Consider the following 72089-nt stretch of genomic DNA (forward strand, 5'->3'; position numbering starts at 1 on the left):
TAGATTAAATGCAGTGTTGGGGCTGTCATTCTCAGCATCTACATGGATGTTAAAATCACCCACTATAATTATTTTATCTGAACTGAGCACTAAATCAGATAAAAAGTCTGAGAAATCAGACAGAAACTCTGAGTAAGGACCAGGTGGACGATAGATAATAATAAATAAAACAGGTTTTTGATTTTCCCAATTAGGATGGACAAGACTAAGAGTCAGGCTTTCAAAAGAATGAAAACTTTGTCTGGGTCTTTGATTAATTAATAAGCTGGAATTGAAGATTGCAGCTACTCCTCCTCCTCGACCTGTGCTTCGGGGGTGTGACTCGGGGGTGTTGATTCATTTAAACTAACATATTCATCCTGCTGTAACCAGGTTTCTGTAAGGCAGAATAAATCAATATGTTGATCAATTATTAAATCATTTACTAATAGGGACTTGGAAGAGAAAGACCTAATGTTTAATAATCCGCATTTAATTGTTTTATTCTTTGGTGCAGTTGATGAAGCTGTATTATTTATTGTTTTTGAATTTTTATGCTTAAATATTTTTTTGCTGATTTTAGCTTTGTTTTTTTGGTGGTCTGGGAGCAGGCACCGACTCTATGGGGATGGGGTTTTGGGGGGATGGCAGGAGGAGAGAAGCTGCAGAGAGGCGTGTAAGACTGCAACTCTGCTTCCTGGTCTCAACCCTGGGTACTCAGGCTTTAGGAGGGTTAATAAATTTGGCCAGATTTCTAGAAATGAGAGCTGCTCCATCCAAAGTGGGATGGATGCCGTCTCTCCTAACAAGACCAGGTTTTCCCCAGAAACGTTGCCAATTATCTATGAAGCCCACGTCATTTTTTTGGAGACCACTCAGACAGCCAGTGATTCAAGGAGAACATGCGGCTAAACATGTCGCTCCTGATCTGATTGGGGAGGGGCCCAGAGAAAACTACAGAGTCTACATTGTTTTAAAGCTGATTATCTTCTGCATAACAATGAAAATGTATGCAGTGCTTTCTAATAATACTGCCTAAGGGAAGCATGTATAATGTAAATAAAACTGGTCCTAGCGCAGAACCCTGTGGAACTCCATAATTAATTTTAGTGTGTGAAGAAGACTCCCTATTTACATAAACAAACTGGAGTCAATTAAATAAATATAATTCAAACCACTGCAGCACAGTACCTTTAATACCTATGGCATGCTCTAATCTCAAAAATATTATCGTCAACAGTATCAAACATTGCACTGACGTCTAGCAGGACAAGCACAGAGATGAATCCACTGTCAGAGGCCATAAGATCATTTTGTAACCTTCACTAATGCTGTTTCTGTACTGTGATGAATTCTGAAAAGGAAGGTTGGAGATTGACCTATAAATAGCTAAGACAGCTGGGTTAGTGATGGCTGAACTTAGCACTATATCAGGATTCTAATAGTCAGCATAACTCAGGGGTCTTGATTCATTTAGACTAACATATTCATACTGGTGTAAACAGGCTTCTGTAAGGTAGAATAGATCAATATGTCAAGAGATCCAGGAAATCTTTTAAGAAGCATGTATCGAGGCTTGCTAAGTATGGGATTAAATTTGTCTCAGTATTATTCAAACAAAAAAAAACTAATCTCAATCAAAAAAAAAATTGTGGTCAAAACTTTCAGAATTGTAATGAAATATTTTTTTGTAAAACTTTTTTTTATTTAAATAACTTACTTTTTTCTCATGAAAAAAATTATTTGCAAAACCTAAACTTTTATTTGCGCATGTCAGAAATCTTTGGTTACGATTCTCAAAGGTGCGCTAGTTAACAGATTCAACATAAAGACAGGCGAACATTACACAAGCCAAGTTTATGCACTTTACCTGATGCTAGCATGCTATCCTATGCCGCGGCACACAAGATAATATCAACTGTACTCATAAGTTGTGTAAGACTTTCTTCTTTGAAAAGAGGATGGACACTTTAGTAGCTGTTAAACAGTGTAAATTTGTGAAGATTACTTACCATTCAGTTTCTGTGTTACCTCCTTTCTTTTCTAGTGTTGATGTCCTGTAACTGAAACAAAGCAAGCCCTGCAGTTCTCGGCAGGTGGGAGGGATCAGAGTCTGCCGCTTTAGGCAGCGCTAACCAATAGGGACACGTGTTACATCATTCATCTTCAGGCCCCGCCCCAGGATGTTCACGTTCTGAGAGTTCAAAAAACACTCAACCAAAAAGAGAGCGTCAAAAGTTAGAGAATCGTAACCAAAGATTTCTGACATGCGCAAATAAAAGTTTAGGTTTTGCAAATAATTTTTTTCATGAGAAAAAAGTAAGTTATTTAAATAAAAAAAAGTTTTACAAAAAAATATTTCATTACAATTCTGAAAGTTTTGACCACAATTTTTTTTTTTTTTGATTGAGATTAGTTTTTTTTGTCTAATGCCTAATGCCTGGCCACCAGACGCTCTCCCTCGAGCTCCCTCCCCAGGCCTGGCTCCAGGGTGGGGCCCCGGTAACCGTATCCCGGGCAGGGTAAACTGTTCCCTTGTTTTTTCACTCATAAGGGTCTTCTGAACCGCTCTTTGTCTGGACCCTCACCCAGGACCAGTTTGCCATGGGAGACCCTACCAGGGGGACACGCCCCCAGACAACATAGCTCCTGGGATCACTGGGCCACACAAACCCCTCCACCACGATAAGGTGGCGATTCACGGAGGAGTTTGTTGGTGCTTGGCCGGGCGCAGCCCGAAGAGGTTACATGGGCCCGCCCTCCTGCAGGCCCACCACCCGCAGGAGGTGTCGTAGGGGTCGGGTGCAGTGTGTGTCGGGCGGTGGCTGAGGGCGGAGGCCCTGGCGGACTGATCCCCGGCTTTCGAAACTGGCTATTGGGACATGGAATGTCACCTCTCTGGTGGGGAAGGAGCCTGAGCTAGTGCGTGAGGTTGAGAGATACCAGCTAGATATAGTTGGGCTCACCTCAACGCATGGCCTGGGCTCTGGAACCAGTCTCCTGGAGAAGGGCTGGACTCTGTTCCAGTCTGGAGTTGCCCTCGGTGAGAGGCGGCGAGCTGGGGTGGGTATTCTTGTATCCCCCCGGCTTGCTGCCTGTACGTCGGAGTTTTCACCAGTGGACGAGAGGGTAGTTTCCCTGCGCCTTCGGGCTGGGGAACGGGTCCTGACTGTTGTTTGCGCTTATGCGCCGAATGACAGTTCAGGGTACCCACCCTTTTTGGAGTTGCTGGGCGGGGTGCTGGAGAGTGCTCCATCTGGTGACTCCATAGTCTTGCTGGGAGACTTCAACGCTCACGTGGGCAATGACAGTGAGACCTGGAGGGGCGTGATTGGGAGGAACGGCCTGCCCGATCTGAACCCGAATGGTGTTTTGTTATTGGACTTCTGTGCAAACCACAGTTTGTCCATAACAAACACCGTGTTCGAACACAAGGATGTCCATAAGTGCACATGGCACCAGGACACCCTAGGTCGCAGGTCGATGATCGATTTTGTAATCGTATCATCAGATCTGCGGCCGTATGTTCTGGACACTCGGGTGAAGAGAGGAGCTGAGCTGTCAACTGATCACCACCTGGTGGTGAGTTGGATCAGGTGGCGGGGGAAGATGCTGGACAGACCTGGCACACCTAAACGTATTGTGAGGGTGTGCTGGGAACGCCTGGCAGAAGCCCCAGTCCGGGAGATCTTCAACTCCCACCTCCGGCAGAACTTCGACAGCATTCCGAGGGAGGCTGAGGACATTGAGTCCGAATGGACCATGTTCCGCACCTCCATTGTTGAGGCTGCTGCTCAGAGCTGTGGCTGCAAGGTGGTTGGTGCCTGTCGTGGTGGTAACCCCCGAACCAGATGGTGGTCACCGGAGGTGAAGGGAGCCATCAAGCTGAAGAAAGAGTCCTATCGGGCTTGGTTAGCCTGTGGGACTCCGGAGGCAGCTGACAGGTATCGACAGGCCAAGCGGAATGCAGCTCGGGTAGTGGCCAAAGCAAAAACTCGGGTGTGGGAGGAGTTCGGTGAGGCTATGGAAAAAGACTTTCAGACGGCATCGAAGCGATTCTGGCAAACCGTCAGGCGACTCAGGAGGGGAAAGCAGTGCTTCACTCACACTGTTTATAGTGCGGGGGGGGGGGTGGTGGTGCCTTCAACTGAGGCTATAGTCGGACGGTGGAAGGAATACTTCGAGGACCTTCTGAATCCCACTGACACGCCTTCTGTAGTGGAAGCAGAGTCTGGGGATGAGGGGGATGACTTGACCATCACTGGGGGTGAGGTCACTGAGGTAGTTAAACAACTCCTTGGTGGCAGAGCCCCTGGGGTGGACGAGATTCGCCCTGAGTTCCTGAAGGCTCTGGATGTTGTAGGGCTGTCTTGGTTAACACGCCTCTGCAACATCGCGTGGAGATCTGGGGCAGTGCCATTGGATTGGCAGACCGGGGTGGTGGTCCCCATCTTTAAGAAGGGAGACCGGAGGGTGTGCTCCAACTTTCGGGGGATCACACTACTCAGCCTCCCCGGTAAGGTCTATGCCAGGGTGCTGGAAAGGAGGGTGCGTCCGTTAGTCGAACCTCGGATTCAGGAGGAACAATGCGGTTTTCGTCCTGGTCGTGGAACGCTGGACCAGCTCTTTATCCTCTTGCTCCAGCCTCTGACGGGGACGGTCGCATTCTATCTCTCTCCCTGCCCTCCCTATCTTTCCTGCTTGCTGCTTGCTGTGAGAGCGTCTCTTGCACACTGTTCGAATAAGAATAAGATTAATATGGATTTGGCAAACTGGGCCTTCAAGACCATTGATCGAATTTTTTCCACTATGAGATCTGGGAAAGGGGAGCCTGCGTGTCCGAGTGGAACAGACCCGGTTGGATACGTCATCGACTCTTGGAGCTCGTGGAGACCTGTGTGCTTCTAGGCCCTCGAGGTGGAAGACGTGGAAGACGCACATATTTGGCTATCTGGTAGCGGTATCTTTTCTGTTTGGGCTTGGAGGATACCTGATTTACCGAGAAATCAAGAAAACCTGGACGGCAGTTTGACATCTGCAGAGGCTGCCGACCCAGGTGGATGGGCTGACCAGAATGGTACAGACTCAGACTCAAAGCCTGATGAACCTGAGCCGTAGACTTGGGGAGTAGCAGGTGAGAGGGGTTCGATCTGGAGATAAGGTACGGTTCTGCTCAGTGAGGACGGTAACTAATGAATTTGGATTATTGGATTTATTGAATGGTTTCCCAGTGAGACTGAAGGCTGTTGAAAAAACAAGCAGCCTGTTCCAAAACAACATCTGCATTATCAGAATTCGGCTCCCTAGCCGGCCTTGGCTGGCAATCATATCTCTCCAGAGCTATGTGTGAAGGCCGCTATCCCCCTCAGCCCTCTCTGTGATTTGTGAAGCTGGATCTGGTGTACCAAGGCCGCTGATGAACTTCCATCACTATCAGCGAACTGTTTGGCTGGGAGCTGGCATCTGGGCTCCACAATGCCCCCACCCTCTCGTCTCCGTCTGCATCCCCTCCTGACCCTGACCCTACCCACCATACTGCTATCCCGGCTTTATATGTGCAATATGCTTTTTGCTGAGGTGTTTTTTGTAACCTCGTAAGGTGTTCTTTATGAACACAGTATGAGATGATTTTTTTGAACCTAACTATCCCAGTGTATCTCTTTCTGTCTTTCTGCTAAAGGTAGCGCCGTTGAGAAACGGTTGCATGACCTCAGACATCTGTCCCCCCCCCTGTCTGTGTTATGTTTTTGTTTTGGATGGATGTTCTGTTAACTGCAATTTCCCCATTTGTGGGACTAATAAAGGCATTCTTGATTCTTGATTCTTGATTCTCAAGGATATTTGAGTGTGCGTGGGAGTTTGCCCAACCAGTCTACATGTGCTTTGTGGACTTGGAGAAGGCATTCGACCGTGTCCCTCGGGGTGTCCTTTGGGGGGTTCTGCGGGAGTATGGGGTGTCTGGCCCATTGTTGCGGGCCATTCAGTCCTTGTACAACCACAGTGAGAGCTTGGTCCGTATAGCCGGTAATAAGTCGGATTCGTTTCCTGTGGGTGTTGGACTCCGTCAGGGCTGCCCTTTGTCACCGATTCTGTTCATAATTTTTATGGACAGAATTTCTAGGCGTAGCCAGGTGGCGGAAGGCTTCTTCCTTGGTGGCCTCAGAGTCTCATCTCTGCTTTTTGCAGATGATGCGGTTCTGTTGGCTTCATCAGGGGGGGGCCTCCAGCTCGCAGTGGAACGGTTCGCAGCCGAGTGTGAAGCGGCTGGCATGAGAATCAGCACCTCTAAGTCTGAGGCCATGGTCCTCAGCCGAAAAGGGTGGAGTGCCATCTCCGGCTCAGGAACGAGTTCTTGCCTCAAGTGGAGGAGTTTAAGTATCTCGGGGTCTTGTTCACGAGTGATGGGAGAAGGGAACGGGAGATCGACAGGCGGATCGGGGCTGCTTCTGCAGTGATGCGGACGCTGCACCGGTCCGTCGTGGTGAAGAGGGAGCTTAGCGTAAAAGCGAAGCTCTCGATTTACCGGTCGATCTACGTTCCTACCCTCACCTATGGTCACGAGCTTTGGGTAGTGACCGAAAGAATAAGATCGCGAATACAAGCGGCAGAAATGAGTTTCCTTCGAAGGGTGGCTGGCCTCTCCCTTAGAGATAAGGTGAGGAGTGCGGCCATCCAGGAGGGGCTCAGAGTAGAGCCGCTGCTCCTCCACATCGAAAGGAGCCAGTTGAGGTGGCTCGGGCATCTGATTAGGATGCCTCCTGGCCGCCTCCTGGGTGAGGTGTTCCGGGCATGTCCCACCGGGAAGAGGCCAAGTGGTAGACCCAGGACACGCTGGAGAGATTATGTATCTCGGCTGGCCTGGGAACGCCTTGGGGTCCCTCCGGATGAGCTGGAGGAGGTGGCTGGGGAGAGGGAAGCCTGGGCTTCTCTGCTTAGGCTTCTGCCCCCGCGACCCGGCCCCGGATAAGCGGAAGAAAATGGATGGATGGATGGATAGTTTTTTTTGTTTGAATAATATTGAGACAAATTTAATCCCATAGCTAAGGGCCCTAAGGCGACTGTTTGTTGTGATTTAGCACTATATAAATAAAATTGAATTGCTTCATTAAGGGCAAGCGATGTCACTGATGACATCTGAAGCCTCACTGGTTGGTGTGATTTATGAACAAATATAAAGTGCAAGCTCCTCAAGAATCGTGTTTCTCCAGTTCACTTGTGACACAGAGGAGCTTATTTTCACAAAGCCTGCTAAAAGAGAAGGGTTTCCCTTGTTTGGCAATACTTTGTGCTGAACTCTTCCAATAAGGTATTACACATAATATGCCTGTAAATAATGAAATGTGCCGCTACTATAATATTCATAAGTCTTTTTTCTTTTCATTCCAAGGTGACATGTTTGTTGTGTACCAAGCAGCTTCGGTAGAACAGCAACACCTCAACTATGGGTATCATCCAGGCAGAGATGCATATATCCAAGCATATGTGCAGCCCTGCCTCCTCAGTACCATGTGAAAGGGTTTTCTCCAAAGTCAGAGGAGGTTATTTCCAAAAAGAGAAGCCAACTGAGTCCAAACAGTGGAAAAATATTATTCCTTAATAAAACTGAATAAAGTCACCCTCACTCCCATATTCATAACCACAATCACTGTCCCATCTTTTGAAAACACTGCAACAGTTTTAACATAAACATCTTGTGTCCTATTGGATTTATTTAAACACTGACCGAAATCATGCTGACAAGCTTTTGACAGTGACCCACACATCACTCAAAAAACACATTAGATGAATGAACGAATGAACATACTCAGAGCTGATACCTGTTACCTACAACAGAACCGTTGTTATATTATTCTTTATTGTTTTTATTGATGTCGTTGTTTGTTAATGATGAAAACTAAATGTTCGCCGAACCTTCTGGTGGCGTTGATTTCGTGAAGACTCTAATAAAGCTCAGAGAAGAAGAGGTGCGTCTCTTTACGGAGCTGTTTCCGGTGCTGCGTGTAAACAAAGCCCGTTAGCGGCTCCGTGAGGACTAACCGACGGTAATCAGAGCCCGCGGATCCGGATCCGAGAGTCTGAGTGATGGACTGAGCGGAGCCGGCAGGATGTCCATGGAAGACCCGTTCTTCGTCGTCAAAGGGTCAGAACTGCGCCGCTAACACGGAGCTAGCATCTAGCGTTAGTGTGGGGACAGCCGATCGATAATCGATCAACTCCGGTCAGGAGCCAGACTGACGCGCGTGCCGGTGCAGATTAACGGCAGCGACACGCGCAACTAACGTGCTAACGTTAGCATGAGTCTGTGTTCAGGGACTTAGCCTGTTAGCATATTAGCTTGTTAGCTCTGTGTGTGTGTGCGTGCGCGCGCGTGTTTGTGCGTGTGTGTGTTCGTCCAGCAGCGTCATCTCCAGACAGGTCAGTTACAGTCACGATGATGATAGATAGACTTAATTTAGCCCAAATTTACAAGCTTCTGTTGTTACAGCAGGTTTACTGAAGCATAAAAAAAATAATGATGCTGAATTAATGTATATATTTAAGACCTTATATGATAGAATTGTCCTTTAAGGCGATGCAGTGGTGGTCAAAAACAAAAAGATTGTCCACTAAAGGTCTAAAAAAAAATGCTCTTTACAGGCAATATATAATATAAAGGATAGAATAGATAGAACAATATAGAAAGAGAGGAAATATAAAATTAAACTAATATTATGAGGACTTGTAAAAAGGAATATTTTAATAAAATATTAGAGAATAGTAAAACCATCATTAAAGGTATTTGGAATGTGTTAGACATAAATAGTGGTTTTAATATATTTTTTTGTAAATGTGGGACCAGAGTTGGCCAAATAATATATATATATATATATATATATATCTATATATCTCTGGGAATCAAACAGGGTTGGATTGAATCTAAGGGAAAGAAATTCTCATTCTATCTTTCTTAGAGCAGTAAAAGGAAAAGAAATCATAGAAAATGTAAAGACATATAAGAGTAAAACATCAACTGACTACAATGATATTAATATGACAATAGTAAAAGGAATTATTGAAGAAATTGAAAAACCACTAACACACATCTGTAACCTGTTTTTTCAAACGGATACATTTCCAGACCAAATGAAAAGAGCAAAAGTAACACCTTTTACATAAAACAGGTGACAGACACCATTTTTCAAATTACAGGCCTTTTTCTCTGCTCTCTCAATTCTCCAAGATACTGGAAAAAGTATTTACAGACAGATTAGATGACTTCATTGAGAAACACAACCTGTTCGCTGACGGCCAATATGGATTGAGAAAAGACAAATTAACATCTTTGGAATTACCAGAATTATCGTCGCTATTGTCACTTGTTGGTGTCAGAAGTACTAGTTCCTTAGCCTAATTGTTAAGATTTTAATGGATACCCAGTGCTGGTAAATGGTTGTCCTAAATGTTATGCAGTCATTTGGCACCAGATGGAGCTGCAGCCCTAACATCATTATAAAAAATGCCATAACTCTGTTAATCTTGGCCTGATATTTTTTATTTCATCTAATATTGTTAGTTATTTTTGAAGTTTTACGATGTATCCTGAAGCGCACCGTTATTTCCTTCATTCGTTCTGGCTACTTCCCTCAAGTTTGTACAAAGAATCGAAAAAAACTAGCAGGACAAATGTTTGCACCTTAAAAAAAACACCGCAAAGAGTAGGACCCAGGACCCAGCCACACTTTTAAGTTGCAATTTATAAATTTTTTGGATGTTATTTTCTCATATTTTAATGATGCATAAACATCATTTGCAGTAACGTGTTTTCATATATTTAACATCAATTAAAGTTTTTTTCTTTGTTGTCTGGAGTATAACGTGCAGTGTTCATAATGCACGATGCGCGGTGCTGCACAGTTAAGCACCATTTAAAGTACGATTTATTATAGAATAATGCGGTTAATAGTTTCAGATGCCTTTGTTTATATATATTTGTATATGCCACATAGATGTTGGTACTCACAGTACCCAAGGCAATATTTGTGCAAAGTCTCATCTGGATTAGGCCACCCATCTAGGAGGAGATAGGGAACATACATAGACAAGCACATTCTAACAGACATTATCTTTTAAAATCTCTTCACTTCCATTCTAATTTCTGGATAATCTGTGTTTCTGGTCTTTTTAATGAATCACTGTGAGTTTCTCATCTTGTTTTGACAGATCAGGGCCCGGCTCCAGGATGCAGGTTTAGATAATAACTGAGTTTGTTAACCCTAAGATGAGGAAAATTCAGGCTTCCTGCTCCAGAAAGAGAGTTACCATGGTAACAGACTCTATGAACCAAACCTGCTCAATGGCAGGTTTTATTCAACAAACTCTGAGTTCCTCTCTGACTCCTCCCCTCCTGCTGCACCTGAACCACCTGTCTGACACTCTGATTAATTTCCTCATTCATAAAGTTTGTGTCAGAGCAGTGAATTCATCTGCAGACGTTTACCTTTTTACAAGAACTGAAATCCCAGTTAGATGTTAGTTCTTTATATTTTGTACTTGAGCACTTTCACAGTCGGGCACACGTCAATAGGCTATAATTATGAAGACAGCAATGACATCATGGATTTATAATCAGCTCAGAATCAAATCTATTGTCTCCATCTTTTTAACTCTGAATGTGCGGAGTAATGCAGCTGCAGACTGTCAGTCAGTTCCTCTGAAACATTTACTGTAGTTACTGTAGCATCATTGTTTAAACACTGATCTGTCTGAAGCTTTAGACACAGAACACACTGATCAGTGATCGATCATTGGTCGTGCTGTAAAAGCTCACTGATGGAAAAATGTCTGGATCTTGGAGATGATGTGAATATTTGAGTGCAGATGAGGCTGAAATGACTTGAAGAACTGAAAGCTAAACTAAATGTATTTATAGATTCTTAAAAGTGATTTAAATGTATCAACATTTTGAAAGTTCTGGTGTCTGAATTTCAGAGTATGAAACTTAACATGTTTTCCAGTGAAAATCATGTAAATCAGTCTCAGCGGGCGATGGATTTCCTTTAACACAGAGTGTATCATCACTAGAGTTCCCACCTGTCTCATAAAATACAGAACCCCGTATGTTACAGGACTCCGTGGAATACGGCTCTGTAACATGCGGGGTTCCATACTTTACGGGACGGGTGGCAGCTATCGCTGACATGCATTTCCACGCCTCCACTGCTCTCTGTGTCTCTGTGTGTGTTCTGCTCGCTGAGAATTTCAGCTGCTATTTTTGTCTTTACTTCAGCTGTAGCTACCAGAATTGGTTTGCTAGCGAGCGCGGGCCATTAGCATTAGCGATGGTTCGGTACCGGAAGACCCCCCCCCCCCCCCCCCCCCAGGACCGAGGGGCTCCATCAAAATATTTTTTATACTTTAATCCCTTATTAGTGATTAAATTTAGACCTGCAGTAGAAACGTATTTTCAAGAATGCTTGTGAATACAAAGCATTACAACATACTCACAAGAGCGCCATGGCTCCCACATCCACTAGTTTTTCAAAACACTCATAGCAGGCAGCGGTTTTAACTGCGCAAGCGCAAAGAGGCGAAGCTGATATCCACAGTATTCCTGACTTCGAGCCATTACCCATAATTCATAGCCGGTACTTTACTTCCGTTTGCGCTGCTGTTTACGGTTGCGGGCTTACACACTTGCCATTCATTGAAACATTTTGACACTGCAGTTTCTTCTACCTGCCTAAATGGTACCACATCAGAGGTGGATACATTGCAAGGCTGTTTTAAAAAGCAGCGAGGTAACAGTGCCTCACCCGTCACTTGTGTAAATGACATGAAATTATGGCCTGAAGTCGCTACATCCACATTATCAGTTACCTTGTTTTTTCCGAAGGTGTTGATGGCGAGGAATCACGTAATTATAAGAGCACCAGATTACCTTCAAAGCAATAAAATCAATAAAGTAATGCTGAACAAACAAGCAGCTGTAGAGCCGAGCCAGAGCATCGGCCAAGCTAAGCGCTTAGCATGGGTCATGCTAAGGGAAAGTGGAGCGGTGGAGACAGTCAGCTGTTCCTGTATCACGGATCAGGGAAATCATGTAGTGATGCTGCAGCTATTCTGTGGAAGGTAAATCACTGATCTGGATATCAGAGTGTTCAGATCACTGAAACAGAAACACTGGACTGGCTGAAGGCTGTGATCGAGGAGACATGCAGCTGTCATCTTGCTATGTGTTTACATGAAGGCAGGCATTGTTTAAGCTTTGTGTAGGCTGTATGCTGTAGTGTCACACTATAAATAAAATAACGTAAAAAAATAAGAGGCTGTACATTAAAGGCAAAGTTAAAACAAGGAAAAAATATGGTAATAGGATGCGAAACTGGGTAGAATAATTTGGGGGAAAAAGAACAAATTTACAGAATAAAATAATTTGAAAAAAACGTACAGACTGATGTAGTGACAACTGACAAGTTGAATCCGAGCTCATCTTCCAACTAATAAAGCCGCCTGTTACAGCACAAAGTAACCGAATTTTGTCATTAACTCTGGCTCTGACTTTGGCTAACCGGAAGTATAAAACCGTACAGCAGAAGTAGCCGTCTGTCATGGCAGCCTACGTATGCTCTTCCAGAAACCTATGGATAGAGACGGTGAGCTCAAGTAGTGCAAAAGGAAACATTTTTCCAGCGTCCAAAACAGCAGCTTTTTCTTTTAGTAACCACCATTAAAATCTTTACTGGGAAACAGCTGGAGGTCCTTCATCAACCACCTGATCAGCAAGTGTTAAGGTGAAGAAAAGAGAACTTTGTAGCTGCTCCATCCACCGCTGTTTGTTCACAGGCGAAAAACTGCAGTACGGAAGTTAAAATATGCAGATAAACTGTTAATAAAGTATTTCTTATCCGATTACTCGATTAATTGATGGAATAATTGATAGAATACTCGATTACTAAAATAATCAATTTATGCAGCCCTAATTTAGACATTGAAATGGACATAAAATATTGCAAAAAAGTTTTTATTTAATAATAATTTTAATAAAAAAAATTTAACCTGAGGTCAGATCTGCTGCTGTCTGTATCGCTAATATCACAGCTCCATCAGTAAACTGTGTCTGATGTTTCTTCAGATTTTATTTTCAGTTTCTGTCTCCTGGATTTTGTCTGTCAGGCTGCAGCTGAATTATTTTAAAAAGTCTAATGTGAAATTAGGATTCAGCTTCATCTGATGATTATATATTTTATATATAAAAAACATGCGTTCATGTTCCTTGATCCACTAGATTAAAATGGAGGTGCTGCTCTTTATTTACTCGTTGCCATGGTCAATCCTGGTATGGGAGCTCCAGCAATGATAGCTTTCATCCCTTACTTACACACCAGCTTGACACAAGGTGAACATACTCAGAGTTGATTGAACTAACTGATCAGGAATGGGAAGCTCAAAGTTGCCTATCTCAAAGTTGATCAGCTCAGTTGATCAGAGTTTGTTGAATATACTTTGTGGAATAGGGCCCGGTTCCGTCACCTGTTTTCTTCGTTTTCATTTCTTATATGGAGAAAGGGGTGTATGGCAGATTCCAGGTGATGAGCCATTTGATTTAAAAACATCCAGATTCATTGGCTCTGTGGGAAGAACAAATGGGATGCTGTGCAGATTTGGCTAAATGATGGTGAATATTTCTACACAGATCAGTGACTGGTTTCCAGGGTCACTGATCAGTAAATGATCAATAAAGTTTACACTGATCATCCATTTGTTTTTGTTTTTTTTTCCCAAATTAGTTTTCCAGTTACCCAACATCATATGAACACACTATGCAGCAGGTAGACCTGGTCCTGGACCTGCTTATGGTTCTGGTCCATGATATTAAAGTTCCTCTGAGGCTCAGCTTCACCTGTTTGTTCAATTGTGTCTAGCGAGGTGCAGAAAGCAGTGAACGCTGCTCAGAGCCTCCATCAGAGATGGAGTGAGCTGATGGCGGAGGGGGGCGGAGCCTCCAAGGAGGAGATAGACTGGACGACCAATGAGCTGAGGAATAGCCTGCGCTCTATTGAGTGGGACCTGGAGGACCTTGACGAGACAATCAATATCCTTTAAAACGTGAAGCCAGCAGGAAGGTGTGTACTATAAAGGTACATACAAGTATATGGTTGCAGCATCTGTGATTGATTTGTTAAAAGAAAGGTGCTGCTGTCATTTCCTGCCATCGGGTGTGCAGAATGCTTTTCAGGCACCTCAGGTGGAAGTCGTCAAGTTTCCTTTCGTGGCTTGCATACATAGTCCATGCCTTGCTATTGTAAAGGAGTGTGCTTAACACGCAGGCCTGGTAGTTGTGCAAAGTCAGTACAGTACAGTCAATAAATACAGTCGGGAAATACAATCTGTAAAAAAGTTTGTACTTTTATTCAGTAAATGAAGTCCTTAAAAACAGTCAGCAAATACAGACGGTGCATACAGTCAGTAAATACACAGCTAAACCTGTTGATAAACATGGTCATTAACTACAGTCACTAAATGCAGTCGGTATATACAATTGATCAGTACAGTAAATAAAAAGGTTGAACGATAGTTTTTACGACAAACAGAAGAGGCTGCAGGTCCAGTGAAGAGCAGGCAGATGTGGGTGTGATAAATTTTACTGTTGTACTTTTACAAGAATTAATTTATTAAAATGTTTTCTTCTTTTGTTGTAGTCAGCTGTGAATTTGTGTTTAACTCCTAGTGCTAAACATGCTCTCTGAGCAACGACTCACATTTCACGACACAAGTTTGTTGTTGTGGTCATTATGGGGCTTCTCCTGTGATAGGAAGCTTTACAATTTACCTGCTACAAAAAAACTATGTCACCCCTGAGCTGAGGTCATGTGACCAACCTGGTGAATATGTAACATGTTTTATATGAAGATAAAGTTTTTCTTAACAGCAAGTGAATGCATCGTCGAGTCAAACCCAAAGAAGTTCAACCTGGATGCTGCTGAGCTGTCGAAGAGGAAGGCCTTCATCAGCAGCATGCGGCACACCGTTAAGGTAGCTTTATAACAGAAGGCTGATAGGTCAGACTGAACTATTCATGAGTCACATTCTGTTTATTTATAAGCTAGATTGGTCAGGTGAGTGATTGGCTGAGATGCCCAGAATTCATCTATCTGATTGGCTGCTGTTTGTTTTGCAGGAAATGAAAGATCAGATGTCAATTCCAGCTGCTGCTTCTGACCGAAAGAACAAACAGGTAACTGATCTATTACCCCAGATTGAGACCCAGCAGAACCTCCAAAACACCACACGATCACTGGTTGATCCTGGAGTCTCCTGAGGTCCCCCCTGTAGACCCGATCTTAGTACACACGTAACTGTTGTTGTGACCTCCAGGCTCTGCTGGTTGAACGTGGTGCTCAGGGTCCCATATGGCAGCCCGGTGCAGATAAGTACAGCAGGTTGGACCGCCAGCTGCAGAACGCCAACTTTCAGTTCATTGAGGAGCAGCAGATCCAGCAGCAGGTACGAGAACACCTGAGAAACCATAAGGAGCTTTTAACCTTAACGAGGCCACTAATGTGTTTCTTGTCTGTGACAGGTGATTGTGGAGCAGCAGGATGAGCAGCTGGAGCTGGTGTCGGGAACCATCGGTGTGCTAAAGAACATGTCGGAGCGGATCGGCATGGAGCTGGATGAACAGGCTGTGTAAGAACTGAATGCAGTGGGATGGGTGGGGATGTCATGTGACTATAAAAAGTAACCCAGGTGATTTGGTAAAGATCCTGTAAGCCTTGGGCTTTCTCAGATGTGTTATTTTCAAAGCAACTATGCTTTGGCTCTTTATGTTAAGCAGTGTTGTATTTTTTTGGTTATGATTAAAGGTCACTTTCTGTTCTTCCTCCCTGCCATACTGGCTCATGTTCTGATTTTCTCTGCACCTACAGACAACTGTTTTTGTGATAGGGTGATTTACAAATAAAGTAAATTGAACTGAAAATGTATTTGACCTTTTAATAAACAAAGAGGTGATGAGGAAGAGCCTATCAAGAGACTTACTGATGTGCTTCCTGCAGGATGTTGGATGACTTCAGCCATGAGATGGACAACACTCAGTCCAAACTGGACAACGTGATGAAGAAGCTCGCCAAGGTGTCCCATATGACCAGCGGTAATCTGCCTGGCCACATGTGAAACAGGAAATGACATCAGCTCAGAGGGGTGGGTGGGGTGTTAGTTGTTCAGAGCTGATCACTCAGAGATAATAAACCAGAGCTGATCAGATATAACCAATCAGAGCTGATCAGTCAGAGAAGGAAAATTTGTAGCTATCAGCCAATTTGACCACTTCATGTTCAGGTGTCCAGCACCAGTGTCTATGGAGATGGCTTTATTGATCTGGTATTAGTTCACCTCACCGCTGATAGAACTGAGCTGGCGTCAGTGTGATTAGCTGTACTGATCAGGTGCACTCACCTGTACTCCATTTATTAACTCTGTGTGTGTTTGCAGATCGCCGTCAGTGGTGCGCCATCGGTGTGCTCCTTGCCATCCTCTTTGTCATCATCCTCCTCTTCTTCATCCTCTGATCAATGCCTCCAACTATCGACATCAAACTTGTCTTAATCCCATCTACTGGACTCTACCTGACTTTATTTAGACTCTACTGGACTTTCTTTGGACTCTTTGGACTATGGATTCTTCCTGCTGATCAGGCCTGAACAGCACTTTTGGTTGGTTAACTGTTAGAACCACTTCAGAGGTCAAAGGTCATGTGTGATGTGTTTTTGTTTGTTTTTTAAATTTAAAACTCTAAAAATAACCAGTTTCACTCCAGTCTAAAGTGGACTTACGCTGCTCATTTCTACAGTATCTTTGCGTGAGTTACAGCTCAAAATAGCCCTCCTGTAGCCTTTGTTCAACCCCTTAGTTCATCCTCCATCTCTTCAAGACCACAGGGTTGCCTGCCCCTCATAAATAGAAGGTATGAACAGTGGGTGGGTGGAGCATCTATTCCCTCTCTATGTGTCTCTCTAGTGTCTAGAGCATTCCGAGCTATTGGCTCACAGAGATTCCTGTATGCAGTGACCTCCTTATTAGAAATTTTCTTTAATATGAACATCCATCACAGGAAATACATGGCAGGAAGTGAAGAGAGCAGGTCCACTTTGAAGACACTTTTATCCAAGTGTTGAATACTAATGTCATGTCAGCATTTTAACTCACATTTAGTTCAGTTTAAACTGGTTTACTTTACTGCAGTACTTTAAAACTGAAATAGAAACACTAAAACTTGTTTTGTTTTTATTGACTGAAACTTTGTTTTATTTTATTATTGTTTATGTTACCATTTGTTTTCTGAATTGATCACGTGCAGCATACTGATCAGCAGATGTATTGATCTGTGGATGACTTACTGTGCCTCCTTCAGTATAAAAGCCTTTCTGCAGGGCTCCTCTGGAAAGCTTTTAATGTGAAGCAGCAAGTGATATCCTGAAGGCTGGTAAGCAAGTTAGTTTAAAACAGGTGACAGCAGCAGCCAATCCATTGTCCCACATCATCAGGTTTATGGTATGTGGCGGTGATTCTCATGCAGCTGTTAAAATGTTTCCTAAATAAATGAAATCACAATTCTGAACTCCAAACACAAAGAACTGAAATAAAGGTTGTGACTTACCTGAAATTTCACCTGCTTTTACACTAAAGATTATCCAGACTGCTCATGTTTCCTCAAAACTTTATTCCTTACACTAAACAATAACAATAAATAATCAAAGAGTGACTGAATGGAAAAAGCTGTTAATGATCGGTGATAAATTGCTATCAGCTGATCAATGTTGAGATGTATATGGAGCTGAATTTTTTTTTTATTCAATAAAGTCCAGAAAAGAAAATCAGACTGACCTTTTGATTAATGGATGTTTTAATCTGGCCTGATTGATTTTAGTTATTGAACAATGATCAGTTTTAATTTTTGGCAGGTCCCAATATCTTTCTCAACAATATTTATACTTTTTGTTAAAAAAAATTTAAAAAACCAAAAACGCTGAAGGGAAATTAAAAAAAACAAGCTACTTTATGTGAAAAAAAATTTCAAACAAAATTTTTTTTTTTTTAAATCGATTATCAGCTCAGAGGACAAATACTACATAGCATTAAATAAATATTCAGACTTAAAATATTTATTTTTTCTAAATCTGATTATTTTGTCATTTAAAACCTGAGGTTCATTAATGTGTGTTTTTTATTAATGTATTTTTATTCTAATTGTGTTCTGGATGAAACCAGTAAATCAAAGTGATTTAACAGGAGACACAAAGCTTCTCATCATAAGAACATGTAAGACAAATACTGCAGTTTAAATTTAACTTGGTTACTGCCTTAAAAAGATGAGTTGGGTTCAGTGTTGGCATGGTGGTTCTTCAGTCTGGTAGCGTGGTGGTCACTGTGAACATATCTTCTGGTGTCGAAAGACCCGGATGGTGGCTGATGGGTTCTGGATCAACAGGTGGGTCACCTGGTCCAGACTGAGACGAGCCACCTTCTCCCCATTCACTTCCAGGATCTCATCTCCAACAGCCAGCAGACCAGCGTACAACCTCTCAGTGCTGTTAACAATGTCCTCCACATACACACCTGCAATATACATCAAGCTGTTAGTACTCCCCTAAAGCTGTATTATTTAATGATGTTTTTAGCACTATTGGATCTAGTATTTTAACTCTGGTCAACACTTCTCTCAGTTCAGGTGTTGTTCCAACTTATTTTAAACATGCTATTGTGCAACTCCTCTTAAAAAAGAAGAGTTTAGATCCATCTGTCCTTGCTAATTTTTGGCCCATCTCTAAGCTCCCTTTTTTATTAAAGGTCTTGGAGAAAGTTGTTTTTAACCAACTACAAACCTTTTTAGCTGAGTTTGACACTTATGAAAAATTTCAGTCTGATTAGTCTCACCCAGAGGTGGCCAAAGTTCTGACATTCTGTACTTAAGTAGAAGTACAAGTACTTGTGTTAAAAACTACTCTGGTAAAAGTTGAAGTACTGGTTCACCTTTCGTACTCAAGTAAAAGTAAAAAGTACAGGCTCTGAAATCTACTCAAAGTAAGAAAGTAAAAGTAGCTCCTTGGAGGACGTTTGTACTTCTTTTTACATGTTTCTCCATCTGAGTGAAGTTATCACTCATTCTTTGCTCTCCCTTAAAATACAGCAGTTGTTCTTTTAGCTAGCAGACACACTGTGTGACAAACTGCAGACACTTTGCCCTTTACGTTTTCTGTCATTTATTTTCCTCACCGTTCTGGCGTGCAGCCTCTGTGTAAAGCACAACTTCCCCTGGCTCTTTCTGGTCACCGAGCGAGCATTGCAGGAGCCTCCCTCTACCGTGTGGGGTGTCTGTTCCCTCCCTCCCAGCCTGTTGTTGCGACTTCCAAGAAAACAAACCTGCTCGCAATCAAAAGCCGGCTCCCGCACTGACCGGAAATGCAAACGTTTCTCAGACGCATTAAACCTAAAGTAACGAGCTTGTTTTGAAAATGTAAGAGAAAGTACAGATACTTGTGTAAAAATGTAAGGAGTAAAAGTAAAAAGTTGTCAGAAAAATAAATACTCAAGTAAAGTACAGATACCTACTTAAGTACAGTAACGAAGTATTTGTACTTCGTTACTGTCCACCTCTGGTCTCACCATAGTACTGAAATGGCCCTTTTGAGGGTTCTTAATGATCTTCTCCTAGCAGTCGATTCAGGAAACCCTGCTATGTTAGTGCTTTTAGATTTAACAGCAGCTTTTGACACCGTCAACCATTCAGTTCTTCTGTCTCATCTTGAACAGTGTGTGGGCATTAGAGACATAGCGCTTGATTGATTTAAGTCCTATCTGAGTGACAGAAGTTTCTCTGTGAATATGGGGGAATATTCTTCTGTAGCCTCTCTTTCCTGTGATGTGCCACAAGGATCTATTTTGGGCCCATTACTGTTCTCTTTATATATTCTACCACTGGAATCAGTTTTTTAGGAAGTATAACCTGTCCTTTCACTATTTTGCTGATGACATTCAGATTTATTTTCCTTTGAAATCAAATGCTCTCAATTCATTGCAGATTTTCTTAAACTGCCTTAATGACCTAAAGATTTGGTTAAGTATGAATTTTCTTCATCTTAATGAAAGCAAAACAGAGATTATTTTTAGTTGTACTGAAAAGTTGAAGGACTCTGCAGCCTCTCTTGGACACCTAGGATTATTCATCCACAAATCTGTTAAAAATCTTGGTGTGATCATTGAATTTAACATTGATAGGCAGATTAGTTCTGTGGTGAAAACTGTTTTATTCCAGTTGAGATTGTTGGCTAAAGTGAATCCTTATCTTTCTTAAAATGACTTTGAAAGAGTCAGACATACTCTTATCGTGTCAAGACTGGATTAATGTAATTCTTTGTATGTAGGTTTACCACAGTCATCTCTCCGTCTGCTTCAACTGGTTCAGAATGCTGCTGCTCATCTTTTAACAGGGACAAGAAAACGTGAGCATATTACTCCAGTGTTAGCTTCACTTCATTGGCTTCCTGTCAATTTTAGGATCAATTTAAAGATTTTATTGTTTTTAAGATTTTAAATGGGCTGGCCCCTCTGTATTTGTGTGATCTTATTCATGTTCATACTCCTGTCAGAGCATTGAGGTCTGCCAATCAGATGATCCTAGAAATTCCTAGGTCTAGACTTAAAAATAGAGGTGACCAAGCCTTTTCAGTTATTGCGCTGAGCCTCTGGAATGCCCTACCATTTCATATTAGAAGTGTTCAGATTGTTTCTACATTGAAGTCATTGTTCAAGACCCATTTCTTCTCTCTGGCTTTTAATTCAAGCTAATCTTGACATTTTGTATTTATTAAGTTATTATATTTTTTTTGGATCTTTGTTTGTTTGTTGTTTTTCTTTTATGTATGGCCTTTTAATTTTTTGGTTGCCTGTAAAGCACTTTGGTCCACTCAGGTTGTTTAAATGTGCTATATAAATAAATTTGACATTGACGTTGACATAGTACACTGGCCGTACACTCTAATACTGCACTTCCATGGAGTTCTGTGCTATGACCAATTCTATTTACATTATACATGCTTCCCTTAGGCAGTATAATTAGAAGGTGTAGCATACATTTTCATTACTATGCAGATGATACCCAGATTTATCTATCTATGAAGCCAGATGTGTCATGGTCTTGGGTCTTTTAATGCAGCATTTTTATTTGTGGATTATTAAATTAATATTGCTTATGTAACCAGTAGCTTATTCTCTTTCACTTTCTGCACTGTGTCAATTAAGAACAGACCCAACCACTGACATCTTTTGGAGGAAATCTCCATTATTCACTGACATAAGTTGGGATAAAACAATGTATTCCAGTTAATGATGGTTCAGTCTAAACCCTGCTCCTGCAGAATACGACAGGAAAAGGGGGAAGTTGAGGGGCGAAACTTATAAGGAGAGTTGTTCCAGAAAAATAAACATAGAGGTACAGAAGACAATAACAAAAAAAGGTTCCACACACCAATCAGTTACCCAAACATGTCAAATAAAACTAAATCAACAAATTTTGTGGAATTCTACATAAATAAACATGAAAATAATAGATGGACGGGACATAATTGCAAACAATATTAACAAAGAATTGGTATTATTACATTCACACACACACAAACACACAAATAGAATTACACAAAATTCTGGGCTGTACAACAAACTACACCCATTAACAAAATATAAAAACAATCTCTAAGCAGAGCGAATCAACATTAATAGCTTCCTACTCAAACAATAGGAGAACTAAGGGCTTGCTTGGCACCCAGCAATAACCTATAGCACTCCAAAGATAACGTGCAGTGCCTCATAAACCACACATCCTCATGCCAGACAAAAGAAGGCAAATGAGATAAAGATGTACACTCTCAGGGGCAAGAAGTTGACCTGGAGCAGCAGATTGCGGTGAACTACACGTTCATGCCCATCCTGATCCCTAATCCGATAGATGTGCAAAGCAGGTTTTGAGGCCACCACAGTGTAGACAATCGGCTCCCACTTGTCAGAAAGCTTCTGTTTCCCCCTGGCTGCACTGTTTGCCAGTAGCACCTTATTGCCAAGTGACAGTGACAGACATTTGACCCTTTGATGTTTTTGCTCAGCTGTGCAGTTCTTTTGAGCCAGAGTCATTGCCCAGTGCAGGTCTCCCAAAAGGGACTTAACATAAGCATTATGGTCACACACAGTCTTGTCATGGAGTACATTCTTGAACATTAGGTCAGCTGGAAGTCTAGGAAGCCTTCCAAACATCAAATAAAAAAGGCAAAAACCCAGTGGTCTCATCTCGTCCCCTTAGAATTATGAGGTTCCACCTGCATTCTGACCGGTTTTGAGATATTAAATAATAGAACCTTATAATACCAAGTTAAGCTTGATTTTGCAAATAGAACCTTTTTGTTTTGTGAGTAAAATGGCCAAAGTTGTATATTATTAAAAAAAATCTCTTACATATTGTTGATTAGCGGTCAACAAATAAGAATATGACAATAAGTCAACTTCGTCAAAAATGTCAGATAGAACCTTATAATTCTAAGGGGACAATATATGGTGCAGTTATAGACAAAGGCAATAGTGTGGATTATCTGCAGCCATTTCAGTTTGGAGCAAGGGGGCAGTGCCCTCAACATGTTTCCCAGGGTTCAGTTAAACTTTTCTGTACTGCCATTCCCCATAGGGTGGTATGGTGAGGTACAGTATGTGACTTATCAACCCCCAACAACTTCAAGAGCTCGGCAATAAGCTCACTTTCAATGCTCACTCCCTGGTCAGAGTGCAAGTGCTTAGGAAAGTTGTTAATGCAGAAACCATTGTCTCACAGCTTCTTGGCAACCCCCTTATCAGTCTGTCCCCGACATGGAAAAGTATGAACCAAAATGTTAAAATGATCCATGATGACCAGAACATCCACCGACCTGTTGTTACCTTCCTTAGTTGTTACTGCAGACCAAAAGTTCCCACGCATGAATTCTAAAAGAGCAGAGGTCTTAATGTTTTCCAGTGGAGTGCTGGCAGAAAGTTCTGGAGTTTTACTGAGGACAGATCTTTGACAGCTCTTCACATGAGCTTGCACATCTTTCTCCATACTACACCAGAAGAAGCCAGAGAGAGTGTGTGGGGCTGACCTTGGTGATCAGCATGAGGATGAACACCAGATAATGCATCAGCTTTCAGAGACCCAGGCACAACAAACTGAAACCTCTTGTATTTGGTCAAAGCATCCTTCCTGAGCCTGTTTCAGCAGCTCAGAGTAAGGGACACACAAGAGCTGCTCCCTGAGGCCCTTTTTCCACCGATCGGGTGCCGGTGCCAGTATCTGAACCGTTCAGCATTTTTTCCACTGCAAACGCACTCGGTGCTTGGCCAAAAAACGGGTTAAACTCCAGCACTGCAAGTTAGCTGGTCTGGAACCAAGAACATGTGACGAAAACATCAGAAGGGCGTGACTCTGCCATGTCAACATAAAGTTTTCTACTGCTATTTCACTGCATGGTGTGTATTACATGAGAAATGCGATGTGATTTTCACGGCTGTGAATTACATTGGGCCCTAAATCTGAACTTGCTGCTTTGTATCAGTTCAAATCACAGATAAAAGGACGCAAAGTGCATACTTGTCGTCTTTCTCATAATCGCTGTCTGTGTTTACCTCTGTGCTGCACACAGATGCTGCAGTAGCTTTGTTTGGACCATAAAATATGTTCGCAGCACAACAGCGTGTTCTCCCATGTTTGTGCCCTTCAGCTTCCGTGTCCAGACGAGGACCCGCCCACGCTCATAAGTAAAGGATCAGTTCACAAAGCGCGGTGGAAACACGGGCCCGTTCTTAAGCGTTTTGCCAGTTTATTGAAACTGACAACAGCACTGTCATGAGCACCGGCAACTAGGCGGTGGAAATGTAGTCTTAGAGGCTTCACAAAGGGGTCCCTGCTGAGAGCATCTGCCACCACATTTAAATGCCCAGGAATGTGTTTGATTTCAAAGCAATAATGGGCCAGTTTGGAAACCCAGCGCTGCGCACAAGAATCAAGTTTGGGTTTTGTCAGAATGTATGTCAGAGGAATATTATCAGACAACACAGTGAACTTGTGGCCCTTGAGCCAGTGACTGAATTTATCACAAACAGTTCACTCAAGAGCTAAGAATTCCAGCCTGTGAGCAGGATAACTGGCTTGGTATGGGAGAGAGATTTGCTGGCAAAAGCAATTGGCCGGGCACCTGGGTGGCTTGGTGGTGAAGCCGGCGACCAGTGAGGTCAGCAGCCGTCGTACCTGCTCCTACGCTTTGTTTGTCTATATTAGGTTTAGCTTTAATTCTGGACTTTATAATTCCGCCTGCTCTGTGTCATATCACGTATGACAGACAGACTCTTTTTAATATCAGAATACAGCACTCTGGCTGTATTCTGACACCTTTTTCTCCCGACCCGGCTTGGCCCCAGGAGATCCTGCGTTTCCAGTGGGCCAGCTCAAACAAAGGAGGGCGCGGAGCACCCAGGTCACGGACAAGGCCCCGAGGGAAAAGAGCCGGCGTAAGAGAGAGGCTGAGGCGTAGAGCGCACCAAATGCCACTGCCGAGCATCCTGTTGGCTAATGTCCAGTCACTGGATAACAAGCTGGACGAACTCAGGGCCAGGATACAGTTTCAGAGGGACATAAGGGACTGCAACATCATCTGTCTCATGGAGACATGGCTGACCCCCCTCATACCGGACCACGCCGTACAGCCGTCGGAGTTCTTCAGTGTTCATCACACGGACAGAACGAGTGAGTCTGGAAAATCAAGAGGAGGAGGTGTGTGCCTAATGATTAATAACAACTGGTGTGACAGTAGGAATGTTGTCCCTCTGAAGCAATCATGTTCGCCTAACCTGGAGCTCCTAACCCTGAAATGCCGCCCCCACTACCTGCCCCGCGAGTTCACTTCGGTCATCTTCAGCGCCGTCTATATTCCACCTCAGGCGGACACAAACACTGCACTATCCGAGCTACATTAGGCGATTTCCACCTATCAGGCTAACCAGCGTGATGCGGCTCTCATCGTAGCCGGGGACTTTAACAGTGCAAACTTGAAAAAGCTGATACCGGAGTTTATTCAACACATCGACTGCCCCACCAGAGGAGAGAGGACCCTAGACCACTGCTACTCTCCATTCAAAGAGAGCTACAAAGCAAAGCCTCTTCCGCCTTTTGGGAACTCTGACCACACCTCTGTCCTTCTCATGCCGAAATACAAACAACGGCTCAGGCAGGAACCCCCTGCTGTGAGAGAAGTGACACGGTGGTCTGATCAAACAGAGGCCGCTCTGCAGGGTGCGTTGGATTCAACCAACTGGGACCCTGGGACATCGAGGAGTTTACGGAAACTGTTGTGGGATTTATTGGGAAAGTTGTTGATGACACTTCACTTAGGAGGACCATCAGGACTTTTCCCAACCAGAAGCCGTGGTTGGATAAATCTGTCCGCGTCGCCCTGAGGTCCTGCACCGTTGCCTACAACGCCGGCCTCGCCTCTGGGAACATGGAGGACTACAAGGTTGCATCATACAACGTCCGCAGAGCGGTGAAAGAGGCTAAACATAGCTACGGCCGCAGACTAGAACAGCAACTACAACAGTCTGACCCCAGGGGACTGTGGCAGGGACTACGCAACATCACGGACTGCAAAGCACCACACACACCCCCGTTGAGTGCCGACGCTTCTCTGGCTGATGAACTCAACATCTTCTTTGCGCGCTTTGAGTCGGGAAGCCGACAGCCCGCTGCGCTCCCGGCCAGAGGGGCGGAGACACTCACTGTGACGGAGCGCGACGTGAGGAGGGCGTTTAGACGTGTAAACACCAGGAAAGCGGCTGGACCAGATGTTATTAGTGGACGTGTCCTTAAGACCTGCGCTGACCAGCTGGCACCTGTGTTTACACTGATATTCAACCTCTCACTGAAACTGTGTGTAATTCCCACCTGCTTTAAAAAGTCCATCATAGTCCCAAAGAAACCACACCCCAGCAGCCCCAATGACTTCAGGCCCATAGCACTCACCTCTGTGGTGATGAAATGTTTTGAGAGACTCATCAAGACATTCATCACCTCCTCACTGCCCACCACCCTCGACCCACTACAGTTTGCATACCGGCCAGACAGATCCACAGATGACGCCATATCCTTCCTCCTCCACAAGACCCTTTCACACATAGACACTGGTAAGGGGAACTATGTGAGAGTGCTGTTTGTAGATTACAGCTCAGCATTCAACACCATAGTGTTGAAGGCTGGTCTCTAAGCTGCTGGACCTGGGCCTGGGCCCATCCCTGTGCAGGTGGGTTCACAGCTTTCTGACCAGCAGACCACAGGTGGTACGAGTGGGTCACCTCACCTCATCCTCCCTCACCCTCAACACTGGATCCCCCCAAGGCTGTGTGCTCAGCCCTCTGCTGTACTCACTGTACACCCATGACTGCGAGGCCACGTCAGAGTCCAACGTCATCATCAAGTTTGCTGACGACACTGCTGTTGTGGGACTGATCTCCCACAATGAGGAGACACCCTACAGGAGAGAGGTCTCCCGCCTGGAGAACTGGTGCCAGGAGAACCACCTCCTGCTCAACCTCAGCAAAACGAAGGAACTGATCATGGACTTAAGCAGGAAGCAGCAGAGGGACTACCATCCACTTCTCATCAGTGGTGCTGAGGTGGAAAGAGTGGACACTTTCAAATACCTGGGAGTGACCATCTCACAGGACCTGTCCTGGACTCATCACATAAACATCACTGTGAAGGCCAGACAGCGTCTCTACCTCCTCAGGCGGCTGAGAGACTTCAAGCTCCCACTCAAGGTGCTCAGGAACTTTTACATCTGCACCATCGAGAGCATCATGCGTGGGAGCATCACCACCTGGATGGGAAACTGCACCAAGCAGGACTTCATGGCCCTAAAAAGGGTGGTTCGTTCAGCTGAACGGACCATCAGAACCACCCTCCCCAACCTGCAGGACATTTACACCAAGCAGTGCAGGCTGAGGGCCATGAAGCTCCTAAAACAGCCCAGCCACCCCCGGACACTCTCTCTTCTCCCTGCTCCCATCAGGCCAGCGTTACCGCTGCCTGAGGACTAAGACTGAAAGGTTGAAGAAGAGTTTTTACCCACAAGCCATCCGTCTGTTCAACTCTGAGCCCTAACTGGACTATTATTGTACAATGTAAATATTATAATCTATAATTCCACTTAAAAGTGTGTATAGTGTATAGTATATAGAGTATAGTGTATAGTGTGAATTACTTATTTTTATTTTTATTCTTCTTATTTATATGTGTGTGTATATATGGTTGCAGGTACAAAATACATTTCACTGTGCATTGTACTGTGTATAACTGTGCATGTGACGAATAAACACTATCTTATCTTATCTTATCTTATCTTATATATATGCCGCTTTGCGGTGCGGGCGGCGCGGGTTCGTGTCCCGGCCTGTCGCCAATTTATCCGTGTGTCTTTCCCTGTATCTTTCCCCCATTTCCTGTCTCTCTCCACTGCTAGCAAAAGCCGCTGTGGCCAAAAATGCCAAAAAAAAAAAAAAAAAAAAAAAGCAGCAATTGGCCATGCTCTCTAACCACCAGCACACACCTGTGACAGGACAGCACCCAGCCCGTCCAGGGAAGCATCGGTGGAAAGGGTGAAAGGCCTATCAAAGTCTGGGTGTGCCACCACCACCGTGTTGAGGAGGGCACGTTTGAGCCCTTCAAAAGCTTCCTCGCAGGCAGGTGTCCAGTCCTGAGGAGACAGTTCACGAAAAGGGCGGTCATTGGTGAGGTGAATGTGGAGGACAAAGCCCTTGGCCATTCCACAATCCAACTTGTCCTTAGAAAAGACCTTCTGGTAAGTAAGTACAAGATTGACCAGCCACTGTGTCCACTCCTCTGACACCTCACACTCCTCCAGGTCAATATCTGATAAACCACATTCCTTCAAGCGTTGGGACAGGTCTGAGGCCTGATCCGAATTTGGGACAGGTTCAGCAGTCCAACTGGCGTGTGGTCTACTGACACCCTGAGAGAGAGGTTGGTCCTCCACAGCAAGACATGGAAAGACATCTGAGACTTTTGCTTTGTGGTGCAGTGTAATTGGAGTCTTTGTTGGGTTCAAGATTTTCATTGGTACCCAGTGATCACTCCACATAGACCTCCACATTACCACACTACCCATCTGACAATTATGTCTCTTGGGGAGGAGGTGGGCTCCACAATGACAGTGCTCCTAAGTGATAGATGGGCAGATTAGAGTATGCCAGCTTGCTGAAGTTCCCCTTTAACATTTCAATTACAGCTGTGGGCAGATCAGACATACTCAGTTTAGGGTGACTACGGAGAGAGACTTTAAACACATCTCTAGCTTTGCCTGTCAGTCTTGACATTATCAAGTCATACATTTCAGCATGAGTGTCACACTTAACCCTCTTCTGGTAAGTTTTCATCATATCTTCCCATTCATGAACAGAAAATGTGTCAGTGTGATCATCCCTGAGGTAAGGTGGAGCTCTGGCACCAGACTGTACAATGACCTTAAGTTGTGACAACCCCACATCATTGGAAGACTGACTCAGTGTAGGCTGAGGGTGGACAGTACTAGATTGATGTATAGCACTAAGTTTTGCTGATATGCTATCCTCTATTTGCTTAGCCAAATCACTAAACAAACTACCAAGGGCCTCAACCACTTGTGTGGGCTTAGAGCCTGACTGGGAAATAAGCATGGAGTGGACAGAGGGGACCAAAGGTGAGTTGATAAAAGATTGAACAGCTGTGTAGTTGTGGACACCAGGGGACAGCTGCTGGCCCCGTCCCACCCCTAAGGTGACATCACACTCACAACCAGCCACAGCATGAATCTTAAAGGAGTGTCTGTGACATCATGAATGAAATTGACAATTGCAGAAAAATAAACTCAGTCAAAACATACCATCAAATGTGAAATAAAATAAAAATGAAAAAACACCAAACACCCCAAAAATGTGCAAATCAGTAAACAGAACTAAAACTCAAATGTTCACTTTTTTCCTGCATGGAAGTCCAATAATCAGTCTTTATTCAAAATACACATCCCTTATTTACATTCACCCCCCAAAAGAGGGTTGTATTGATCTGAATGTCCCTTTAACATGCAGGAAGTGCACAAGTAGCTTGCCAGAACAAACAACACGCAAAGAAACTAATGACGTGCATGAATATCTCTCTTTGTTGACCGACGGACTTGGGCTGACCTAAAAGCTCCCTGAAAAGACCTTCAGCCGATCCAAAATACTGCAGCTAGAGTACTGACAGGGACTAGAAAGAGGGAGCAGATTTCTCCCATATTGGCTTCTCTCCACTGGCTCTCTGTTAAATCCGGAAGAGAATTTAAAATCCTTCTCACATACAAGGTCTTGAATAATCAGGCCCCATCTTATCTTAAAGACCTCATATCACCATATCACCCCAATAGAGCACTTTGCTCTCAGACTGCTTGCTTAGTTGCAGTTACTAGGATACTTAAGAGTAGAATGGGAGGCAGAGCCTTCAGCTTTCAGGCTCCTCTTCTGTGGAACCAGCTCCCAGCTTGGATTCAGGAGACAGATACCCTCTCTATTTTTAAGATTAGGCATAAAACTTTCCTTTTTGATCAAGCTTATAGTTAGGGCTGGATCAGGTGACCCTGAACCATCCCTTAGTTATGCTGCAATAGGCCTTGGCTGCTTGGGGGGGTTCCTCTTCTGCTGTGCCAGACATTTGATTCTCATTGTGTATCTGTCATTTAATGCAATGTTACTTTCCAAGACTGCATCTAGGAAACTTCCAAGTGTACGGTGCAGGGAACAGCTGTGACTGACTCATGCAGACATGTTGTCAGGCAATGATTTATGTAGCACTTGATTTGCTTTCCTACCTGGGCATTTGCCATCTGAAAGTCTTGTTCCACTTCACTGTCATTGTCTATGTGACCGTCATTGTTCCCCAGCAAGACAATGGACTCCCCAGATGATGTGCCATCAAGCTTCCACCTGGGGACTCCAGGTAGCCCGGGGGGACTGGTGCAAACAGTTGTCAGTACCAGTTCCCTGACCCAAAAGCACATCTAACTGGGGCAAAACAAATATACCCACCCGTACTCGATGCCTCTCACCAAGGGCAACTCTAGAATGGGACACATACAAGCTCCAGGAGAATGGTTCTAGAACCCTCAACCTCATGCACTAGCTCAAGCTCCTTCTGTACCAAAGAGGGGATGTTCCATGTTCCTAAAACCAGTTTAAGTAGCCAGGGATCAGACAACCAAGATGCCTTCACCTTTGACTTCTGTTTGTTTTTTTTGGGGTTTTTTTTCTTCCTGCTCTCGGTGGAGACGGACACATTTTTCTCTTCTCCCCAACCTTCCCTATCTACCCCTGCTTTTTGCTGCTTCGCTGCTTAGAGCATCTCTTCACACATCCCCGAACTGGAAATTAAATTATGGATCTGGTCAGCTGGTCTCTCAACACTACTGATGGCCAAATTCTCATCACGAGGCTGATCGGGAGAAGGGGAACCCTCTTTCCTCTGGTCCGACTACACACCCGGCTGGCTATGTTATGGATTCCTTTGGGGATGGAAGATAACGTTCCTGGCTGCACTGTGTGGATGTGGCATATATATTGATACCAGGACTTTTCCCGAATTGGACCTGGGGATACCTGGTTTCCGGGCAGCTGTTCAGGCCCTAGTAGGGCTGCCTATGAGGGATGCAGAAACAGTACGAACTCAATCAGACTCAGTAGAGCTGAATCGAAATGGATTACATCTGGAGGAGTGTTGGAGTCTCTGTTCTGCATGGTGGAGTAGAACCAAATTCGGATTATTGGACTTCTGAGAGGTAACCAGAAAACTGTAAGGTCTGTCAGCAAATAGTTATGACGGCCTGAACCAAAACAATTGCACTATTTGGAATTTGGCTCCCAGACGGCCTTGGATGGCTGTCTATCTAAATGGCCTCTTGGAGATGTTATGTAAACAGATGCTCTTCACCCCCGCCCCGTGTTGTGACCTGTATGAACTGGTATCCTGGCAACCAAGGCTGACTATACCATCTAATCATGAACATTATCATGAACCGCTGGTCTGGAAGCTGTGTGGCCATCACAGTATCCTGCTTGTCTCCGCTGGCAGCCCCTCTCCTACCCACCCTAGTGCTCTCGAGGCTTTAAATGTACTACTGCTTTGCTGAGGTGTTTTTTGGAACCTCGTAAGGTGTTCATAATGAACATAATACGAGATGATTTTTTTTAACCTACCTATCCCAGTGTATCTCTTTCTGTTTTCCTGCTAAAGGTAGAGCCGGTAAAATGGCTGCATGACCTCAGACACCTGTCCCCCCTGTTTGTTTACATTGTTTGTATTTCTCTTGGATGGGTGTTCTGGAATGCAAATTTCATTATATGTTTACATATAATGACAAAGTCTTCTTGAATCTTGAATCTTGAATGTACAAAACAATTCTAGAGGTCCTGAGGATGGACCACAGGAGGACAGACCACAAAGGGGTGGACCACATGAGGAATGACCCTCGTGGGTCATTTGTCAGCAGGAGCTTGCCAGTTAGACTGTTCCTTAAGCCTTCCTTCAGGCTGGTGCTGAGATATCCCTGACCCTGGCAAATTACAGGGTGGCTATATTTAGTAATGTGAATAGTATTTAAGATGATAGTACTAATGGGAGAAGTACTTCAGATGACATTAATGGAAGTGCCAGTGGTGTCAGTACCAGAGTTGAGTTGTCCTTTTTCTCGTCTGATGATGAAGCCAAAGGGTTGGCCCACCGGTTGGTGAAGCTCCAACCAAAACGTCCCATCAGGACAAACCTGAAGAATCCGTCCAACAGAACGAACTGAAGAGGGACAACTGACATCTTCAACACTGAGACTTTGAGGTAGAAACCTGACAGAGAGATGGAGAGGCTGTGATTGGTTGATCTGAGTGTCAGGGTAGAGAAGAGAAGCATGTCTTACTGGTCAGCAGCTGGTTTATAGTTCGTAGAACAATCTTTCTTCTTCTTTGGCTCCAATAATGACTTCTTTGATTGCAAAAGTGGCACCTCCTGCTGGACAAACAGGAAACACATTGGTTAAAGCCTTAGTATCTGATCACCGTTAACAGATACTTCATGTTCTCACCACACTGAGCGACTCAGCAGATGAAGTTTTCTTCAGCACGCTGGAGGGGTTCCTGGAAATGGAGGAGGCAGAGTCAGCGAAAAAGGGGGGGGTCCTTGATTTGAGGCGGTCGAGGCTGCCAGTTCGAGTCCTGCTCAGCCTGATGGTGGAGAAAAAACGGCGCAGAGAAAGACGAGTGGAATCGTCTCTGCTGCTTAAGCTGAAAGAAGATCCTCAAGTCAGTCACATGACATCTCACCTGGAAACACCTGAGATTATGGCTGGATTTAAACAGTGTACTGAGGAAGATCATATAATCAAAAAATTACATCAATAGGTCATCAGTTTGGCTACTGCAACTAAACTAAACACATGAATCCAGATGTGAAACTTATTTTCTTGACCACCTGGCATGATGATACCATTTCACAAACTCACTGTGCAGGATGGGAAATCTCATCATGGTGAAGCTCTGGTCTCATTGGCTCAGAGGTGGGCAGGGCTTGGCTTTCAGCTGTAAACAAATTAGAAGTCTAGATGTTAAGGTGTTTTTTAGAGGCATGTGTGATTTCACATACAGCTGTGTAGCAACCTCTGGAGGCCAAACAGGAACTGTTCATGGATTAAATAAAATTATTTACTGCAGCCCCATGTTTATATTTACATGTGCAACAAAACAAACAACAGAACACATCATCATCATAACAGATGGCTAAGATACCTGTTTTATCCAGGAAACTTCAGGAGTAACTTCCTTATTAACTCATACGTTGAAGCGTTTTTTATTTTCTCTGACATTTTAAGACTAGCAGAGCTGCAGCTGAAACAAAAACTGTTGTACAGCCATAGGAAACATCTAAACTTCATTTTAATTTCTTGGTTACAGTTTATTGCATTCCCTGAGTTCCTGTGTTTTATCTTGTTAAGTCTGCATGTCATGTCTAGTCACATTTCCTGTTTTAACTTTGTTAGCCCTTCTCATGTGTATTGTGTTCTGTTTTGCTTCCCTTCATCTTATTAGTTAATTCCGTTCTCCTGACATATAAGATTGACAAACCTCACAAAGGATGCAAGTAACCAAAATGAAAACAACCCAGTTCAGTCCAGTATGTTGAAAGCACACTATATAACAATTCAACAAGGGTAATTCCATCCATCCATCCATTTTCTTCTGTTTATCCATGGCCGGGTCACAGGGGCAGCAGCCTAAGCAGAGAAGCCCAGATCTCCCTTTTCCCAGCCACCTCCTCCACCTCCAGCTCATCCGGGGGGACCCCAAGGCATTCCCAGGCCAGGAGTGTGGGCACCTAGTCAGATGCCTGAACTACCTCAACTGGCTCCTCTCAATGTGGAGGAGCAGTGACTCTACTTTGAGCCCCTCCAGAGGCTGCACTCCTCACCCTATCTCTAGGGGAGAGGCCAGCCACCCTTCAGAGAAAGCTCATTTCTGCTGCTTGTATTCACAATCTTATTCTTTCAGTCACTACCCAAAGCCAGTGACCATAGGTGAGGGTAGGGACCAGGGTTATTATAGTTAACGACAACGAACGAAATAATGAAAACTGAAATTGAAAAAACATTGTCGTTAACTGAAATAAATAAAAACTATAATTAAAAGGAAAAAACGATAACTAATTAAAACTGAATTGTGAGTTTACAAAACTAACTAAAACTAACTGAAATTATTGATAAGCTGACTTTCATTTACTTGTTTTTTTTTTTAAGCCTTGTGGATTGATATGAAATCATTGTTTCCGCTCTCCGAGTTTAAGCTGGGAGCGCCACAGGACAACTGTGTGAGTGTGTGCGCATGTGCGTGCGCTCACCGCACTGGTCCACAAAGTAATGGCTGCGGTCTGCCGAGAAAGCGGCAGAGTCCCGTATGGAGGTTCTTTGAGTACAAACACCTGCACACGACCACAAGGTAATTAACACACACAATCCAGCTACACAAGCATAAATGCGGACATGAGGTCGGCAACTTCTGTAGGTTGTGTACAGAGGCCGCAAAGACCCTGCAAGTTTAATCAGCGAGCGTCTAACAAGCTAGCTCCAAAACAGAAGCAGCATCAGGTGGTGAGAACATCAGGATGCAGCTGGATTTGAGCTTTGACTCCTTCAAAGAGTTTGTTTTTGTTTAACACCACATGTAGGTGTTGTTAATCTGCTGCATTGATGCTGAAGTTTATTGTGGAGTTTATTGTAGAATTTATTGAGTTTGGGAGTTCATGTTTTTCTTTGTTTCTCCCTGTTGATGTTCATGTGTGTCCTTAATATTACACAAATTTAGCATGTCTTGTGAACAGTTAGTTATTGAATATATTTCTTTAAACTGTATCTTTTGTCAAGTTTTCATTACACAATAGTCACTTTTGAGCCTTGAATCTTGCACCTGATTAGGTATAAAAATACTAAAGCTAATACTGAAACTAACTAAAACTAAGCATGAAACCAAAAATAAAAACTAATAAAAACGAGAAAAACCACTCTGAAAACTAATTAAAACTAACTGAATTAGAGAAAAAAAAGTAAAAACTAACTAAAACTAAACTATAATGTAAAATCCAAAGCTATTATAACCCTGGTAGGGACATAGATTGACTGGCAAAATCAACAGCTTTTCTTTCACTCTCAGCTCCCTCTTTACCACAACAGACCGGTGCAGTGTCTGCATAACTGCAGACGCAGCCCCAATCTATCTGTCAATCTCCCGTTCCCTTCTCTCGTCACTCGTGAACAAGACCCCGAGATACTTAAACTCCTCTAACTGGGGAAGCAGCTTGTCCCTGAGCTGGAGTGGGCACTCCATCCTTTTCTGGCTAAGGACCATGGCTTCAGACTTAGAGGTGCCAATTCACATGCCAGCCACTGGAGGCCACCACTTGATAAAGCCAACAGGACCGCATCATCTTCAAAAAGCAGAGATGAGATTCTGAGGCCACCAAGGCTGAAGCCTTCCGCCACTTAGCTATGCCTAGTAATTCTGTCCATAAAAATTATGAACAGAATTGTGACAAAGGGCAGCCCTGACGAAGTCCAACACCCACAGGAAATGATTATATTTACATTATTATATACAGGGACTAAATAGCCCGCAACAACAGGCCAGACACCCCATACTCCCATACTGCCGGATGGTTTGCCAGAAATGCTTTGAGGCAGTCCAAAAGTCTTTTTCTATTGCCTCACCAAACTCCTCCCACACGCAAGTTTTTGCATGAGCCACCACCCAAGCAGCAGTCCACTTGGCCTGCTGGTACACATCAGCAGCCTCCAGAATTCCAGAGATTAACCAAGCCCGATAGGACTCCTTCTTCAGCTTGATGGCTCCCATCAACCTGTGATATTCACCGTCTGGTTTGGGGGATTACCACCACAACAGGCACCAACCACCTTGCAGCCACAGCTCTGACCAGCAGCCTCAACAATGGAGGTGTGGAATATGGTCCATTTGGACTCAATGTCCTTAGCCTCCCTCAGAATGCTGTTTAAGTTCTGCTGGAGGTGGGAGGTGAAGATCTCACAGACTGGGGCTTCTGCCATGCATTCCCAGCACACCCTCACTATGCGTTTAGGTGCACCAGGTCTGTCCAGCAACCTCTCCCGCCACCTGATCCAACTCACCACCAGGTGGTGATCAGTTGACAGTTCAGCTCCTCTCTTTACCCAAGTGTCCAGATCATATGGCCGCAGAACTGATGATACGAATACAAAATTAATCAACCTGCAGACTAGGGTGTCCTGGTGCCACATGCACTTATGAACAAACTGTTTTTTTGGACTGTATTGCATAGAAGTCCAATAACAGAACACTGCTTGGGTTCAGATCACGCAGGTCATTCCTCCCAATCACACCCCTCCAGGTCTCACTGTCATTGCCCCCATGAATATTGAAGGCTCCTTCCCCACCAGAGAGATGACGTTCCATGTCCCAAAAAGCCAGTCTTGTTAGCTGGCCACTCCAGCTTTAATCATTAATTTTTATTAATGTGTTTATTGTTAATCTTTTTTTTTTAATTAATGGTGTTTTGGTGCCATAATAAAATTGAATTGAATTGAGCCTGAACTTGTCTCATATGTTCATTCATAAATATGCAGAGGTCTGTTCTATCATCATTAGAAGTTAATTGGAGGAGCTGTGGCCATTGGGTGGCAGAAGTAAATGCAGAATCAACCTCAACAGCAAACCAATGAAAACACAGAATGAAAGCCTTCATTTCAGGTCATAATCAGTTATTGATTAAAAGTTTGAAGCATAAGATTCTCAACTGATCTTCAAATCTTTGTGAGGAAGCTAAAGCGTCTGTAACGATCAGCTGATTTGAATGTAAAAAGGTTATAGGTTAGAGGGATGTGGCTATGAAGGAAGTTCAACATATCCAGGCTTTCTTTGTGTTAGCTGGCTTGGGAAACCTGAAAACCCCAGTAAAGAGATGTTTATCACCACATTATTGTGGTGTCTGTACTGCTATGTTAAACTCTATATATGCATATACAGTGGTGTGAAAAAGTGTTTGCCCCCTGCCTCATTTCCTGTTTTTTTGCATGTTTGTCACACTTAAGTGTTTCGGAACATCAAACCAATTTAAACAATAGTCAAGGACAACACAAGTAAACACAAAATGCAAGTTGTAAATGAAGGTGTTTATTAGTAAAGGTGAAAAAAAATCCAAACCATCATGGCCCTGTGTGAAAAAGTGATTGCCCCCCTTGTTAAAACATACTATAACTGTGGTTTTTCACACCTGAGTTCAATTTCCCTAGCCACACCTAGGCCTGATTATTGCCACACCTGTTCCCAATCAAGACATCACTTAAATAGGAGCTGCCTGACACAGTAAGGTCCACCAGAAGATCCTTGAAAGCTACACATCATGCCGAGATCCAAAGAAATTCAGGAGCAATTGAGAAAGAAAGTAATTGAGATCTATCAGTCTGGAAAGGGTTATAAAGCCATTTCCAAAGCTTTGGGAATCCAGCGAACCACAGTGAGAGCCATTATCCACAAATGGCGAAGACATGGAACAGTGGTGAACCTTCCCAGGAGTGGCCGGCCGCCCAAAATTACCCCAAGGGCGCAGCGACGACTCATCCAAGAGGTCACAAAAGACCCCACAACAACGTCCAAAGAACTGCAGGCCTCACTTGCCTCAGTTAAGGTCAGCGTTCATGCCTCCACCATCAGAAAAAGACTGAGCAAAAATGGCCTGCATGGCAGAGTTCCAAGAAGAAAACCACTGCTGAGCAAAAAGAACATTAAAGCTCGTCTCAATTTTTCCAAAACGCATCTTGATGATCCCCAAGACTTTTGGGACAACATTCTGTGGACCGATGAGACAAAAGTGGAACTCTTTGGAAGGTGTGTGTCCCATTACATCTGGCGTAAAAGGAACACTGCATTTCAGAAAAAGAACATTATACCAACAGTAAAATATGGTGGTGGTAGTGTGATGGTCTGGGGCTGTTTTGCTGCGTCAGGACCTGGAAGACTTGCTGTGATAAATGGAACAATGAATTCTGCTGTCTACCAAGAGATCCTGAAGGAGAATGTCAGACCATCTGTTCGTGTTCTCAAGCTTAAACGTACTTGGGTTCTGCAGCAGGACAATGATCCTAAACACACCAGCAAGTCCACCACTGAATGGCTGAAGAAAAACAAAATGAAGACTTTGGAGTGGCCTAGCCAAAGTCCTGACCTGAATCCTATTGAGATGTTGTGGTATGACCTTAAAAAGGCCGTTCATGCTCGAAAACCCTCTAATGTAACTGAATTAGGACAATTCTGCAAAGATGAGTGGGCCAAAATTCCTCCAGAACACTGTAAAAGCCTCATTGCAAGTTATTGCAGACACTTGGTTGCAGTTGTTGCTGCTAAGGGTTGCCCAACCAGTTATTAGGTTTAGGGGGCAATCACTTTTTCACACAGGGCCATGATGGTTTGGATTTTTTTTCACCTTTACTAATAAACACCTTCATTTACAACTTGCATTTTGTGTTTACTTGTGTTGTCCTTGACTATTGTTTAAATTGGTTTGATGTTCCGAAACACTTAAGTGTGACAAACATGCAAAAAAACAGGAAATGAGGCAGGGGGCAAACACTTTTTCACACCACTGTATGGGCTCTTTCCTTAAAGCCTTTGTTGGTTTGTGCAGAAGGGTAACTTGAGATGAACGTAAAGGTTTGACATTAGTAGAAAGGAATGCACAAAGGGCCCCTTGTAGCCTCTCTGGCCTTCCATATAAGGAATTGACCATAAATCCAGCTATAGATTAGGGGTTGAAGTTGTTTTCATAGCCATATGTGGGAAGTTAGGAATGTGGGGGGTTTCACCAACCCTATATAACCTCTGTGATCTCTTTGTTGAGTTGAGTTAGGGCAACTGGAAATTCCCTCTCCCAGGTAGGAAAGCGCCTGTTTTGACACTTGTCTGTTTTTGTAATAAACTTTTGTATATGCATTAAGACTTTATCAGCAAGGATTTTTTCTCCAAGAACACATCCACTCAAGACACAGCAGTATCAACTTTGTCTAAGCTGGGTTCTCTGCTTCAGACTCTAAGCACACTCACATAAAAATGGGTGTTCCACACATCATGTGACTCTTTTTCTGCACAAAATGATCCCTATGAGTGCTGCCTACTCCAATCAGAGATGTTATCAGATGATAATAGGTGCTAATAAAATGGTGATAAAATCTCTAAAGAACACAAAAATCTAACAGTAATTTATCTGAGAGATGAATGCTGCATAAACTGATTCATCTGGTGATTTAGCGTACAGAGCCATAAAATAAACATTTTAATTCCAGTGAATGATTTTGTGGCTGAGTGCGTTCTCAGTGCTGCTGTTGATTTCTAAAGTGATGGCTGAACATCAGCACGCTGAAGCTTTTAACTGGATCCATTTTAACATTAAAGCTTACTGTACCACAGCCTGATAAAGGATGCAAAAATGTGGAAAGCTCTGACTTTAAGCTCGACAGTTTGCTAAGCTAATAATCTTGTTTCATAATGAGTATGTGGGTAAGTGTTTTTGGCAAAAAAAAAAAAATCACTTGTGATGTTCTCACTTGTTGTTTCTAAGCTCCTCTCTGAGGAGGAGTTTGTCAGCATGTTATTCAGACCTTTTGTCTCCTCGCACGCCCTCCTCTCCTTCGGTTCAGGCCTCAGTCGATGCTCTTTGTGTAGTTTAGGTGGGTGGACAGCACTTAGCCCCATCGAGTGAGGGTCATAGGGGTTGACTGGCAGGCCTGTCGTGGGTATAGATTGATGGAGGGTCACCTGAGCTCTATTTAGCTCCACTGATTGCTGTCTCTCATGCGTGTAAACCCCATTCCTTTCCCAACTGGTGACAGAGCCGATGTAGGTTTCTCTGATTGGTTCGGTCCGCAAGTTAAGGTGGTGTCTGTTTAGGCTCCACCCCTTGTCAACCTTGTCAAGCCAGATGTTGATGCCACCTCCTAATCCTCTCTCACAGGTATGACACTGGCCTGCTCCCCGCACCGCTGTTTGTCCTATTAGCTGCTTGTCAACATGCCCCATACCTGCCTTGCCATTGATGTACAGGTTCAGGTCTGGTTTGGACAACAGGACACCTGATCCTTGTTGTCCTACCTGTCTCTTTTGCCACTGTCGCTCCAAGTAACGAGACTCCACCTCCTTCTCTGTCTCATCCTCAAATCGCAGACGACGAGTAGGAGATGCTGCCAACTGCTGCCTCGTCAAACCAGCAGGTGGTTTGCTGTCGGATGAGGCTCCGGATAGCGAGGCCACACCCCCTGACTGCACCTTTTCACATGGCCTAAACCCTAACCTGCAAACAGTGAAACAAGTAGAAGGAGATTTTTAATCATTTAAAGAAGCTCGTTACAATGAGAGGGTTAAAAATAAAACTTTTAATCTGCAAAATGGACTAAATTAAAAATAATAAAAATGATTTTTGTCTCGGTTTACACCAGTTTTTCCAATCAGCTGCTCTGTTGGTAATTAGGTGTCATGGTCCTGGGTCTGTGACCCAGCACTTTAATTCAATTCAATTCAGTTCAATTTTATTTATATAGCGCCAAATCACAACAAACAGTCGCCTCAAGGTGCTTTGTATTGTGGTTAAAGACCCTACAATAATACAAAGAAAATGCAACAGTCAAAATGACCCCCTATGAGCAGCACTTGGTGACAGTGGGAAGGAAAAACTCCCTTTTAACAGGAAGAAACCTCCAGCAGAACCAGGCTCAGGGAGGGGCAGTCATCTGCTGTGACCGGTTGGACTGAGGGGAGTGAGACAGGACCAAAGACGTGCTGTGGAAGAGAGCCAGGCATTAAATGCAGAGTGGAGTACAAATTAATGAAAAGAAACAGTGCATTTTGGGAACCCCCCCAGCAGCCTAAGCCTATACCAGCATAACTAAGGGAGGGTTCAGGGTCACCTGATCCAGCCCTAACTATAAGCTTGATCAAAAAGGAAAGTTTTAAGCCTAATCTTAAAAATAGAGAGGGTGTCTGTCTCCCAAATCCAAGCTGGGAGCTGGTTCCACAGAAGAGGGGCCTGAAAGGAACCACAAGTAAGCCAGCAGTCTGAGAGAGAAGTGCTCTATTTGGGTGATATGGGACTATAAGGTCTTTGAGATAAGATGGTGCCTGATTATAATCACATACAAGGTCTTGAATAATTATTCAAGACCTTGTATATGAGGAGAAGTATTTTAAATTCTATTCTAGATTTAACAGGGAGCCAGTGAAGAGAAGCCAATATGGGAGAAATCTGCTCTCTCTTTCTAGTCCCTGTCAGCATTTTGGATCAGCTGAAGGCTTTTCAGGGAGCTTTTAGGACAGCCTGACAATAATGAATTACAATAGTCCAGCCTGGAAGTAATAAATGCATAAATTAGCTTTTCAGCATCAGTCTGAGAAAGGTCCTACATATTTGTTTAATATGTGTGTTGAAGGACATATCCTGGTCAAAAATGACTCCAAGGTTTCCGGTTCCGCTAGCAAGAAGATGGCAGCCTAATTAGTGATCTCCCGACGGTGTTTAAATATATCCCCTAACGTCCTCTTTTTGTTAATATCAGCGAATATTTGTCAAGATGGAAAGGGGGATCTCAACAAGAACTAAGAAACTGGTGAATTTGGTAGAGGATGAGACCACTCCAAGCCCAGGCGACCGAGGCAACTCCTCAGAATTAAATACTTGCAGCTGCGAAACACCTGAGCCCAGTCTGCAACGTATTCTTGATGAACTTCGTGAATTTAGAAGAGACAATAATATGCAGCTGATGGACATTAAACAAGCAATACAAGGTGTGAATGACAGACTGGAAGAAGCAGAGGGAAGAATATTAGAAACAGAGACAGTGATACAAGCGGCATTCATGCTAATCAAGAGGCTAGCCCAACGCCACACCAAGCTGGAAGCCAGGCTAATAGATCAGGAATGCCGTGCAAGTAGAGAGAATTTACGGATTTATGGAGTACCTGAAGACAAGGAAGGGGCAGATATGGCCTCTTTTCTGGATAAACTATTTAAAAGAGCACTTGACCATCCTGCTGACAGCGACCTAGGAACTGTACGGGCTTATCAAGTATTGACGCAAAAACAGGACAACACCCAGAGGAAGCCTCGCTCTATCGTAGTAAAGTTTGAGAGTTATTGTACTAAAGAGGAGATTCTGCGGAGAGCATGGCAGAAAAAATAAGTATATTGTGATGAAACACGTTTCTTTGTTGACCATGACTTTCCTGTTGAAGTGCTTAAGAAACGTAATGAATATGCAGAGGCTAAAAGAGTACTAAAAAGTAAACACATCAGGTTCCAGACCCCATATCCAGCGACGATGCGGGTGTTTCTTTACCAGGACACAGCAGAGGTGACAAGCGATATGGCTATATGTGGATTTCCTGTCTCTGTCGTACCACCTGCAGCAGCCCTGGACTTGGAGGAGATTCAGCTCGTCTTCATGGCAGAAGGTGAGAAGAAGTCAGATGCGGAGCGGCGGCCATGAGGACAGCGCAATGGGTGAAAACATACAGGAAAGCCATTTCACACAAATTAAGGAAAAGCTTCAGGGATTCAGAAGACTATCTGTGAGTGAGAACTGATGACCCATGATATCATGAAGTCAGCTAGGTCACACCAGAGGTAGGAGTGCCCCCCCCCTTTTTTTTTTTGTCTTCTCGTCTATTTCAATTTAAGAGCTCTAACTTCATTCTAGTTACTCTAATTTTAAAGGTCGAGGGATCCAAAAAATTTGGTCTGCCTATATATTTTTTTCTTTGTTAGTGTGTGGACAGTATATAGGGCCCCACCATTGCAACGAGGTGGGATATTTCTCTACAGGGACCTGGACTATTCAAGACCCCATAGGGTTCTCTTGATACGAACCCCAACCTTGGAAACGCTGATTTTGTTTTTTTTATAAAGATAATGTTAACATTGTTCAAAGTATGCTTTTGTTTAATGTTTGTTTTAAGGGAGAGATTTTGTTTCTGCATAAAATTGATGAAATGGGACATAATGGGAGAAACGATATGGGAGACCACTCGGCTAAAAGATCATGAACATACAGGATATCAAAATAATATCACTTAACGTGAAAGGTATTTCAAACCCTGTTAAGAGGAGTAAAATAGTAATTAAAATGAAACGGAAAATGCTCAGATTGTCCTCTTATAGGAGACGCATCTTTCTCTAACAGAACATGAAAAAATGAGGAGAATGGGATACACAAGGGCCTGTTATTCATCTTATAAAACTGGTCGAAGAAGAGGGGTTATTATACTAATATCACAAAAAATAACTTTGGAGTACATATCTGAGTTGGCTGATGAAGAAGGATGATATATCTAGTAACAGGAAAGATAAATAATGTAATAGTGACAATAGGTAATGTTTATGTACCACCTGATAGTAGTTTTGGTCTGCACAGGAGTATGTTTGATTTAATGGTAGGAGCAACAGGCTTTGTAATCTGTGGAGGGGATTAAAACCTTCAGCTTAATCCTAAACTTGATTCATCTAAAAACTTATCCATTACATCTTTACACAAGAAAGTTAACAATTTGGAATGCAAGAACTGGGTATATTAGATCTCTGAAGACATTTCCATTAAAACGTGACTATGTGGTGGCCACATATATGCACATTTCACACCTGAATGCCCTGAGCTCTTATTGTGAAGGAGGAGACCGGAAAGTGTCTGGAGTGGGGTGGAAGAAGGGACCTGAGCAAAAAGGATTGACTCTTCCATTATTCTTCCAGTCATCCTTTGAGTCCTTTTTATTGCTGTGAAGTTTACCGCCAATAAAGCTGAGACTCTACATACCTGCTCGTGTCTCCTTTTACCGACTCCTACATTGGTGACCCCGACGAAAGAACATGTCTGCTGACGACAGCTCAATGGCCGCGGCCGCTGTTTCCTCACCGGCCGCCGCCGTTTCTCCCGCTATTTTTGCGGCCACGGTCAAGCTCCTAGAGTTCTGGCAGCACGATCCAGAGCCTTGGTTCCAGCATGTGGAGGCCCAGTTTCACCTCCGCGGGATAACCTCAGACGACACCAAGTATTTCCATGTCGTCGCGGCGCTGGACTCTGCTTCTACCCGCCAGCTGATGGGACTGCTCCGGGACCCCTCGCCTGCTAACAGGTATGGAGCGCTGAAGGAGAACCTGCTTCAGATTTATCAGCTTTCGGAAGAAGAGCGGGCTGATCGCCTGTAGTCCCTGAATGGCTTGGGAGATGGTAAACCCTCCTAACTGATGGAGAACATGCTGGCTCTGCTCGGACCGGGCGATGCTTCATTTCTCTTTACACATCTGTTCCTGCGCCAGCTCCACCCTCCCGTGCGCACCGCGCTAGCCAGCTCCGCTCTGGTACAGGCCAAGGATTACCGCGGGCTGTCTGAATAGGCGGACAAGATTTTGCTGGCATCCAGGCATTCCGGGGTGCATGCACTTTTACCAAATGCGGCTCTACAAGGACCGGAGACTGGAGAAGCTGGTGCTGTGGCCGCCGTCGCGGAGCGCTGGAGGAAGGAGAGCGTGCTCTGCTTCTATCATCGCCGGTTTGGAGTGAAGGCGAAGCGCTGCATCCCGCCGTGTACCTTCCAGCACCAGGGAAACGAGAGGGCCGGCGCTCACTAGCAGCTGTGTGCACTGGCAGCTCGGACAAGCTGCTCTTCATTGAGGACATTGCTTCAGGACGCTGTCTGCTTGTGGATTCGGGTGCTCAGTGTAGCATCATGCTGGCTTCAGCTGCGGATGCCTTGGGACCAGGGCTGAACTGCTAATCAGGCGTACCGGGCATTTGCCCGGTGGGCCGACAGTCCTGAAGGGCCGACGATATTGGATTTTTTTTTTTTCTTCCCTTTTTTTTTTTGTTCTAAGAGACGGTCCACAATTTAGAGGGGGTGGTCCATTGGCCCATCTTGAATATAGACAGTAGATAGAACCAATCTCTGGAGCTTGAAAAAGGCGACTGGACTTCTTTTTGTTTCTTGAAGACGTTTCACCTCTCATCCGAAAGGCTTCTTCAGTTCTCAACCAAATGGTGGAGAGACCCAGGTATTTAAACCCCTGTGGGCATAGTCCCCTGGAGGTGGTTATGACCCTCTATTGATCATGTGCGTGAACACATGTGCCCAGGTGTGAAGGGGGCGTGGGTCATATTTAATCAGTGGTTTCAGTTGAAACCAATTTAGGACTCCGCTCCATTGTTTCCTGTGGCCAATTGAGGTCACTGGAACAAAGGTGTGAATGGGGGTTGAGACGTCTGGGAAGGGAGCTCAGGACAGCACTGTAAGCGGGGGAAAGTTGGTGACGTAATCCACCTCCTCTGTTCAATGATGGTTGTTCACAGTGGACATAGATGGCTTCTTTCACTCCTCTTTCAAACCATCTGTTTTCCCTGTCCAAAATGTGGACATTGGCATCCTCAAAAGAGTGCCCTTTTTCCTTCAGATGCAGATGTACTGCTGAATCTTGTCCTGTCGAGGTGGCTCTTCTATGTTGTGCCATTCGTTTGTGAAGAGGCTGTTTGGTTTCACCAATGTGCAGCAGAGGATGTACTTCCTGCGGCAGTTGAAGAAATTCAACTTGCCAGCAAGGACCATGGTGCAGTTCTATACTGCCATCATTGAGTCCATCCTCACCTCCTCCATCACTGTGTGGTACGCTGGAGCCACCACTAGGGACAAACAGAAACTACAGCGCGTTGTGCACTCTGCTGAGAAGGTGATTGGCTGTAACCTCCCATCTCTCCAGGACCTGTACACCTCCAGGACACTGGGGCGTGCAGGTCGGATCACAGCCGACCACTCTCACCCTGGGCACAGACTTTTTGACCCTCTCCCCTCAGGCAGGAGGCTACGGTCCATACGGACCAGAACCTCCCGCCATAAGAACAGTTTCTTCCCCTCTGCTGTTGGACTCATGAACAATTACCCTAAGACTGTTACCACCACCCTCCACAAACGCTGATGACCCTATGTCTATGCACCTGTCTGATTGCACTGATGTACATATTAGTGGAATATAGTTTACATTCTTTTATCTTTTAATTAGTCTCTGCACTGTATATTTTGTAAGCTCTAATATCTCTGTATATTTGCAATTTGTATACTTGTATATTGTCTTATAGTTTTTATACTTATTTGTTTTTTTTTGGTTTTTTTTGTTTTGTTTTTTTTTTGTTTTTTTCTGTAAGCACGAAGTACCGCAGCAATTTCCTAATGCTGTGAACCTGTTCACCCATATGGCAATAAAAACCTTCTGATTCTGATTCTGATTCTGATTGAATAAGAGTAAGACAGTGTCAAATGCTTTTAAGACATAGTTGCGGGCCGGTCTAAGCCAAAAATGCCAGGGCTGATTGTTTGTCCCAGTCCAGCCCTGCTTGGGACAATGTCACGGACCACTGCTGGACGCGGCGAACGGTACCCCCATTCGCACATATGGAACGAGGTTGGTGACTGTGTGTTTCAAGGGACGTCAGTTTGACCGGGACTTTGTGATAGTGTCTGTGTCAGTACCTATACTCGCTGCTGATTTCTTGTGTGCTTTCAGGTTGTTGGTCGATGTAGCTAATAGGTGCTTGATAGATGCTGTGTCTTTTGATACCTACCGCTGTACACTTGGTAATCCTGGCCCTCTGCCCCTCGCTAACATGCTTGCCACAGGTGATGAGTACCAGCATTTGCTTGCTGAGTTTTCCGCCCTCACGGTTCCCACCTTCTCTGCAGCCGTAGCTAAACATGGTGTGGAGCATTACATTACCACTGTCGGTCCGTCGGTTTTTGCGCGTGCACGCCGTCTCAATGCCGCTAAGTTAGCCAGGCAGGAGTTTACGAACATGGAGCGCCTTGGTATTGTGCGCTGCTCCAACAGCCCGTGGGCGTCTCAGTTGCACATGGTCCCTAAAGCTGACGGTGGGTGGTGCCCTTGTGGAGATTTTCAGCGCCTTAATAATGCGACGACTAATGACAGGTACCCGGTTCCCCACATTCAAGATTTTTCGGTTCATTTTGCTGGGGCAATTATTTTTTCAAAGGTGGATTTGGTGAGGGGATACCATCAGGTTCCTGTCCATCTGTGTGATGTGCCCAAGACCGCAGTTATCACTCTTTTTGGCCTTTTCGAGTTTTTGCGGATGCCCTTTGGTCTGAAGGGCGCGGCACAGACGTTTCAAACGCCTCATGGACTCCGTTTTGCGTGGTATGCAATTTTTGTTCATCTATCTGGACAACATATTGGTCGCCAGTCCTTCCGCCGCGGAGCATGCAGTGCACCTCCGCCAGTTGTTTGAGCGTCTCAGTGAGCATGGTTTGATTGTGAATCCGGCTAAATGCCAGTTCGGTCTGCTGACCATTGAGTTTTTGGGACACCTCGTTTCACTCCAAGGGGCGTTTCCCCTGCCCGCTAAGGTGGAGGCGGTTTCTGCTGTTCCGTGCCCTCCCTCAGTGAAGCCCCTGCAGGAGTTTTTGGAGATGGTGAATTTTTATAACTGTTTCATCCCCCAGGCTGCTCACCTCATGCACCCCCTGTACGATGCACTTAAGGGCAAGAAAGGCAACCAAGAGATAGAGTGGACACCTGAGCGGGTGCAGGCATTTGACAGTGCCAAAGCTGCCCTTGCCAACGCTGCCCTGCTGGCCCACCCAGCTCCCGAGGCTCCTGTTGCCCTTACTACTGATGCCTCTGATTTTGCAGTCGGGGCCGTGTGTGAACAATGGGTGGGTGGTGCTTGGCAGCCCCTCGCCTTTTTTAGCAGGAAGCTTCGGGATGCGGAGAGGAAATACAGTACGTTTGACAGGGAGCTCCTCGCACTTTTTCTTGCGACACGTCATTTCCAGTTCCTGCTTGAGGGCCGCAACTTTACCGGTTTTGTAGACCACAAGCCTCTCACGTTTGCCATGGCAAAGGTTTCAGAACCATGGACTGCACGGCAGCAGCGGCAGCTTTCTGCCATTTCAGAGTTTACCACTGACATTCAGCACGTCGCCGGCAAGTGTAATCGGGTGGCCGAGTGTCTGTCCAGGGCACAGGTTAGTTCTGTGCATTTGGGAGTGGACTACTCTGCCATGGCTGCCGACCAACTTACTGATACGGAGATTCAGGCTTTTAGGATGGCCGAGTCCAGTTTGCGTTTGGAAGATGTCTCATTTCAGGACAGTGGCGTAACCCTACTTTGCGACGTCTCATTAGGCAGGCCTCGCCCCTTGGTTCCTGCTTGCTGGCGTCGGCGGGTTTTTGATGCAGTTCATTCCCTTTCGCACCCGGGAGTTAAAGCCTCAGTTAAGTTGGTGGGGGCCAAGTTTGTGTGGCCCGGCCTCCGGAAGGAGGTCAGGGTGTAGACATCCTCATGTGTTGCGTGTCAGCGCGCCAAGGTGCAACGACACACCAAAGCCCCTCTGGAGCAGTTTTCCATACCCCAGAGGAGGTTCGAACATGTCCATGTAGACCTGGTAGGTCCATTTCCCCCTTCCCGAGGTTTTACCCATCTCCTGACTATGGTGGACAGGACGACTCGGTGGCCTGAAGCAGTTCCTTTGTCATCAACCACCTCAGCAGATGTAGCTCGCATGTTCGTCTCTTCCTTGGTATCTCGGTTTGGCGTACCGCTTGACTTGACATCTGACAGGGGTCCTCAGTTCACGTCTGTGCTGTGGATTGCAGTGGCGGAGAACCTTGGTGTCGAACTCCATCGCGCTACCGCGTACCACCCGCAGGCCAATGGCCTTTGCGAGAGGTTCCACCGTACCATGAAGGCTGCCTTACGGGCTGCGCTTATGGACAGCAGTTGGGTCGACTGCTTTCCTTGGATCCTGCTGGGCCTGTGTTTGGCACCTAAGGAGGACCTGCAGTCTTCTTCAGCTGAGCTGGTCCTGGGCCAGCCTTTGAGGGTTCCAAGGGAATTCCTTCCTGGTGCATCTGGTTTGGGGGTCGATATAAGGAGCGGGTCGGTTTTCCTGGGGAATGCTAGGTTTTTAGCCCCAGTAGCAGCGCATCACTGCCTTCCACAGTCATATGTGCCAAAGGACCTGATGTCTGCCAAGTATGTTTTTATCCGCCATGACGTGCACCGTTCTCCACTTCAATCTCCTTATGATGGTCCATTCTGCCTGCTAGAGGCAGGGCCTAAGGTTTTGGTTGAGCTGGGAGGTAGTCAGGAGCGTGTTTCGGTGGATCGCCTTAAGCCTGCTCACGTGTTTCCGGATGGTCCTATTGAGTTGGCCCAACCTCCACGCCACGGTCGTCCTCCCGTTTTTATGCCTCACTCGGAGGACCTGCCCCCGGCTGCTGTTTTTTCCCCTGCGAGGGGGCGGTCTTGCTGTAGTCGGGGCCATGCCCCTCCCTCGTTTTCACCACCTGTGGTCGCCAAGCATAGCCGTAGCAGCCACCCTGTTAAACCCCCTAGGAGATACTCTTGATGTGGTATTTGTTTTTGCTATGCTCAGTTGAAGATGGTTGCTGTTTTTATTATTGTATTGTTTGCCATTCTGTGTGTTCAGGGGGGGCCTGTTTTGGTGGCCACATATATGCACATTTCACACCAGAATGCCCTGAGCTCTTATTGTGAAGGAGGAGACCGGAAAGTGTCTGGAGTGGGGCGGAAGAAGGGACCTGAGCAAAAAGGCTTGACTCTTCCATTATTCTTCCAGTCATCCTTTGAGTCCTTTTTATAGTTGTGAAGTTTACCGCCAATAAAGCTGAGACTCTACATACCTGCTCGTGTCTCCTTTTACCGACTCCGACAACTATACCTTTTATTCACCCCCCCTCATAACACATATTCTAGGATTGATTATTTTTTTATATTCAAGAGAGTTTGTTTTAAAATAAAGATGTGTGACATTGGTTCTATAGACATATCTGATCATGCATCTGTCTCCTGTTAATTTCATATTAGTGAGAGTCCTCGCAGAACACTGTGGAGACTGAACATAAATGCTTTAAATAATCCATAGTTTGTAGCTCAAATGAGAAAGGAAATAAAACAGTTTCTAGAGGAAAATGAGAAGGGGGAGGTTGATGCAGTAATTGTGTGGGATGGATTGAAAGCAGTAATTTGGGGCGCCCGGGTGGCTTAGTGGTGAAGCCGGCAACCACATACATATGCCGCGTTGTGGCGCGGGTTCGCGTCCCGGCCTGTCGCCCGCGTGTCTTCCCCTGTATCATTCCCCTATTTCCTGTCTCTCTCCACTGCTAACAAAAGCCACTGTGGCCAAAAATGCAAAAAAAAAAACCAAAAAACAGTAATTCGGGGGAAAATTATATCTTGGTGTGCGTATAATAAGAAAGTGAAACAATTAAGACTTTCAGATTTAAATGAAATACCCAATATTGCTTTTTTTACAAGAGACCCATTTGCATGCAGCAGATAGTATGCATTTAAACAAGAGATGGACTGGTCAGGTGTTCCAGGCCAATTTCCAAGCAAAATCAAGAGGGTACTTATGGTATGGTTGACGTATGGCACTTTCGAAATCCAACTTCAAGATCTTACTCATTCTTTTCTCCTGTTCATAAGATTTACTCACGAATCAATTATTTCTTCCTCGATAAACGAATTCTACCTTTAGTGAAAGAATGTGATTAGCAATAATCATATCTGCCCATAGTCCTCTTACGATGAAACCGAATGTTCCTGTCACGCAATCGGTCTATCATCCCTGGCGGCTTAATCCCTTACTTCTATCCGATGAAGATTTTGTTAAAATGGTTTCATCGGAAATTAATTTTTTATAGATGTTAATTGAACGCCGGGATGACTCTTGGTACTATTGGGGAGTCATTAAAGGCCTATTTGAGGGGTCAAACCATCTCTTACTGTGCAAATAAAAAGAAGAAAAACATGGAATGGCTAAGACAACTAACAGATGATATTTTACAGTTAGACAGAGAATACAGCCACTCTTGTTCACAAGACCTACTGAAGAAACGTCTGTTACTCCAAACTGAATTTAACATTTTGTCTACCCAGCAGGTGGAGTATTTAATATCCAAATTTAGGTATGGTCACTACAAACATGGTGAAAGGGCTGGGCGGTTACTTGCTCAACAGTTAGGGCAGCGTTCAGCTGGTCAGGATATCTCTGCAAGAAATGATGACCAAGGTTTCAAAATGCTGTGATAATGCTGGAATTAATTTATGTTTCGGTAAATTTTACCAATCACTGTATACATCTGAGGCATCATTTAACCCAGCTGAGCTAGAGGATTCTTTTTTCTAAGAATGTTAAAATCCCATCAGTAAGTTCAGACCTGTCTAATGAACTGGAGAAAGATCTTTCTGTAGAGGAGATAAACTCTGCAATTAAAGATATGCAAAACGGAACGTCTCCAGGCCCGGATGGCTTTATAGGTTTCTATGGCAAGGGAAGAAACCCAGGGTTAGATTTAAAACATTGCAGCTGTCGAAGGAGGAGGGGCAATGGGGTTACCTTATTTTAAAGGATACTATTATGCAGCCCAGATTAGGCCTCTTATTTATTTATGTTCCACACAATTTAATGCTAGGTGGAAAGATATTGAATTTTCAATCATGAAAGATCCCCCTGTACCTGCAGTACTGGCTTATACACATTTAGACAAGTTTATAAAAGAGATTTAAAACCCATGGATCAAAACTCAATTAAAAATTTGAAATAAAATAAAAGGAAATGATCAGTTAAATGATAAAATACAGATAATCCAATGGTACGCTTTTGACCCTGGATTCGGGCCTAACTTAATGGATAATCATTTTAAATTTTGGATTTCCAAAGGTGTAACAACATTCTATTCACTCACTGAAAAGGGGAAATTTAGGGACTTCGAAAATTTGAAAAAAAAAAAATCAGCTTGATAATTCAGATTTTTTAGATACCTGCAAGTTCGCAATTATTTTGAATATAATATTAAACCCAAAACAGATCATAATGACCCCATTCTAAAACTAATTTTGGGTGCATATGCAAATACTGTGGTTAAGGGAGTTATTTCTAGTATTTATAAAGGACTACTGATGAAAAATACCCATTCCACAGACTACATCAGAGTAAGACCGGAAAGGGAATGTAATATATCTCTATCTACAGACGAATGGTTAAATCTATGTAAGTCTCAATGGAAATGTACAAATTCTCATATATGGCGGGAGTTTAATTGGAAATGTCTTATTTGTTTTTTTATAACACCAAAGCAAAAACACATTTTGATCCTGGAGAATTGAGTGTTGGAGGCTGTGTGGTTCTCTGGAAGCTGACCATTGGTATATATTTTTGGAATGTCCAAAAATAAAACCATTTTGGGCAGAGGTTCACAAAATTATAACTATTGTACTCAATAATAAAATACCTTTACAGTTCTCTCATTTATTTATGGGGAATTGTGATTTCCTGATCAGATCTGCTGATAAGTACTTATTTGCCATTTTTATATCAGCTTGTAAAAAAAAACACTCACAAGACACTGGTTGCTTCCTGAGCCCCCCACAGTCTCTGATTGGATAACAAACCCTAACTAACCCTAGCAAAGATATTATTCATTCCTCTTTTAAAGACTTGGATAATATTTAAATGTTTACAGCAGAGTTGTTTTATAAGGACAGGCTAAAGTTTAAACTGTGTGTGTGTGTGTTACTCACGGTGTGTGTGTGTCAGGGGTCAGCAGGTTGTGGTCTCCTCTCAGAGGCAAACAGCGACGCTTCATACGAATTCCGTTCTCAAAATGCTGCTGCCACGGCAACTGATAAGAGACTGAACACACACATGGGGACGGGGAGGGGAGAGGATGACATCAGGAGCTCTGATTGGTCAGAGTGACAGAGGAAGGAGGATTAAAAGGAGCAGCTCATCAAGATTAATTAACCTGACGAGACCACAGACTGTTTACATCAGCACAGTGTGTGTTATCCACTCTGTGGGGACATTTCTTCTCATTTAAAGGCTGTTTCAGAATTTGGACAAATAAAGTTTTTTTTAAGAATTTTTGTTGTTTTTTTGCCTTTGTTATTTTTCAGCAGGAGAACCCACAGGCTGAATATAGGAAATGGTTCTGGGCGAAATCTAACCTAGATTCGTGTGGTAGCCTTTATGGCTCACCTATTCCACCTGGTGAACTGTACCAGTAGCCATGGGTAAATAAAGTTAAATAAATGTTTACACTTTTAAAGTTTTCTTTAGAAACTAAGAAATTAAACCTTTCATTTACCTATTTTTGCTTTATTTTACAATTTTATTGTTTTTCTGTAACAAAAATGAGTTGTGTATTCATAATACTCATGTAATACTTGTGTAATAATTATATACTTGTAGTATCCATAATACTTGAACTTGTGTTGTTTCAGAGGGAATAAACAGCAGCAAGTGGCTCAGTGAACACTTTTATTCCCTTGATGTTTGTTTGTGAGATGTGACACTGTCAGCAGCTGTCACACCTGAGCAGGTAGCACAGACTGTGACATCTGATGTGAATTCCTAGTTTTTAGTTTATGTCCTCCAGCATGAGACACAGTGGAATCAGGGGTCTGCGTGAGGCAGGGTTTGTGGTTATTGGGGTAGCTTCAGATTTAACTTTGTGTTTTCAGGGTTACTAAAGATGCTGCCACTGCAGCCACCAAAAGTATTTCCAAAGGTGTTCAAAGGATGCATTTTATGATTATAAATTATGATGTATAAATTAAATAAGTTCTCTTCCTGTTGTTTCCATTCCATTTTTTTAAAATTAACTTTATTTATGAACATCAGTACAGAATATAAAGGCACTGACGATAGTTATTCAAAAGCAGAACAAATGAAACACAAGGGAGTGCAAGAGTCCAAACAAAAAGGGAAACAGTCCAGGGGGTTGACCCGGCCAAGGGGCTAGGCAGTTTCACAGCAGTTTCAGGGGCTTCCCAAGCCATGGGGCAAATCCCAGGGGCTGAGGCTGGCAGTGAGGACCAAGCAAATCTGGGGCACGGCTGCATGGTCAGCTGCAAAGACAAAGCAGTTCAGGGGCCAGCCAGGAGGCCAGTGATGGAGGCAAAGCAACTCTGGGAACTGGCTGTGTGGCCAGCAGCAAACCCTATGCCTCGGAAGGAGGCTGACGCTGGAGGAGACGACGGGACATGTCCTGTGGTTTGGCTGGAGGCCGATGACAGTGGAGAACACCTTCCGGGGGCCAGTGACAAAGTACACCTTCAAGGCTGGCATCGGAGGAAACAACAGGACACCTCTGGTGGCTTGGCTAGAGGCCAGCAGAAGAGGCCAAGACCCTTATACTCAGGCAGCTAAACCATGGGCCCCTCTCTGGGTCCGGCACGGAACCCATCAGCATCTTTTGAGTTGGCCAAGGCCCAAGCCTGTTTCTGTGTGTTTTTATGACTCATGAGTCTGAAATAATGATTGACTGGTTGGTTTGTTGGTTGATTGATTGATTAATTGATTGACTGGCTGATTGGATAGGCAATTGATCGACTGATTCATTACTTGCTTGCTTGAGTCATTCTGCAATAGTTTTCCTAAGTCTCCATTGCAACTACTTGCTAAGAGACACACTTACACCCATAAGTTTCTGCTTGACATTGTGTTTTTGTGTTCAATTCAATTCAATTTAATTTTATTTATATAGCACCAAATCACAACAAACAGTCGTGTCAAGGCGCTTTATATTGTAAGGTAAAGACCCTGCAACAATTACAGAGATAACACAACAGTTAAAACGACCCCCTGTGAGCAGCACTTGGTGACAGTGGGAAGGAAAAACTCCCTTTTAACAGGAAGAAACCTCCAGCAGAACCAGGCTCAGGGAGGGGGGGTCATCTGCTGTGACCGGTTGGGGCTGAGGGGAGAGAGACAGGACCAAAGACACACTGTGGAAGAGAGCCAGAGATTAATAATAACTAATGATTAAATGCAGAGTGGGGTATAAACAGAGTAAATAGAGGTGAATGAAAAGAAACAGTGCATTATGGGAACCCCCCAGTAGCCTAGGCCTATTGCAGCATAACTAAGGGAGGGTTCAGGGTCACCTGATCCAGCCCTAACTATAAGCTTGAAAAAAGGAAAGTTTTAAGCCTACGTAATCTTAAAAATAGAGAGGATGTCTGTCTCCTGAATTCAAACTGGGAGCTGGTTCCACAGAAGAGGGGCCTGAAAGCTGAAGGCTCTGCCTCCCATTCTACTCTTAAGTATCCTAGGAACCACAAGTAAGCCAGCAGTCTGAGAGCGAAGAGCTCTCTTGGGGGTGATATGATACAGTTTACAGAGACATGGCTTAACAACAATGTTCCAGACCATGCTATTCAGCACAAGTGGCTAAAATGCTACGGAGAAGACAGAGCTCTCGTCAAAGGTGGTAAGACCTGTGGCGGGGGACTCTATGTTTACAACAATGATACCTGGTGTCGCAACCCTGCTGTGGTCTGCAAACGCCATTAGTGGAGCTTACAGTTATTAAGTACCTGCCATTCTACCTACCAAGGGAATTCATGGTCATTGCTGTTTAAATCCTTCTGAACTCAAATAAACACAGGAGTGAGGCACTGAATGAACTTTATCAGCACATCAGTAAGCAGTAGACAGCCCACCCAGATGCTTTCCTCATTCTGGCTCATGATTTTAACCATGCAGACCCCAGGACTGTGTTTCTCAAACTACATCAACACGTAGACTTTCCATCTGGTTGAACAACAAGCTGGACCATGTGTACCACCACCCAGAGAGGAGCTTGCAGGGTCCTCCCCCACCTCAGAGCCTCAGACCACATCACTGCCATGCTTTTGCCAGCATGCAGACCACTGATTAAAGTTAACAAATCAGTCCAAAAAATGTACGAATGTGGCCAGAAGGGTCCTCAGAAGCACTCCAAGGCTGTTTTAATTCAAAAGACTGGGATGTTTTCAAACAAGCTGCCACCTACAATAATACCACTGACCTTCAGGAGTACACTGACACGGTCATTACCTACATCACAAAGTGTATTGATGATGTGACAGACCTCAATACCATCACTGTCAAGGTCAACCAGAAGCCATGGTTGACAAGGGAGGTCTGCAGACTCCTGAAAGCCCGAAATGCTGCCTTCAGATAAGGACACCAGGCAGACCTGAGGACAGTTAGGCCAACCTGTCCTGCAGCATCAGGAAGTTTAAGAGGCAGTACTCAGGGAGGACACCCATCGCTTCAGTGACAGCAGAGACTCATGGAGCCTGTGGCGGGGGATACGGGAAATGACTGAGTTTTTTTTTTTTTTCCTTTCCTGCTCTCGGTGGAGACGGACACATTTTTCTCTTCTCCCCAGCCTTCCCTATCTACCCCTGCTTTTTGCTGCTTCGCTGCTTAGAGCATCTCTTCACACATCCCCAAACTGGAAATTAAATTATGGATCTGGTCAGCTGGTCTCTCAACACTACTGATGGCCAAATTCTCATCACGAGGAGATTGGGAGAAGGGGAACCCTCTTTTCCTCTGGTCCGACTACACACCCGGCTGGCTATGTTATGGATTCCTGTGGGGATGGAAGATAACGTTCCTGGCTGCACTGTGTGGACGTGGCATATATATTGAAACCAGGATTTCTTTTCCCGAATTGGACCTGGGGATACCTGGTATCCGGGCAGCTGTTCAGGCCCTAGTAGGGCTGCCTATGAGGGATGCAGAAACAGTACGAACTCAATCAGACTCAGTAGAGCTGAATCGAAATGGATTACATCTGGAGGAGTGTTGGAGTCTCTGTTCTGCGTGGCGGAGTAGAACCAAATTCGGATTATTGGACTTCTGAGAGGTAACCAGAAAACTGTAAGGTCTGTCAGCAAAAAGTTTGACGGCCTGAACCAAAACAATTGCACTATTTGGAATTTGGCTCCCAGACGGCCTTGGATGGCTGTCTATCTAAATGGCCTCTTGGAGATGTTTGTAAACAGATGCTCTTCACCCCCGCCCCATGTTGTGACCTGTATGAACTGGTATCCTGGCAACCAAGGCTGACTATACCATCTTATCATGAACATTATCATGAACTGCTGGTCTGGAAGCTGTGTGGCCATCACAGTATCCTGCTCGTCTCCGCTGGCAGCCCCTCCCCTACCCACCCTAGTGCTCTCCAGGCTTTAAATGTGCTGCTGCTTTGCTGAGGTGTTTTTTTGGAACCTCGTAAGGTGTTTATAATGAACACAGTACGAGATGATGTTTTCTAACCTACCTATCCCAGTGTATCTCTTTCTGTTTTCCTGCTAAAGGTGGCACCGGTAAAATGGCTGCATGACCTCAGACACCTGTCCCCCCTGTTTGTGTTTGTCTCTATGTTTGTATTTCTTGGATGGGTGTTCTGTTAACTGTAATTTCCCCATTGTGGGACTAATAAAGGTATTCGTTCATATTCGTAAGCCCCCACCTCAGACCTGCAACAGATCCACCTCTCTGTTGAATGAGCTGAGACAGTTTTTTGCTCAGTTTGAGGAGCACAACATGCCTGATCAGAAGTTCCCATCCCCTTCTGGTGACCAGGTGTTGAGGCTGTTCCCGGACAGCATGAGGAGAACATTCAACATGATAAACGCCTGCAAAGCTCCTGGTCCTAACAACATACCAGGTTGTGTGCTGAGGGACTGTGCAAGGGACCTCACTGATGTCTTCACAGACATCTTCAACATCTTGCTGAGTCAGGCTGTTGTCCCAACATGCCTCAAAACCATCACCATCATCCCTGTCCCAAAGAAGTTGTCACCCACCTGTTTCAATGACTACTGTCCAGATGCACTCACCCCCCATCCTAATGAAGCGCTTTGAATGGCTAGTCATGCAACATCTCAAGACTGCCCCCCCCACTCTCCAGACCCCTTTCAGTTTGCATATCAGTCAAATCACTGTTGACTGATGACATCAATCATCCCTCAACAGCTGATTCTTAAACTGTACCAGCTGGGGCTGAATGCAATTGGCTGCTGGACTTCCTGACCGGGAGACCACAAGCAGTTTGGGTCAGCAGCAACACACCCAGCACCATCACTCTATGCATGGAGCCCCCCAAGGATGTGTGAACATGGAGAAGACAAAGAAGACTGTTGTGCCCCCCCCCATCCACTCATCCACATCCACCCACTGTCTGAAGCAGGGGCAAGTGGACACACCCCACCCCCACCCCCCAGGGGCCAGCAGCGACTCCAGGATGCTGCCAGCCCAGCCCACGAAGCACCATCCAACTCCCACCCCAGTTGAGGTGTAGGAAGTAAGGGAATAGGATCACCCGCCCACCCCTCCCCCAACTTGTCAGTGATATGATGGGTGCATGTATTAATGTATGTGAATGTATGAGGTGTAAAGCTGTGTGTGGAGCAAAGGTGCTGTTAAAATTGAGGGGAAAGTTGTGACACGAGCACTCAAATGCTCATCAACACCCCCCCCCCCCCCCCCCCAAAAAAAAAAAAACAAAACAAAACAAAAAAAACAATGTCTAAATTGCAAATAAAATTGAGGGGTAGACAGTAGTGAAGACCTGAGCGGGGCCACCTCAGCTGCCCCATCTCATCAACCTCTAGTTAACATGCCCGTCCCCCAAGGTCCTGTGTGTTGTGAATCATAATGACTATAATGCAATTAAAACAGAGAGGCAAGTGGCTGCGTGGCACTGCACATGGCCTCTCCGAGACCCTACATGTGTAAGTGATGTGTAGTCTGCCTGTGTGTGTGTGGAATGAAAACGACAACCCCCGTAAGAAGAGAGCCAGCTGTCAATTGGCTCAGTAGGCACCCTGATTTCCCACACCTCAGCACAGTGCAGGGAGAAGTGGACCCGGGTCCTGCGGCGACAACACCCCACCGCACCTGAGGCCAGCACCACTGCCCCCATCGCAGAGGGCAGCCTGCTCAACACCAGACACCCATTCACTTGGCCTGAGTCACAAACATGGTGCCCCCAGCCCACCCTAACTACCCCATGATGGTTGCTCCCTCAGCTGAACGCCCCACACCCTCCATGCCGCAGGCACTCCAGAATCCCTGAAGTGCAGATCGGATATCCTGACACGGGCTGGGCCAATCCACCCTGTTGAGTGTGTGCACGGGACAGCCCAGACCACTGCAACGCAGGGAGGGACCCCACCACGAGCTGGGCAACCCCAGGGCCCCACACCCTGAGCACCATAGAGGAGACCAGCCACCTGGCCAAGGGCCAGCACCCACCACCCCAAGCACCCCAGGCCCCACACCCCAAGACCGCGAGGCAGCACCCTCTCAAGCCCCCCCACCACCAACATCCAGGGCAGGTACACAGACACCACAAGAAGGCAGCCACAGGTCTCCAGTCCCAGGAAGCCACTGGATACACACAGGTTTTTATCTCGGAGTCCACCCCCAGCCATCTACATGGCACACCGGGAACTGAGACCACAGCAAACTACCCCCACTAAGTAATGGAGCTGATCAGTGGGAACCAGAGAGAATAAAATTCATCCAATAGGTTTTTAGAAGAAGCAGACATTCTCTCCAAACTAATGTGATCTACTAATAAATTTCTATATTGAGTAATATATAGCAGCATGGGTGGCACGGTGGTTAGCACTGTTACCTCACAGCAAGAAGGCCTGGGTTTGACTCCACCTTGGCCGGTGCCTTTCTGTGTGGAGTTTGCATGTTCTCCTTGTGTCTGCATGGGTTTTCTCCAGGTACTCCAGTTTAGGGTTAGGTTTCCTCTCACAGTCCAAAGACGTGGAGTTACTGGGGCAACTGCCATGGGCTGTCTAATGACTTACCGGGATGTGACATTGTGATTAATTCTAAATAATTATCCACAGGGAATACAGCCAGAAGCAACAGGTGATATGGAAATCCGGAAGCCCAAGCCCAAGTCCAAGTCCACCAGCAGAACAGGTGTGAAGTCTACACTTTATCAAGCATATCCAGGTAAGTTATTAGTAATATTTTTCATAAAAATCTATTATCAATTAGTTTTATCACTTCCTGTAATGAGCATACTAAAGATATTTCACATTTAATAGTTCCATGGGGGGGGCACAATAACCGTGTGAAGATCTGACAATGCTACAATACTCACCTGAGACAGGAACGTTATAAATACTTGAAGGCAACTTAACTCTGTTGTTTTTTTTTTTCTTTTTAAGGTCCATTTCCTGACCCTCATATACTGGAACTTGCAGAGAAGCTGAAAATCATGTGCCCACAACCTGGAATATGCAAATCACTTCTGAATCGAGCGAAGAGCTGCTCATGGTGGACTCCAGATTTGGTCCTATGCCATATGGCTCAGTTTTGTCCTACCAATGCCCACCTGAAAGTAATGAATTAATCAAGAACCCAGATGCCCCAGAATACCCACAACTAACCATTGATAATTACAGATTTCAATCCAAATTTGACTTCACACCAAACTACAAACAGAAATGTCACCTGGAAAGCCTAAAAGTGACCGCCACACAAGCAGCAATGATAGAAAAAGCATCACGGGAACAGTCTACCTCACAGCTTTGGCTCGAGGTACGCCGGCCTCATGTCACAGCCAGCAGATTTTATGAGGCATGTCATGTTTCTCGAGAAACTTCTTCCCAAGCCCTGGCAGCAAGAATCATCAAAGGTACACCAGGGACATGAGAAGAGGACAGGACCTGGAACCGGAAGTGTTAAAGCAGTACTCTGACGCACGCAATGTGTCAGTACTGCCATGTGGAGCCATCATCCATCCAGATGCTCCCCACCTTGGAGCAAGCCCTACAGCATCACCCTCATTCGGCCTTGCAGAGGTGAAGTGCTACAATGTGGCATCTTAAATAATAATAAATAATGCATTAGTCTTATATAGCGCTTTTCTAGAGGCTTTACAATTTCGTGCACTATTCATTCACACCTCAATCATACTCAGTGGTGGTAAGCTACTAATGTAGCCACAGCTGCCCTGGGGCAGTCTGACAGAGGCGTGGCTGCCAATTTGCACCTATGGCCCCTCCGACCACCACCAAACACATTCACACTTAGGCAACGTGGGTTAAGTGTCTTGCCCAGGGACACAATGACAGCATGCGCTCAGACGGGAACTCGAACCTATGAGGGGCCGTTAGGGACATTATTACTGAAATGCGCTCACAAACACTACTGAAATGCGCTCACACACACTACTGAAACACACTCACAAACACTACTGAAACACACTCACAAACACTACTGAAACGCGCTTACAAACACTACTGAAACACACTCACAAACACTACTGAAACTCTCTCACAAACACTACTGAAACGCGCTCACAAACACTACTGAAACACACTCACACACACTACTGAAACACACTCACAAACACTACTGAAACTCTCTCACAAACACTACTGAAACACACTCACAAACACTACTGAAACGCGCTCACACACACTACTGAAACTCTCTCACAAACACTACTGAAACACACTCACAAACACTACTGAAACACACTCACAAACACTACTGAAACACACTCACAAACACTACTGAAATGCGCTCACACACACTGCTGAAACTCTCTCACAAACACTACTGAAACACACTCACAAACACTACTGAAAAACACTCACAAACACTACTGAAATGCGCTCACACACACTACTGAAACTCTCTCACAAACACTACTGAAACACACTCACAAACACTACTGAAACACACTCACAAACACTACTGAAACACACTCACAAACACTACTGAAACTCTCTCACAAACACTACTGAAACACACTCACAAACACTACAGAAACGCGCTCACAAACACTACTGAAATGCGCTCACACACACTACTGAAACACACTCACAAACACTACTGAAACACACTCACAAACACTACTGAAACTCTCTCACAAACACTACTGAAACACACTCACAAACACTACTGAAACTCTCTCACAAACACTACTGAAACACACTCACAAACACTACTGAAACACACTCACAAACACTACTGAAACACACTCACAAACACTACTAAAACTCTCTCACAAACACTACTGAAACACACTCACAAACACTACTGAAACGCGCTCACAAACACTACTGAAACTCTCTCACAAACACTACTGAAACACACTCACAAACACTACTGAAACACACTCACACACACTACTGAAACACACTCACAAACACTACTGAAATGCGCTCACACACACTACTGAAACTCTCTCACAAACACTACTGAAACACACTCACAAACACTACTGAAACTCTCTCACAAACACTACTGAAACTCTCTCACAAACACTACTGAAACACACTCACCAACACTACTGAAATGCGCTCACACACACTACTGAAACTCTCTCACAAACCCTACTGAAACACACTCACAAACACTACTGAAACACACTCACAAACACTACTGAAACGCACTCACAAACACTACTGAAACACACTCACAAACACTACTGAAACGCGCTCACAAACACTACTGAAACACACTCACAAACACTACTGAAACGCGCTCACAAACACTACTGAAACTCTCTCACAAACACTACTGAAACACACTCACAAACACTACTGAAACACACTCACAAACCCTACTGAAACTCACTCACAAACACTACTGAAACGCGCTCACAAACACTACTGAAACGCACTCACAAACACTACTGAAACACACTCACAAACACTACTGAAACGCGCTCACAAACACTACTGAAACACACTCACAAACACTACTGAAACGCGCTCACAAACACTACTGAAACACACTCACAAACACTACTGAAACGCGCTCACAAACACTACTGAAACACACTCACAAACACTACTGAAACGCGCTCACAAACACTACTGAAACACACTCACAAACACTACTGAAACGCGCTCACAAACACTACTGAAACACACTCACAAACACTACTGAAACGCGCTCACAAACACTACTGAAACACACTCACAAACACTACTGAAACGCGCTCACAAACACTACTGAAACACACTCACAAACACTACTGAAACACACTCACAAACACTACTGAAACACACTCACAAACACTACTGAAATGCGCTCACAAACACTACTGAAACACACTCACAAACACTACTGAAACACACTCACAAACACTACTGAAACACACTCACAAACACTACTGAAACGCGCTCACAAACACTACTGAAACACACTCACAAACACTACTGAAACGCGCTCACAAACACTACTGAAACACACTCACAAACACTACTGAAACGCGCTCACAAACACTACTGAAACGCGCTCACAAACACTACTGAAATGCGCTCACACACACTACTGGAAACCAATAGGATTCCGTGTGAACAGGAAGGGGTTTGGTGTGACCAAGAAGTCGTCTGAAGGACAAAAAAAAAAAAGTAGCGCATTTCTGAAACACGGCTAACACGACACTGATGTCTACTCAACAGCATACAAGCAACCTAAGTGATGCAGCCGCATTACTTAACAATATATTGGCCTCTGCAGAGACCATCAGAACACTGTCAAATGCAACTGCCGTCTAGACTCATATTCATGAAGCAAGCTGCGAAAGCATGCATACAAAGATCCCAGTAGGTTCATGACAACCCTATTATTAGGATATCTAGACACAGCAGCAAGAAATACAGATAGAGTTCGTGTATGTTCATCTAAAACTCTAAAAAGCCTCTCTTGCCTGAAATGGTCTGAATCTTCACTTTGCAGAGACTCAATAACTTGTAGAGCACTAGTTAAAAAAAATTTTCAACAACCTTTTCATTAGCTCTCACCTCAAACAACAAAAAATATATGTGAAAAATGATGAGGATCAGATGAAATTTCATTGTAGTAGCGGTATTATCAGACACACACTTCTCTTCTGATAGAGCTGTCAAGCATGTCCACATCTGTGGTTGCAACAATAGGTTGGTGCCACACAACAGTGTTTAGATGGTCACAAGGCCAATATATTGTTCATTTAGGCTGCTTGTAGGCTGTTAGTAGACATCAGCGTGGTGTGCCATGTTTTGAAGTGCTGTTTTTGTTCCTTCAGACGATTTCCTGTTCACACCAAACACCTTCCTGTTCACACAAAATTCTCTTGGTTTCCAGTAGTGTGTGTGAGAGCATTTCAGTAGTGTGTGTGAGCGTGTTTCAGTAGTGTGTGTGAGAGCGTTTCAGTAGTGTGTGTGAGCGTGTTTCAGTAGTGGGCGTGAGCGCGTTTCAGTAGTGTGTGTGAGAGCGTTTCAGTAGTGGGTGTGAGCGCGTTTCAGTAGTGTGTGTGAGAGCGTTTCAGTTGTGTGCGTGAGCGCATTTCGTGTAAACAGGAAGGCGTTTCGAATGAACAGGAAGGTGTTTTGTGTAAACAGGAAGTCGTTTTGGCTAAACAGGAAGGCGTTTCAGTAGTGTGTGTGAGAGCGTTTCAGTAGTGTGTGTGAGTGTGTTTCAGTAGTGTGTGTGAGAGCGTTTCAGTAGTGTGTGTGAGAGCGTTTCAGTAGTGTGTGTGAGAGTGTTTCAATAGTGTGTGTGAGTGTGTTTCAGTAATGTCCCTAACAAGGTGAGCACCGGCCCACTGCACCACTGCCACCCGTAGTTAAAGTAGTTGGAGATGAGGCTATGCTGAAACCCAATCACAAGTACTATTGATAGGTGCAGGGGCAGCTTGCCATTACTGGTCTTGAATGGTGTGATATCATCACAGATACTCAGTCTGTCACCATTCAGAGGGTTTGGAGGGACGAAGGACTTATAAAATCCATGAGACAAGCTTGACACATTTTATTATCATGTCTATATGGATTTCTACCTGAACCTAAAATAAAAATTGTAGACTTACAGTTTATAGACAGTAAATTCAAAATGTTGAAAATTGTTGGTTTTGTTTGCTGTTGCTTTATTATCTTGTTTTGTTTGTTGGCATATTGATCTGTCTGATTAAATTTTTATTTTTAGCTTGAATTGTGCCCTTTTTTTTGAGGACCACATGAACAGACATTGTGAAAGTATTTTTCAGCTTTTTGGACAAATTGTTTACAGCAGTGATTCCCAAAGTGTGGACTGGGGCCCCCTGGTGTGCCACAAACATACTGCAGGTGGGCCACAGTAATAACAGCAATTCAGGTTGAAATGACTCAAACTTATGTACAGTTACATATTTTTATAAATTTATTTATATAAAAAGTGAAGTAAACACTGAGCTGAAATATAGGTGGTTAATTTGTGATATTACTCGTTATTCTGAACTAAATTTATTGCCCATGTGTTGAAGTTGGTGTCTCAGTGGCAGGTGGGTCACATATTGGCATTAGTACATATGACTGTGAAGCATTAGCAATTTATAGCCAACAGCCTTTGCTGTTTATATTATTTGAATGCAAAATTTCAAGGAAATACATGAGTTTATCTTTTATTATGATTAGAGTGAAGATTTAAGATTGGGTGAACCCTGTGGGACTTTCTGGTTTTTATGTGAGCCACAGACACATTGGTCAAAAACATATTAGATTTATTATACTTATAAACATTCATTAAAAAGTAGTATTTACACTAAGTTTCATTCATGCAGCATTCAGTTAATATTCTGTATCATTTAACAAAGCTTATTCTTTGAGTCCAGCAGCAATGCAACAAAGAAACAGGAAACATTCATCAATGAGGAGTAGCTTGCGGTGAGGACTGGGCGTTGTGTGGTGCTGTCACTTGGTGTTGGCTCTCACTGCAGTATTGTATCACTTCCTGTTCCTGTTTCGGAGCACAGTCATGTTTTGCTGTCTGTTAGCTGTTAAATCTGTATAGCTCAATCTATCTGGATAACAACATATTTTAGTGTAATCTTCACCTACTTTATCTAGAGCACACTCTTTACTGAATCACCTGTATTCACATTATTGACTTTATTTGTTTTTAGAAATTCGCTAGCTTAGTGCAGCTAGTAGCTTAGCCCTTAGCCGACTCACTACCAGCATGGCTTCTTCTCCTGTCTCTCCTGCACTTTCCTGCTCTGGGTGTCACATGTTTAGTTACTCCTCGGCCTCCTTTAGCAGTAACGGTACTTGTAATAAATGTAGTCTGTTTGTAGCTCTGGAGGCCAGGCTTTCTGAATTGGAGACTCGGCTCCGCACCCTGGAAAATCCTGTATCTAGCCAGGCCCCTGTAGCGGGTGCGGACCATGGTAGCTTAGCCGCCGTTAGCTCCCCCCCAGCAGATCCCGAGCAGCAGGGAAAACAGGCCGGCTGGGTGACTGTGAGGAAGAAGCGTAGTCCTAAGCAGAAGCCCCGGGTACACCACCAACCTGTTCACGTCTCTAATCGTTTTTCTCCACTCGGCGACACACCCGCCGAGGAACAAACTCTGGTTATTGGCGACTCTGTTTTGAGAAACGTGAAGCTAGAGACACCGGCGACCATAGTTAAATGTCTTCCAGGGGCCAGAGCAGGCGACATTCATGGAAATTTGAAACTGCTGGCTAAGGCTAATCGTAGATTTGGTAAGATCGTTATTCACGTCGGCAGTAATGACACCCGGTTACGCCAATCGGAGGTCACTAAAATTAATATTGACTCGGTGTGTAACTTTGCAAAAACAATGTAGACTCTGTAGTTTTCTCTGGGCCCCTCCCCAATCAGACCAGGAGCGACATGTTTAGCCGCATGTTCTCCTTGAATCGCTGGCTGTCTGAGTGGTGTCCAAAAAACGACGTGGGCTTCACTGATAATTGGGAAAGTTTCTGGGGAAAACCTGGTCTTGTTCGGAGAGACGGCATCCATCCCACTTTGGATGGAGCAGCTCTCATTTCTAGAAATCTGGCCAAATTTATTAACCCTCCTAAAACCTGACTACCCAGGGTTGAGACCAGGAAGCAGAGTTGCAGTCTTACACGCCTCTCTGCAGCTTCTCTCCTCCTGCCATCCCCCCAAAACCCCATCCCCATAGAGTCGGTGCCTGCTCCCAGACCACCAAAAACCAAAGCTAAAATCAGCAAAAAAATATTTAAGCATAAAAATTCAAAAACAATAAATAATACAGCTTCATCAACTGCACCAAAGAATAAAACAATTAAATGTGGATTGTTAAACATTAGGTCTTTCTCTTCCAAGTCCCTATTAGTAAATGATTTAATAATTGATCAACATCTTGATTTATTCTGCCTTACAGAAACCTGGTTACAGCAGGATGAATATGTTATTTTAAATGAATCAACACCCCCGAGTCACAGTAACTGTCAGAATGCTCGAAGCACAGGTCGAGGAGGAGGATTAGCTGCAATCTTCAATTCCAGCTTACTAATTAATCAAAGACCCAGACAAAGTTTTCATTCTTTTGAAAGCCTGACTCTTAGTCTTGTCCATCCTAATTGGGAAACTCAAAAACCTGTTTTATTTGTTATTATCTATCGTCCACCTGGTCCTTACTCAGAGTTTCTGTCTGATTTCTCAGACTTTTTATCTGATTTAGTGCTCAGTTCAGATAAAATAATTATAGTGGGTGATTTTAACATCCATGTAGATATTGAAAATGACAGCCTCAACACTGCATTTAATCTATTGTTAGATTCAATTGGCTTCTCTCAAAATGTAAAGGAGCCCACCCACCACTTTAATCATACTCTGGATCTTGTCCTGACATATGGCATAGAAACTGAAGACTTAACAGTATTCAGTTGCAGAGGAACGGTTTATTTGAAGAGTTTCAGTCAGGTTTCAGAATTCATCACAGTACAGAAACAGCATTAGTGAAGGTTACAAATGATCTTCTTAGAGCCTTTGACAGTAGACTCATCTCTGTGCTTGTCCTGTTGGACCTCAGTGCAGCTTTTGATACTGTTGACCATAACATTTTATTACAGAGATTAGAGCATACTATAGGTATTAAAGGTACTGCGCTGCAGTGGTTTGAATCATATTTATCTAATAGACTCCAATTTGTTCATGTAAATGGGGAGTCTTCTCCAGACACTAAGGTTAATTATGGAGTTCCACAGGGTTCTGTGCTAGGACCAATTCTATTTACATTATACATGCTTCCCTTAGGCAGTATTATTAGAAAGCACTGCATCAATTTTCATTGTTATGCAGATGATACTCAGCTTTACCTATCAATGAAGCCAGATGATGCACATCAATTAGTTAAACTGCAGGAATGTCTTAAAGACATTAAGGCCTGGATGACCTCTAATTTCCTGCTTCTAAATTCAGATCAAACTGAAATTCTTGTACTCGGCCCCACAAATCTTAGAAACATGGTGTCAAACCAGATACTCTGGATGGCATTACTTTGGCCTCCAGTAACACTGTGAGAAATCTTGGAGTCATTTTTGACCAGGATATGACCTTCAATGCACATATTAAACAAATATGTAGGACCGCTTTTTTGCATTTGCTCAATATTTCTAAAATTAGAAACATCCTTTCTCAGAGTGATGCTGAAAAGCTAATTCATGCATTTATTACTTCTAGGCTGGACTATTGTAATTCGTTATTATCAGGCTGTCCTAAAAGCTCCCTGAAAAACCTTCAGCTGATCCAAAATGCTGCAGCTAGAGTACTGACAGGGACTAGAAAGAGAGAGCAGATTTCTCCCATATTGGCTTCTCTTCATTGGCTCCCTGTTAAATCTACAATAGAATTTAAAATCCTTCTCCTCACATACAAGGTCTTGAATAATCAGGCCCCATCTTATCTCAAAGACCTCATAGTACCATATCACCCCAACAGAGCACTTCGCTCTCAGACTGCTGGCTTACTTGTGGTTCCTAGGATACTTAAGAGTAGAATGGGAGGCAGAGCCTTCAGCTTTCAGGCCCCTCTTCTGCACTGATAAAAATGATTCTGGGGTGAAGTAAATCTAACATAACTGAATCTGTGAAATCAACAATAAAAAATCAAGTTAGTATCTTTACACAAATATACATAGTATCGAGGTCAAAAACATTTGTTCAAGATACAAGATATTGTAAGTTTTTCAGAAAATAAATTGTTTAAGTACTGAGAGACAATCTTTTTAAGTTCATCCACACAACAAAAAATAATCGTATCTTTACTGCGTTTCATCTGCGTTGTTTATTTGGTATAGACCCTTTTCACATGACGTCACACAACTTCCATTCGGCCTCGATGCTGGGGATCTTTACTTCCGGTGGATGGAGTTTACGCAGTCTAGTACATTTGCCACAAATACAGTATTAGGATATACTATGACATGCAGACAAGTTTTCACTGACAACATGTTCAAAACTGGACAAAGGCTACAAATTCTTCATTGAACATTATGGAGGTACGTGTTTTTGTCTTTTCTAGCTGTTAATTAAAAGGATGCCATTAGTCAGTTTTTTAGCTAGCTAACATTACATGACCTTTCTGCTTAGCAAATAGAACGTCTTTAGGCTCTAATCTTGATCAGGTCCTTCTAGTATATCCAGGGTTGCAACCTGTCACCATAAATAAGCAATCGTTTGTTATTTGGCAGTTAAATGTGGTTTCCCGGTGCTGCCTGAGCGTCCTGCAGTTTCGGTTGCCTACACACACCAGTTATGCTAATAGATTAACAGTAAATACATAAATATTCTCAAAAAACTATATATATATATATATATATATATATATATATATATATATATATATATATAGAGAGAGAGAGAGAGAGAGAGAGAGAGAGAGAGTATATATAGAGACTATATATATAGAGAGAGAGTGAATAGTATGCATTGCTTTTCATATATGCCCTGTATATTGTCTTTGCCAATTTATAATAAAATTTTACTATTACAATTTGCAGCAGCTCAAACTAACTATTAAAAGAGTTACAAACATGTACAGGGAGGTGATTAGTGTGGCTGTCCTAGTTTGCAAGGTCTCATGACATAATGAAATCTATGTTAAAATTTACATATCTCACTTTGCAGGTCCTCTGCCAGATCCTCACATCATGGCCAGCAGGGAGAAGTTGAAAGACACACGTCCACAAGCAGGGATATACAAGTTGCTGCATGGACTTGAGGGGTTTGAGGAGCTGATCCTCTCAATGAGACAGAGACTTGATCATTTCTAACATGACATGTACATGGATGTCTTCTTAAGTTGTAAACCCTGATGAATTTAGTTTAATGTTGTAGTGCAATTGATATGCCTTTCCTAAATAAATTTTCTCTGCCAATGCAAAATGGACTTAAATTGAGTATGTACTTCACACACACACATATATATATTTTTTTCAACAATCATTGCTCCATGTACAGTGTTTAATAGAATTATTAAATGTTTGCAAGAAACTGGCACAAATTTTGTTGTATTTTATGTTTCCCGTTCTACCTGTGGAAACCACTTTAATCTCAGTGCTTTTATTTAGATTGTATTTTGTATAATATCTTGAGCTAGCTGTTTGATTCATGGAGCTCATGTTGAAGCCAGGGAGCAGAACTGAACACGAGTCAACAGTTCTTTACTCTGTTGCCTGTTTTACTTGTCAGATGTTTCTAGAAGAGTCAAATGATTCGTTCTACTTTGATAGGAGAAAGTTTGGGGAAAAGCATCTTTTTTTTATACGTGCTGTTTTGATTTGCTGTAGTATGTGTTTCTAATCTGATATGGAAAAAAGATCCTGATGGCTTCAAAATAAAACAAGTGGCACAAAAAAGTGATAATTTCTGACATGAGATGCTTTTTTCCCCCAATATCACTTCTTTGCTTATTAAGTTTTTGTCATTATCAGGCTAGCAATTCAGATAAGATTGAATACATGTTCAATATGAAATGCTACTTTAAAATAACTCTCATTTTATGTTAGGGATAGTAAAATAGTGAATAGAATCGGTATTTGTGCTCAATCTGTAATAAATTCAATACATTTCACGTTCAGAAATAATTGTAGATATCTAAAAAAATATATATATATAAAGGCAAATGAGGTACAAAGCACCTTGAGGCGACTGTTTGTTGTGATTTGGCGCTATATAAATAAAATTGAATTGAATTGAATTCCCTCTGTGCCTTGGTCCAGTAAATAATTCTAGAAGCTGATGGTTCAACAGATTCCCAGAACAATTTAAATATTTCCTCTGAGGGGAATCGTGTGAAGAAGCAGAATTCCTCATAAGTTAAGCAGAAATGACCCAGCTTAGGTTGGTCTGTGAGGAATGTTAGCTGCTTTATTTGGTTCTCCAGCTCCATCACTTTTTGCTCCAGCTCCTTTATCCTTGCAGCCGCAGAATCTGCTATACTGTGATAGAAGGAAGACATGAGTATATTTATCTACACTGAAGAAAAAAATGAGCTAAATCCTATACATGACATTCATTTCATGCTAACTCTAAATAAGCTAGTACAATTCACTGTGCAAATTTGAAGTCACATTTATTTGATATAATATTTCAACACCTGGTTTTAAATATATACAACATATAGACTCTTACGCAGCTAAGTATCGTGTATTCATACTGTTATTCAGGTATGTGTTGTAGCTTCAGAATGTACGCCGGACATTTAGATCCAGGCTGTTTATTAGAACAGTGTTATATTATTTTATCATGTATATACAAGTTGTAACGGTACTCACCAGGAGATGGGGAACGCTAGTAATCGTGCTCCATAACATTAGCAGCAGGCTCACATTGGCTTCAATATCCTGCACGTCTCTCTCTCCCATAGCGGCTTCAATATGGGAACCCAGACAAGCACTTGTCCTCTCATTTGGTGTCTGACGAGTTTCCCTGCGACTCCCCAAATCATTCCACGCAAATCGTGATGGCACGGACCCCTTCAACAGTCTAACTCTTACATAAAGCTCCTCGGGCCTGAAGTTCTGGCTACACACATATGTATTGCCACACTGAATGGTAATCTTTGCACTTTCTTTCCTTCTAATAGCTGTTATCCATTTAAGTCGCACATTTTTATCTTTTGGGAAGTCATGAAAACTCAAATGTGGCTGTTTTCTTTTGCTATTTGAGCTAAAAGGCACACTACAATAGCACTTACTACTATGCTGTTCCATTTTGCACCCATGTATTAGCTGTACTGTTTACTCTGCTATGTTTCATTTCCGCATTCCGAACCCGGAAGTGTGAAAAGGGCGGATTGGCAGATGCTTCAGCGTATTAGCTGTGGCTACAAACAGGTTAGTTCGGAGTGTGTTGCTAGGCTATCATGCAGTGATTATAACATACCTATAAACTAGGGATGGCACGATACCACTTTTTTATGTCCGATACCGATACCGATCTTTTAAATTTGGATATCGGCCGATACCGATATAAATCCGATATTTAAAATTTATCTAGGCATTTAAAAACATTTTAAAAAAAAATTTAAAAAAAGAAGTCAACAGTCTCTCACACAACAAAATCAAAGTCTTTTAGTTGTCCCACATACAAGACTAAGGACCAGGGTGGACAGAGCTTTTTAGGCAGTGGCACCAAAGCTCTGGAACTGTTTACCACTCCAGCTCCATTTAGCTGTCTCTGTGGCATCATTTAAAAAATAGTTGAAAACTTTTCTGTTTAACCAGGCTTTCTGGTTTCTGACTTTATTTTTATTCTTTTAATATGGTAATGTTAT

At 43.8% G+C, this 72089-nt stretch overlaps 2 protein-coding genes across 4 annotated transcripts; one reads left to right on the forward strand and one right to left on the reverse strand.

The window, feature by feature from the left end:
- The first annotated feature begins 7929 nt into the window (after positions 1-7929).
- On the forward strand, positions 7930-18014 carry stx6 (syntaxin 6). Of its 2 annotated transcripts, none has more exons than XM_030722915.1 (8): positions 7930-8119; positions 13881-14050; positions 14897-14991; positions 15137-15193; positions 15334-15462; positions 15539-15645; positions 16014-16089; positions 16450-18014. In XM_030722915.1, the coding sequence occupies exons 1-8, from the start codon at positions 8085-8087 to the stop codon at positions 16561-16563; spliced, it is 783 nt and encodes a 260-aa protein (XP_030578775.1). In that variant the 5' UTR covers positions 7930-8084; the 3' UTR covers positions 16564-18014. The 2 variants fall into 2 exon arrangements, with proteins under 2 accessions (XP_030578775.1, XP_030578776.1); XM_030722916.1 differs by having other exon boundaries at positions 7931-8119; positions 16014-16108; positions 16450-17966.
- On the reverse strand, positions 17658-52379 carry LOC115775384 (uncharacterized protein KIAA1614-like). 2 transcript variants are annotated; one of them, XM_030722914.1, is made up of 7 exons: positions 52278-52379; positions 39285-39973; positions 32598-32673; positions 32181-32379; positions 32016-32104; positions 31772-31944; positions 17658-18573 (listed from the first exon to the last, which is right to left on the reverse strand). In XM_030722914.1, exons 1-7 carry the CDS (start codon positions 52340-52342, stop codon positions 18380-18382), a joined length of 1485 nt encoding a protein of 494 aa, XP_030578774.1. In that variant the 5' UTR covers positions 52343-52379; the 3' UTR covers positions 17658-18379. The 2 variants fall into 2 exon arrangements, with proteins under 2 accessions (XP_030578774.1, XP_030578773.1); XM_030722913.1 differs by having other exon boundaries at positions 32016-32107.
- Positions 52380-72089: the final 19710 nt, after the last annotated feature.

Source organism: Archocentrus centrarchus, unplaced genomic scaffold (genome assembly GCF_007364275.1).
Source record: "Archocentrus centrarchus isolate MPI-CPG fArcCen1 unplaced genomic scaffold, fArcCen1 scaffold_113_ctg1, whole genome shotgun sequence".
NCBI classification, from domain to species: Eukaryota; Metazoa; Chordata; class Actinopteri; order Cichliformes; family Cichlidae; genus Archocentrus; species Archocentrus centrarchus.

Excerpts from the sequence above, each read along its gene's own strand:
- stx6 (XM_030722915.1), top strand. The coding sequence starts at position 8,085 with ATGTCCATGGAAGACCCGTTCTTCGTCGTCAAAGG. Across the intron at positions 14,992-15,136 it reads GCATGCGGCACACCGTTAAG|GAAATGAAAGATCAGATGTC; the intron begins GTAGCTTTATAA and ends TTTGTTTTGCAG. Across the intron at positions 15,646-16,013 it reads GAGCTGGATGAACAGGCTGT|GATGTTGGATGACTTCAGCC; the intron begins GTAAGAACTGAA and ends TGCTTCCTGCAG.
- LOC115775384 (XM_030722913.1), bottom strand. The coding sequence starts at position 52,342 with ATGAAGCGTCGCTGTTTGCCTCTGAGAGGAGACCACAACCTGCTGACC. Across the intron at positions 31,945-32,015 it reads TATAAACCAGCTGCTGACCA|GTTTCTACCTCAAAGTCTCA; the intron begins GTAAGACATGCT and ends TCTCTCTGTCAG. Across the intron at positions 18,574-31,771 it reads AAAAGGACAACTCAACTCTG|GTGTGTATGTGGAGGACATT; the intron begins GTACTGACACCA and ends TGTATATTGCAG.